The sequence below is a fragment of the Pelobates fuscus genome, chromosome 2 (assembly GCF_036172605.1).
Source record: "Pelobates fuscus isolate aPelFus1 chromosome 2, aPelFus1.pri, whole genome shotgun sequence".
Classification (NCBI taxonomy): Eukaryota; Metazoa; Chordata; class Amphibia; order Anura; family Pelobatidae; genus Pelobates; species Pelobates fuscus.
Genome location: NC_086318.1, coordinates 90804129 through 90865076, shown reverse-complemented (window position 1 = coordinate 90865076; position 60948 = coordinate 90804129). Strand labels below are relative to the sequence as shown.

The following is a 60948-nucleotide window of genomic DNA, read 5'->3' as shown; positions in this document are numbered from 1 at the left end:
CGAGAGGTCCTTGGCTAGAAGATGGTTTTACATTTTGTTATATAGTCCTTCATCGTATACTTCATTGAGTGGTTTATTTGTTATGACTGTCTCCTGTGTGGTAGTGGAATCACTCGAATACCCCTGGAGATGTCATTGCAAAGAACTAATGGCAATGAATGCTGAATGAAGAGACAAGTAGCACTGTTACTGGCTCAGGGGCTGATACATATGAATTTTTAATGAAGGGTAGTTTATCCCTAGAAAGCTAACTGCCCATAGAACATTTGCTGCAAAAGCAATCTGTTCAGAAACAGAGGAGTCTGCAATGCATTGTGCCTAAAAACCAAAAGACAAAGGAAAAATCATGTTCTCAAGAGTGCAGCCAAGACTCAGACAGACGGAGGAGGAGGGGAGGCAAGGGGTGGGTGTGATGTGACTCAAATTAAAAAAAAAAAGAAAAAAAGGAGGAGGAGCGGCCAAAGGGATGGTTTAACTGGATCTTTGCACAAAATCATCAGAGGAACATCAGATCACTGAAAAGGACTGAAGCTAATCGGAGTGTCTCAGAAAAAAAGGAACAACCTTGGCCAGCAAGAGGTAGGTTTTTTGTACTAAGGGTGGATCTCTGTCTAAATGGGTAAAAAGGCAATGAACCCAGTAACAGTTACAGTATCTATTATATTCTGCTGTTTACATTGTATTTCCAGGACACTTTTAACTCTTTGACTACCATGGCCATCTATTGACACTGAATGTCAATTAACCTTTTATTGTTAACTATGTCAGTTGCTGGGATGCATGTCCTTTGTTATATTCTTCAAGTAGGCATTGCAATAATTTTTTATTTTTTTTATCTTATAACAAATACTTTAAAGGATGCAATGAGAGCCCAGGATTGCAACCTGGAACCATTAACCCCTACTTTGCTGAAGTGGAGAACAACTATTCCAGAATTCATCCCATAATGTGCCTGGGCAATGTCTGTACTTAGCTTTATCAGTCTGTTACAGTACTTAGCATCACATTCCTCACTATCTTGTCAAATGCCCTGTCCAATCAATGGCAAATAGTGGCATTTTTGTATAAATAGCCAATGTTGCTACTATGTTATCCAAACACAGTACTGAAATGTAAATCCTTATTGTGTCATGAGAGGGTTCTATTGGGACATCTCACTTTCATTCAGATTGATTGTCCTAGCATCTTTCTGCCTTCCGTCTTATGAGTTTTATTTTAAAGCTCATGTACAAATTAGGTTCTACATTCTAGATAATCTGACACGATTTTGTGATACATGCAGTAAATACTATTTCTCTCTTTAATTAATGTAGGTTTTCATATACAGTATTTGTGTATGTATATATGTTCCTATTAAGTTTTTGAATTTACAGGATTGTAGAATGAATTATTTTGCATATCTGCTGTGTTTAACTCCCTCGCTCCCCTTTTTCTATTCTTATACTTTTCTATATTTATTTTATAATGTCAGTTTTATAAGTTATTGGTGCATCTGTAATTTAACCCCAATTTAACAGCCAATGATGAAGAATGAATATCAGAATTATAGTAAGATTTCCCTAACACTTAACAAGTAGTCATTAAAAGAAGAATTCCATCATTTGATGGAAGATTTGGGTTTTGCAACATAAAATTTAACTGTGCACGCCTGAGAATTTTGTAAGATGGCTATAAATCCCTTCATTGTTCAAAGCTTTGCAAAGCTTGAATTCCGGTAAAATTCCCACTAACTGATGCTGGTTGTAACGGAAGTGTTGCATCACAAATCTAACAGACATCCAAATTCACACAGTGAACAACTCGTAACTGCCTCTTGGACAGTACATCTTCAAAGTCTAGGCATTCCGAGCACTGTTCTACGGTTTACATTTAAGATTTATTTTTTGGTTAATCCTTCCACTACTGAGTTCCATTTGCTTTGAAAACAAACAAACAAACAAACAAAAACCATTAGGGTAGCATTTGTTTGACATATGGAATGAAAATTTAGAACATAATTGAAGGACTAAACCGCAATTTTGTGCATATAGACTGCTGATCAAGCATACCTAAACACGTATGTTTAAACAATAAATATTTTTCTATTTTTAGTTAATCCTTTACAGAACTATAGTTTTTTTTTTTCTTAAGCTCATTTGGTATCTGTTATCAGATTGAGAGGACTATCTTATATTTATAGATTTGTATATGTCTCTCGATGAGCTGATAACGCTTTTTGAAGCAATCCCAATCCCAAAGTTACAATATTTTGCAAGAGCACTTTTATATTTTCAGCTCAATACAAAAGGGCCCTAAACCTTACATTAAAGGACCACTCTAGGCACCCAGACCACTTCAGCTTAATGAAGTGGTCTGGGTGCCAGGTCCAGCTAGGGTTAACTAATTGTTTTATAAACATAGCAGTTTCAGAGAAACTGCTATGTTTATCAATTAGTTAAACCTTCCCCTATTTCCTCTAGTGGCTGTCTCACTGACAGACGCTAGAGGCGCTTGCGTGATTCTCACTGTGAAAATCACAGTGAGAGCACGCAAGCGTCCATAGGAAAGCATTATGAATGCTTTCCTATGTGACCGGCTGAATGCGCGCAGCTCTTGCCGCGCGTGCGCATTCAGCCGACGGGGAGGAACGGAGGCAGAGAGGAGGAGGAGAGCTCCCCGCCCTGCGCTGGAAAAAGGTAAGTTTTACCCCTTTTCCCCTTTCCAGGGGCGGGAGGGGGTCCCTGAGGGTGGGGGCACCCTCAGGGCACTCTAGTGCCAGGAAAACGAGTATGCTTTCCTGGCACTAGAGTGGTCCTTTAAACTCTCATGCTTTGGCAATCACTATCCTGACAATAGGGGGTTATTTATACATTGAACACTTAGTGAATTCAACTCTGCATAGTTTTGCACAAGAACAGAGTGAACATTAAAACACCTGCCCTGACTTGATGAAGTATGCAAGCAATGTCATCTAGTGATTACTCAATAAACAGCTACATCCATTTAAGGGACAAATAAGCTCTAAAATACAACAGCACAATTGGTAACATAACATACAAATATGCACAATATCTGAAAAGTCCATTTGAGCAATGTAAATAAACACAAACATACACACTGTGGAACATAGTAGGTTAATAACACAGCTATCATCTATTAGCATCATCAATACGCTTAGTTGTCTGTAATCTTCAACCTGTTATGTAATCAAAAACCTATATAATGTGCCACTTTTCAAAAAAAAATTGCTGTCAACCGCATATTATTGACCTTTAAAAGACAACGTGCAAAAAAAGTTAGGTCTGGCTTTATGTTAACATTATTTTTCTGACTTGGCAGTGTTACCAACTGTAAAACGGTCCATAAATTTGAAAATTGTTGTGCGATACCGTAGTCAACCAGGGTCAAAGTCATATAACATTATTAATCAGTTACTGACTCTGGATTGTAATGTACCCATGATAATTAAATGATAATATAGAAGCAGAAATACGATTTTTCTCGCAGGTGTAGCAAAAAAGATCATCAAAAATGGTAACACACCTCAATTATTGGTGTTTATAAGCACCTTGCTGGCATGTTAAGGAATGCAAATTCCTATATGTGCCACCAAAATGCAAAAATGAAGTCTGTGGACACAATGCCAGTGAGACTATAGTAACTGTTTCTTGGCTAATATTAAGAATCTGTGGTAAGTATGGTTTTGCAAGCTTCCATATTTGCCTGAAATGAAGCCTTGTAACCATGTAACAACCACGTGTTCAGAGTCCACCTCACAACCTCCACACAATGCAGCAATGTAGCCCGAACCAACAAAGATAAAGGAAGTCTAGCATGTGTATATATGTGTTCTTAGTACATACCTTTCATTTGCATGGTTTTTGTTTTTTGCTTTTTCTCAAAAATACACATGGTTGAATAACATACATATTCTTTCAAATATGAAAAATGAATTTATATTTATGTCATGGTTGGTACAAGTACTCTCTACTTTGTTGCAGAAATCAATTGTCCGCTGCTCCTGTCAGTTTAACTCTGCGGACATTTTGTCACCTCTCAGAATTCTGTATAACATACCCCTAAACATTGGCTTCCTGAAAAACAGGACCCTTGTGGAGTTGACTGGTTATACAATTGCATCATTGGCTCCATTCAAATGGGGCAAACCTGCTCTTCAGGGGGCGGACCCACCTAAAAAGGGTGTAGGCAATTATTGAATGCACAATAGGATGCCTGCCAATCAAGCCGGTCACACCCACTGTGGTCAGACAATGCAGAGAGCACTGTTTTCTAGTGCCCTGAGGCTAGTGATGTGCTTGTGCCACACTTTTTGGGGACAGATTTTGGGGACAATTGTAATTGTAACTTGAGAATACATTTTGTGCGGTAAGAAAATTTGCTGTCAACTAGCTATTTGATAAGTAAATGACTAGAGTGCTAAAAGTACATAAACATAGTAATTATTTATTAACGTTTATTTTTTTTAGCACTTTATAATACTAGTCTCTCTAACAGTAAACCAAAAGAGAACTGCATATTTTTTGGTTGTTTTCATTTTAATTAGTTTTACAAGGCATTTCTTAACTTTATGTGGTTTCATACTCATGTGTTTCCCAATCTCTTTCTAGCAGAGTACCACTAGTAATAGACTCTCTCAGACAATTATGTAAATATAACCTTTTCACTCACTAATTAAAGTACTTTTATTAAGTATTTCCTTAAATTCAAATATATCAAATACCAACGTCTTACATTAAGGTGGTATCACAGTACCCTCTGGATCATACAGAAATTTTCCTATGGGGGATCATATTTCACATAGAAAGAAAGAATTACTGTATTAAGTAAAGCTGACAAGTTAAAAAATATCCTTTGGCTCCCCATAGACATGACAGAAACTAAAGCTTTACAAATGACCAGAATTGTATACCCTGTTGATGTCTGGCAGTTCTTTTCACTGTAATTTATTTGACTGTTAGATGCAAGCCAATAAGTAGTAATTCTACACCTAGCAGATTAACAACATCAACAGCAATGCCTTAAGGGCTGTGAAAAATTTACGTGGGAGAATGAGTAAAGAATGCCAAAGAAAAGAAAATGAAAGATATTGTAGAAGCGTCTCAAAGAGGTGTTACATCTTCCACGAGTTGAAGAAAATCTAAAGAACCTGTAGACAGAATCTGGGGGGGGGGGGGGGAAACTAATTGTTAGACTTTGGAGTCGACGTACAGAGCACCTTATATGTCATAACACTCTAGACTGCCTGGGACCATGCCAACGTTAAAGGTTGAGTACCATTTGTGTTAGGAAGACATCTATAATGCTATGACAAATTAAAATGTGAAATAGGGGGGCGTGGAGTACAGCTAATGGCACCAGACACGTTTTAACACAGCAGAAACCCGCACTTACCCGATATTTACCTTCCAGACCTATGGCACCTCACCCCCCCAGCTGAAGGTATGGGGCGCAAAAATAAAAAAAATCAGACGTTATGAGGGTTCTGGATTGCCTGATATCAGGCTCTCTTTTGAAAGGCCGGCGGAGCACTTACCTCCTAAGATGGTGCCCACGGTGCAGCGAGCAGCCAAGGCCTCAGAAAAGTCCCATGAGGACGAGGAGTTTCATACCTCGAATGAATCCATCGGAGAGTCAGATGAGGACTCTTCCCTCGCCACAAAAGGGGATATTAAAAATCTCCTACTGGACCTTAGGCAGGTGTGGCAATCAGACCTTAAGGAAGTCCAAAGGGAGATGGGACTATCCAGCAGAGGCTCAATGCCACAGAGGAAAGAGAATAGGCTATGGGGGATGTAGGGGATGGTCAGATACAGGCTACACAAAGCCAAATAGAAAGCCTCTCTCATCAAGTACAGTGGCTGTGTGCTGGAGTCAAGGCACAGAAGAAGGAATATCAGGCTGAAAGGTGTCCCTGACAGAGGAACTACTGGACTTCACACAGAAGTTGGTTGCCACAATGGGCCTCAAAGGTGGTACTGACCCCTCGCCTGTGATATCTGCGTTTAGAGTCCGAAAAGCAGCGGCAGCCCCAGAAGGAGCACCCAGAGAAACAATCATCGTCACTAAGGATGTCACAGCAAGAGCCGCTCTCATGACTCGATCCAGGGCCCTAGGGACAGTGCAGTTTGAGAAAGGCTCGGTGGCACTATATAGTGACCTCCAGTTTACAGTCCTGGCAGAAATAAGACAACCACTCAGTCAGGTACCGCTGGGGAATCGAGGGCTCCCTCATGGTCACACAAGGGGACGCAATACTCACCTTGACCTCTGCAAACAACCCAGAGTTGTTCCTCAATAGCTTAGGAGTGCCAGCTGAGCCGCCCAAATCTACCGCACAAGTACAGGAGAAACCCAACTCATCGGTCAGCCCTATAGAAAGGAACATCACAGCCCCAGGCTGCAAGAACTGGGTTTAATTCAAGCAGTAACCTTACTGCCAACACCAATCAGACAATGCCATACCAACTTGGTTCAAGTGTCCTGCACACCCCTGGTTTAGTCTCACCTCTCTCTATGTATTACACAGGCCTAGTTATGACCCCTACCCACCTTAGCTACCCAGAAGCTTCCACCCAGCGGAGTGACAGAGATCACTTGCCCCTTGAATGCTATGTAGCAACAGCAAAAGATAACATTGCCCAAGAAGTGCAGATGACATATACGTTGCACTCTACTACTACACGTATAGCCACGCAATGTGCTAAACTGGCTATCGCTGGAATCCTAACACACTCTTCATCTTTCCAGCCTTGTGCATAAGAGCATTTCTGGGAAGCTCCCACTCTAACTGAGTAGAATGCTCTCCCCAGCTGATCCGACCTCCTGTAACCTCCGATCCAGTACTAGCATGATATTTAGCATACCGCAATACAAGAATAAAATGGCTCGATCTTCATTTTCCTACAGAGCACCGCAATTATGGAATAATCTCAGGGACACAGCCAAATTTTCATTCAATCTAAAATCTTTTAAGAGATCTATGGCACTATACCTCACAACAGAATGCACCTGTCATTGTTGAATATATATTTTATCACCTATTATATGTTAACTTTATATATGTGTGTATGTATTTAGATTGTTTGTATATTGTATTTTTTGTAATATTGTATCCTATTGTAACAATCCAATGTTTTGTGGACCCATGACACACTTGAAAATGAGAGAAATCTCAACGTATCCATCCTGGTAAAATATAAAAAAAAAAAAAAAAAAATATGCTCCTTGCGACGGTATGTTTTCATTTGTTATGTTGTTTTCATATATTGACATGGATACAAACATGTGTGTTAAAATCAAGTAAAATCCAAATTAAAAATAAACAAAAATAATGTAAAATGAGGGAAAGGAACACTTGAACCACCCAAATACAGAAGGGAGATGAACAAGCTAAAATGAAACAAACAAACAAACAAAAAAAACCAACGAGGTAATTAAACAATCACTCCACTGTAAAAAATAAAAAAATGATGCAAAATAGCTATTTAGTAGATGCACTAATTTATTGTTTATGTAGTCTTTGGGGGTATATCTTAAAACAGCTTGAAAAAGCTGTGGTTCTTATGATTGCCGTATTTGCAAGCCCTCACATTTTTTACCCTGAAAAGACTTTCAATTTCTTAACAGGAAGATAACAATGCGAGCTAATGTAAGGAGTAAGAAAACCTGATTGACAGCCAGGGAGGCATTTCTTATTCTAATGAAAAAATTGGCACTTTTATAAACTAACTTTAAAATAGGATACTCCGTGGACATAAAGCTTTATGGGTGTAGAGGGATACTTTAAGTGCATATACTGTCTTAACATAATGCACTATTATTAAATGTTATTAACCCCTTAAGGACCAAACTTCTGGAATAAAAGGGAATCATGACATGTCACACATGTCATGTGTCCTTAAGGGGTTAATCAATAGCACCTAAAAGCAGATCAAAAGTCATTAGACCCCCCATTTTCACGTGATTAATTTAAACCATTTGACTCTAACTGGGTTCTAAGATTGCTGACACATTTGTCCATAGCATAGTACATTACAGTACGCACATAGGGAAAATACCATCTTTAATTTACACAAAATCTTATATTAAAAATTAACGAAATTAATACATTCTTGCTCTCCCCCCCCATTGAAGGCTTCCAGCTTGTTCCATCTATATACCTATCTTTTCTTGTTCATCTTTATTGCTAATACCTGTCATTCCAACTAAGACTATCCAAGACGAGGAACTCCGCTAACACCTAAGCAGGTTTATGTTATATACACACACTCGCCAAACGCAAGAGGCTATTGCAAGTTTGGTTTACCTCTGTTTAACTACGGTTTTTACTATAGTTAAATTATTTTCATATATAACTACAAAAACCTTGTCGTCGTATCACAAGCTGTTCATACTGCATATCTGTGACTCTGCTACAAAACTGCACCTCCATTTGATTTACTACATTGTGTCAACTTTAATGGAAAGACATATGATGTGACCCTTTCTTATATGCAATGTATTTTTTGTCTTGATTTCTGTCTGATGACAATTTAAAATAAATAAATAAAAATTTTAAAAAATCCGCCATAAGGAACTTTACTTGAGCTGGCCCCTGGCGCCTTGCACAGTAGTAAAAGGGAGCTGGAATGGAAAATTACCCAAGTCCTGCTCCTCATGGCTCCTTTACAACCCCAGTCATCACGAATGAGGCTGAATTGGTCCAGTTAGCAACTAGGAGAGGAGCTCACTAAAAATGGAAGTTAGTTTGTTAGTTAGATTGGAATTGTAGTGGTATGGGAGAAAGAAGGGGCAGGTCTTGGAATAGACACAGAAAGAAGGAGAATTGCCAGAGAAGTAGAAGGGGCATAGATAAAATGTACATGGAAGGGTAGACAAAGGGGCATGTGGAAAGTGGAGATGCATGGGGAGATAAAGGGCATGTAGATAGGGAGCATTGATGGGTAGCATTGATGAATTCCATATAAAAAGGGAGAGTACAGAGTATAAGTAGGGGAAGGGCGACATGAAAGAGGAGAGCAAGGGGCATTGATGAGAATGCATGACATAGGAAGGGGGATGAGATGCACATACACTGCATTCACACAATCGACAAAATACACCCTGTATTCACACACGCACTTCACACAAACACACCCTTGCATTTACACACAGACACTACACACAAATACACTGGTAGGGAGGCTGGATGGATTGAACTTTAAAACAGATTTGTAAATGTGTTAATGTGTGTGTCTGTTAGTGATTGTTAGTGTGTGTGTCTGTTAGTGGGTCTGTTAGTGATTGTTAGTGTGTGTGTCTGTTAGTGGGTCTGCTAGTGAGTGTTAGTGTGTGACTGTTAGTGACTGTGCTAGTGTGTGTGTGTGTTAGTGAGTGTTAGTGTGTGACTTTTAGTGAGTGTTGGTGTGTCTGTTAGTAAGTGTTAGTGTGTGTGTTAGTGAGTGCTACGGTGTGTCTGTTAGTGAGAGTCAGTGTGTGTCTGTTAGAGTGTGTGTGCGTGTTAGTGAGTGTGTCTGTCAGTGAGAGTGTATACATGTTTGTCAGTGTGTGTGTATCTGTCACTGAGAGTGTGTGTCGAGAGTGTGTCAGTGTGTGTATGTGTGTCTGTATGTGTGTTTCAGCATGTGTCTGTGTGTATCCGTGTCTGTCAGTGTGTGTATGTGTGTCTGTTACTGAGAGTGTGTGTCTGTCAGATAGTTTATGTGTGTCTGTCAGTCAATGTGTGTGTCTGACACTGAGTGTATATATGTCTGCATATATATAAGTGTGTCCCAGTGTATGTGTCTGAAATTTAGTGAGTGTGCATCTGTCATGTATGCACTTCTGTCAGTGAGTGTACATGTGTGTCTTATCAGTGAGTATGCATGTGTCTGTCGGTGAATGCGTGTCTGTTAGTTAGTGTATATGTGTGTCTGTCGGTGAATGTGAGTGTGTGTGTAACCCTGAGTGAGTGTAACTGTGAACGAGTGAGTGTGTATGTCTGTCTTCACTGCCAAGCTGCTGTTGGCTGCAGGGAGAGTGAGGTAGGTTGAAAAATCTGAGTCAGTTAGATTTTTGCATCCCAAACCTCTTGCCAGCCCTCATGTGGGGAAGACTGGTTTTGAATGTTGGGAAGACTGGTTTTGGTGCAAAAAGAGGTTCATTAGCCATGGGTGTATAATAAAATATTTGAGCAGGTTTCTGTCTTTGAAGTGAGCACTCTGATTTGGAAAACTCTGTATATTTTTTTTCTAATTCTCCCTCATAAAGGGAGAGTCCACTTCCTTTGGCAGGCAGAGCCGTTCCCTGCAGCCTGCTCTCTTCTCTTCCTACCTCTGTCCCAGAAAGTGGGCAGGGAATGTTGCAGGTATGCCAGTGGGCAGCAATAAGGGGCAGCCTTGCCTGTGTAAGGGCACAGGCACCCGAAAAAGAGGCTTACTTATAAAGTGTCACTGTATAGGCTATCTGGAAAGGGGGCTGCTCTCGCCAGTCCATCTTAAGGTTGCACAAGTGCAAAGTGCTCAAAGCACAGCCGGACACCAGGGAACAAAGGTGGGATAGGTAATCAGGAACAAAGGTGGGAAAGCGGAATATCAGAACTATCCACCTATCTGAGGACTGTTAGGAAGTATGACTATCTACTGAAAACTAGTACAATTTTGACAAACTTTAAATCTAAGCCCCAAAGAAGTAGTGCATTTTTCAAATATATTTAAATCTGTATCAATGTATATAAACACTTTTGCCCATAGAAAACTTCATTTAAACATCATCAGAATTATAGTGTGATGAGAAGTGCTAGCCTATTTTTACTACTGGCAAACTTTTTGCTTCCTTGAATTTTCCTATTTTTAGAAAAGTTGTGGAAACTTTTGTGTTTTTGTTAGTTTGCAGTGTGGCATTAACATTTCTCCAGCAAGCACCAACAGATACTTTAAATGCTAATTTAAAATTTGGATTTTAAGCACGTCTCAGCAACATCGTGAAGAGCAAGTGAGGCTATAATTTAAGTTCGTTTACTTTGTGGTTGTTTACTGCAGAAACACAGATTTTTAGTTAATTAAAATATCTGCGCACATGTTAGCATCCCTTGTCCTAGGTAAACATACAAATATGCCAATAATTGTTGAGATTTACTATGAAAAATTATTGCTTTACCTGAAGCAATTGCATTGGTACACGGTGTACTTCTTGACAGACCTAGATATAAACCCAGAACACGGTGCTTATGTTACACAGACATCTATTTTGTGTCAGTGTAGTTAATAGATTGAATAGTCGCATCATTCTGGAAATCTTTTTAACATGCAATGGCTCAGGGCATTTCTTTCTTGTTTAAATAATCACTTACGTCTGTATAAATTGAACCATTTTTCTTTTTGTGCTGTGTGTTGAATAGTAGTTAAAGAGGTACTGTCACCCTTGAGTTTTAGCACAAGTTAATAGGAAAGTAAAAGCTCTAGCTATGGGTCATGTTTTTAAATTTTTTTTTTTTTAGAAATATATCTTGGGTGTTTTAATATCATATGTTAGCTTGTTGAGGCACAACTTGGCATACAATGCAAATTAATAGTATAATGTGATGTCATGCACTTGGTGTGAATGCATGTTTATTCATGGCTTCAAAGGAACCTGATGTCCGGTTATTTATTTATAAAATATTTTACCAGGAAAGATACATTGAGATTTCTCTCGTTTTCAAGTATGTCCTGGGTTTTCAAGTATGTCCTGGGTTAGACTACATGCTTGCAAATTGAAAGGTTACATTTTATCTGATTATCTTACAGAATGCAAACTCTTATCGACTATAATTAAACAAGAGGAAAAAATTACATAAAATACATTTTATTAGTAGATGTTTAGTGCAATAAGGCAATGTGACAGTATTACACACAATTAGTGTTTGTACAATTCGTATTTCAATAATTCAGAAACATTCCATATGAAATATATGTGAAACATATTGATATTATAACAGTGAATATTTTTTACAATAGATTCTAGTTTCTTTGATTATTAAAGTAAAATTTTTAATGTTTTTAAATAAAACTATTTAATAATACATCAGGAGCTTGTTTCAAACCTTGTCGCTAAATAAATGCCATAAGGCATTGCTATTAACAATAGCCGGTAGTTCGTCTTGACTTCTAATTACAGCTTGGTTTCCAATCGTGTCGCTTTTCTACAGGCAGACCTTCAGTTTGATAATCAGGAAGACAGCCTCAAGTGGTGTGTTCAGCCCTGCAATGAAACGATTGTCATATCTACAAAACAGCAATGTTTTAGGCGGCTCTCTAATTAGGCGATTTAGGCGGCTGCCTAAGGCCTCACGCTGTCTGGGGCCTCGCGGCCGGCTTAATCGCCTTACTGCAGACTGACATGTCGGGCCCTCGGTCTGTGACCGAGGGCCTGATACTGGAGAGGGCCCGGCAGCTTGCCCACAATGCCGCCGGGTGTGAGGCCCCTCCTGTCAGTCTGCCCTGACGGAGAGCCAGCCTCCAGTCTGCAGCTCCGCCGGCAGTGAGCTGCAGACTGAGTGGTCTCGCGATCTCCAGCCTGTCAGAGCGTTGCCATGGCAATGCTCTGCCTGGAGCTTGCGAGACTCACCATACTGTCTGCAGCTCACTCCCAGCGGAGCTGCAGACTGTGAAGAGAGAGGGCGCCTGCTGGACCTCCAGGGAAATAAAAAAAAAAGTTATTTGTAAACACCCTTTACCCCCCACCCCCTGTTATTGCACCCCACCCCCTGTCACTGCCCCTCTATCCCCCCACCCCCTTTCACTGCCCCTCTATCCCCCCACCCCTGTCACTGCCCCTCTACCCCCCACCCCTTTCACTGCCCCTCTAGCCCCACACCCCCTGTCACTGCCCCTCTACGCTCCCACCCCCTGTCACTGCCCCTCTACACCCTGTCATTGACCCCCTCACCCCCTGACACTGCCCCTCTACCCACTGCCAATGCCCCTTTTCTCCCACCCCCCGTCACTGCCCCTCTACTCCCCACCCCCTGTCACTGACCCTCTACCCCCCACCCCCTGTCACTGCCCCTCTACACCCTGTCACTGACCCCTTCACCCCCTGTGACTGCAACTCTACCCCCTGTTATTGCCCCTTTACCTCCCACCCCCTGTCCCTGCCCCTCTACCCCTCCACACACGTCACTGTCCGCCAACCCCCTGTCACTGCCCCTATACTCCCCCACCCCCTGTCACTGCCCCTCTACCCACCTTCTGTCACTGCCCCTCTACACCCTGTCACTGCTCCTCTACCCCCTGTCATTGTCCCTCTACCCCCACCCCCTGTCACTGCCCCTCTACACCCTGTCAATGACCCCCCACCCCCTGTCACTGCCCCTCTACCCCCTCACTCCCTGTCATTGCCCCCCACCCACATCACTGCCTCTCTACCCCCAACCCCTGTCACTGCCCCTCTACCCTTGTCAGTGCCCCTCAATCCCCCTACCCCCTGTCACTTCCCCTCTACCCCCTGACACTGCTCCTCCACCCCCTCTACACCCTCTACTCCCTCTCACAGCCCCCCTACCATGTCACAGCCCCCACACCCACCCTGACACAGCTACCCACACATCTTGTCACAGGTCCCCCACCCTGTCACTGTCTTCCTCTTAACCTTCTCGTGCTCTGTCGCACACAGTCCCCAACCCTGTCACACACATCCTCTATCAGTCTGTCCCACTCACCCCCTTCACCCTGCCACACTCACCCTACCACATAAACCCCTCCAATCCTGTTCTCCAACTGTGCCACACTCATCCCAAATCTTGTCACACTCTCCCCCCAAACCTGCCACACTCACACTTTCACATTAACCTAATCCTGCCAGGTTAACCCCTTAATCTTGTCACACTCCCCTCCCCTCATTATGTTACACTGCCTCCTCCAAACATGGTACATTCACCCCAACCCTGTGATACATCCCCCAACCTATGCCAAACGCAGCCTATCACATTAACCTCCTTCAACCATGTCACAGTCGCCCCCAATCATTCTCACCCTCCCTCCTTCTGTCACATTTACCCCTCTAACCCTGTCTCATTTACCCCCCTCACCCTGTCTCACTCAGGGCCGGACTGGCCCACTGGGATATTTCCCGATGGGCCGTCGGCACCTGGGGCCGGGGAGACATTTGGGTGACCTGTCCTGCGGCCGCAGGGAGAACTTGGATGGCGGCCGCAGGGAGAACTTGGATGGCGGCCGCAGGGGGAGCTCCTCTGGCAGCCGCAGGGGGAGCAGGCTGTTCTGACTCTGCTCCCCCGCCCTCGCGCACTACTTAATTAGACCGGGGCCGGAATATGATGTCATATTCCGGCCCCGGTCTCATTAAGCTGCGCGCTGGGGAGCAGAGACAGAACACACAGCTTCCCCTGCGGCTGCCAGAGGAGCTCCCCCTGCGGCCGCCATCCAAGTTCTCCCTGCGGCCGCCATCGAAGTTCTCCCTGCGGCCGCCAGCACACCTATCTGTCTGCCCACCCACAGGTAGCAAAAAGTATGTATGTCAGTCTGTCAGTGGGAGTGTGTGTGTGTCTGTGTCATGCTGTGTGTGTCTGTCTGTCATGGTGTGTGTGTGTGTGTGTGTGTCTGTGTCATGCTGTGTGTGTGTCTGCCTGTGTCATGGTGTGTGTCTGTCTGTGTCATGCTGTGTGTGTGTGTCTGTCTGTCTGTCATGGTGTGTGTGTGTCTGTCTGTGTCATGGTGTGTGTGTCTGTCTGTCATGGTGTTTATGTGTGTCTGTCTGTGCCATGCTGTGTGTGTGTCTGTCTGTCATGGTGTGTGTGTGTGTGTGTCTGTCTGTGTCATGGTGTGTGTGTGTGTGTCTGTCTGTGTCATGGTGTGTGTCTGTCTGTCATGGAGTGTGTGTGTGTGTCTGTCTGTCTGTGTCATGGTGTGTATATGTGTGTGTCTGTCTGTGTCATGGTGTGTGTGTGTGTGTGTCTGTCTGTGTCAGTGTGTGTGTGTGTCTGCCTGTGTCATGGTGTGTGTCTGTCTGTGTCATGGTGAATGTCTGTGTCATGGTGTGTGTGTCTGTCTGTGTCATGTGTGTCTGTGTCACGGTGTGTGTGTGTGTGTCTGTGTCACGGTGTGACTGTATCATGGTGTGTGTGTGTCTGTCTGTGTCATGGTGGGTGTGTGTGTGTCTGTCATGGTGTGTGTGTCTGTCATGGTGTGTGTGTGTCTGTCTGTGTCATGGTCTGTGTCATGGTGTGTCTGTCATGGTATATGTGTGTGTCAAGGTGTGTGTATGTTTGTCATGGTATATGTATGTGTCATGGGGTGTGTGTGTCTGTCGTGGTGTCTGTGTGTGCTTTTAAAAATAGTGTTTTACTCACCTTTTTTTTCTCAACGTCGTGCTGGTCTCCCCTCGACTGGCCCTGCCTCTATGACTGAGATCATCAAGCTTGATGATCTCAGCCAATCCGCACTGACACAGGAAGCGCCTCTAGTGACCGTCTGAGTGTCTGTCACTAGAGGTGTCACTAGGAAGCAATCTAAACACTGCCTTTTCTCTGAAAAGTCAGTGTTTACATTCAAAAGCCTTCAGGGACAGGCTATAGATACCAGAACCACCACGTTAAGCTGTGTGTGTGTACGCCTGCTAGTGAGTGAGCTTGCTTGCATATGTGTGTGTGCCTGCTAGTGAGTGAGCTTGTGTTTTTATGCAGGGTCGGTGCAAAGAATTTTGGGTACATAAGATGCATTTTTCCGCCCCCCAAAAACATCTGCACCTGTGTGCCTCTTAACCTCCCTTACATCCTCCCACATTTTGTGCGTCTTACTCCTCCCAGACTCTTTGTGTGACTCCTTTTTTCCCAGCCCTTTTGTGTCTTTTACTCTTCCCAGCTCCTTTGTGTGTGTCTCTTTCCTTCTCAAGCCCCGCTGTGTGTTTCTTTCACATCCAGCCCCTCTCCCCGTCCCTTAATGGTCCCCTCCCTTCTCTGACCTTTACTGTTCCTCTCCCCTCTCTCCTCCTTTCCCTGTCCCTTAGTGTTCCTCTCCCCTCCCCCCTCTGTTCCCTGTCGCTTAGTGTTCCTTTCCCCCCTCCCTCCTTTTCCTGTACCTCAGGGTATTTCTCCCCTCCTCACCCACCCCCATAGTGGTCCCCTCCCCTTCCTGGTGTGCCTCCTACCTTTCTTGTAGCGTGGCTGAGCGGAGCGAATCCCGGTACAGTGAGCTTTTCCTGTCAGTCCTGCCAAGTATAGGAAACAGAAGTTTTTATGTCAATGAGCTTATGTATATCAGTGAGATTGTTTGTCTATGAGGCTGTGTATCAATGAGCTTTTGTGTGTCAGTGAGATTGTCTGTGTCTGCATGTGAGTATGCTTACTGTATAATTAAACGTTTTACTCTGAAAGGACCAATATTTTATATTAGAAAAAGCAATATATATTCAATATATATATATGGATCTTGAAAAAGACCCTTAGGGGTCGAAACGTCGATTGATATGCGTTACACTTGGTTGTAAACCTTTTTTTACCACATTAAAATCACCGAAAAAGTCCTTTTGAGTGCTCCTACTTCATCTTTGACTATATATATATATATATATATATATATATATATATTACTCAATCATCTGATTTATGGGGCTGGCATAGATTTTTTTTCCAGGGCTGCTTTGTATCCCCAGTCCGGCCCTGGTCACACTCACCCAGAGGCGGCTCTAGACTTTATGAGGCCTTAGGCGAAACGCAAACATGAGGCCCCACTAACAAAAAAGTGTCACATATACACATTGACGCACTGTCTACCTGTGTATGTGCCTGAGAGTGTGTCTGACAGAGAGTATCCTTGTGTGTGCGAATGTATGTCTCTGTGAGCATGTTTGTGTTTTTGTCTGAGACCCTATGTGTATGGGGTAGCTGATGGTGAGAGGGAGCGGGGGGTGTGATGGTGAGAGGGAGTGGACGGTGATGGTGAAAGGGAGCGGGGGGTTGATGGTAATGTGAGAGGGAGCAGGGGGTGATAGTAATGTGAGAGTGAGAGGGGGTAATGTGAGAGTGAGGGGGTTAATGTGAGAGTGAGGGGGTTAATGTGAGAGTGAGAGGGGGTAATGTGAGAGTGAGAGGGGGTAATGTGAGAGTGAGAGGGGGGTAATGTGAGAGTGAGAGGGGGTAATGTGAGAGTGGGGCGCGTAATGTGAGAGTGGGGGGGGTAATGTGAGAGTGGGGGGGTAATGTGAGAGTGAGAGGGGGTAATGTGAGAGTGAGAAGGGGTGATGTGAGAAGGAGGGGGTGATGGTGAGTGGGGGGAAGCTGAGGGTGGTGACGGAGGGTTATGCTGAGGGTGGTGATGCTGAGGGTGGTGGGGGGTGAGGCTGAGGGTGGTGATGGTGGATGATGGTGGTGGGGAATGAGGCTGAGGTTGCCCCTTTACCTCCCACCCCCTGTCCCTGCCCCTCTACCCCTCCACACACGTCACTGTCCGCCAACCCCCTGTCACTGCCCCTATACTCCCCCACCCCCTGTCACTGCCCCTCTACCCACCTTCTGTCACTGCCCCTCTACACCCTGTCACTGCTCCTCTACCCCCTGTCATTGTCCCTCTACCCCCACCCCCTGTCACTGCCCCTCTACACCCTGTCAATGACCCCCCACCCCCTGTCACTGCCCCTCTACCCCCTCACTCCCTGTCATTGCCCCCCACCCACATCACTGCCTCTCTACCCCCAACCCCTGTCACTGCCCCTCTACCCTTGTCAGTGCCCCTCAATCCCCCTACCCCCTGTCACTTCCCCTCTACCCCCTGACACTGCTCCTCCACCCCCTCTACACCCTCTACTCCCTCTCACAGCCCCCCTACCATGTCACAGCCCCCACACCCACCCTGACACAGCTACCCACACATCTTGTCACAGGTCCCCCACCCTGTCACTGTCTTCCTCTTAACCTTCTCGTGCTCTGTCGCACACAGTCCCCAACCCTGTCACACACATCCTCTATCAGTCTGTCCCACTCACCCCCTTCACCCTGCCACACTCACCCTACCACATAAACCCCTCCAATCCTGTTCTCCAACTGTGCCACACTCATCCCAAATCTTGTCACACTCTCCCCCCAAACCTGCCACACTCACACTTTCACATTAACCTAATCCTGCCAGGTTAACCCCTTAATCTTGTCACACTCCCCTCCCCTCATTATGTTACACTGCCTCCTCCAAACATGGTACATTCACCCCAACCCTGTGATACATCCCCCAACCTATGCCAAACGCAGCCTATCACATTAACCTCCTTCAACCATGTCACAGTCGCCCCCAATCATTCTCACCCTCCCTCCTTCTGTCACATTTACCCCTCTAACCCTGTCTCATTTACCCCCCTCACCCTGTCTCACTCAGGGCCGGACTGGCCCACTGGGATATTTCCCGATGGGCCGTCGGCACCTGGGGCCGGGGAGACATTTGGGTGACCTGTCCTGCGGCCGCAGGGAGAACTTGGATGGCGGCCGCAGGGAGAACTTGGATGGCGGCCGCAGGGGGAGCTCCTCTGGCAGCCGCAGGGGGAGCAGGCTGTTCTGACTCTGCTCCCCCGCCCTCGCGCACTACTTAATTAGACCGGGGCCGGAATATGATGTCATATTCCGGCCCCGGTCTCATTAAGCTGCGCGCTGGGGAGCAGAGACAGAACACACAGCTTCCCCTGCGGCTGCCAGAGGAGCTCCCCCTGCGGCCGCCATCCAAGTTCTCCCTGCGGCCGCCATCGAAGTTCTCCCTGCGGCCGCCAGCACACCTATCTGTCTGCCCACCCACAGGTAGCAAAAAGTATGTATGTCAGTCTGTCAGTGGGAGTGTGTGTGTGTCTGTGTCATGCTGTGTGTGTCTGTCTGTCATGGTGTGTGTGTGTGTGTGTGTGTCTGTGTCATGCTGTGTGTGTGTCTGCCTGTGTCATGGTGTGTGTCTGTCTGTGTCATGCTGTGTGTGTGTGTCTGTCTGTCTGTCATGGTGTGTGTGTGTCTGTCTGTGTCATGGTGTGTGTGTCTGTCTGTCATGGTGTTTATGTGTGTCTGTCTGTGCCATGCTGTGTGTGTGTCTGTCTGTCATGGTGTGTGTGTGTGTGTGTCTGTCTGTGTCATGGTGTGTGTGTGTGTGTCTGTCTGTGTCATGGTGTGTGTCTGTCTGTCATGGAGTGTGTGTGTGTGTCTGTCTGTCTGTGTCATGGTGTGTATATGTGTGTGTCTGTCTGTGTCATGGTGTGTGTGTGTGTGTGTCTGTCTGTGTCAGTGTGTGTGTGTGTCTGCCTGTGTCATGGTGTGTGTCTGTCTGTGTCATGGTGAATGTCTGTGTCATGGTGTGTGTGTCTGTCTGTGTCATGTGTGTCTGTGTCACGGTGTGTGTGTGTGTGTCTGTGTCACGGTGTGACTGTATCATGGTGTGTGTGTGTCTGTCTGTGTCATGGTGGGTGTGTGTGTGTCTGTCATGGTGTGTGTGTCTGTCATGGTGTGTGTGTGTCTGTCTGTGTCATGGTCTGTGTCATGGTGTGTCTGTCATGGTATATGTGTGTGTCAAGGTGTGTGTATGTTTGTCATGGTATATGTATGTGTCATGGGGTGTGTGTGTCTGTCGTGGTGTCTGTGTGTGCTTTTAAAAATAGTGTTTTACTCACCTTTTTTTTCTCAACGTCGTGCTGGTCTCCCCTCGACTGGCCCTGCCTCTATGACTGAGATCATCAAGCTTGATGATCTCAGCCAATCCGCACTGACACAGGAAGCGCCTCTAGTGACCGTCTGAGTGTCTGTCACTAGAGGTGTCACTAGGAAGCAATCTAAACACTGCCTTTTCTCTGAAAAGTCAGTGTTTACATTCAAAAGCCTTCAGGGACAGGCTATAGATACCAGAACCACCACGTTAAGCTGTGTGTGTGTACGCCTGCTAGTGAGTGAGCTTGCTTGCATATGTGTGTGTGCCTGCTAGTGAGTGAGCTTGTGTTTTTATGCAGGGTCGGTGCAAAGAATTTTGGGTACATAAGATGCATTTTTCCGCCCCCCAAAAACATCTGCACCTGTGTGCCTCTTAACCTCCCTTACATCCTCCCACATTTTGTGCGTCTTACTCCTCCCAGACTCTTTGTGTGACTCCTTTTTTCCCAGCCCTTTTGTGTCTTTTACTCTTCCCAGCTCCTTTGTGTGTGTCTCTTTCCTTCTCAAGCCCCGCTGTGTGTTTCTTTCACATCCAGCCCCTCTCCCCGTCCCTTAATGGTCCCCTCCCTTCTCTGACCTTTACTGTTCCTCTCCCCTCTCTCCTCCTTTCCCTGTCCCTTAGTGTTCCTCTCCCCTCCCCCCTCTGTTCCCTGTCGCTTAGTGTTCCTTTCCCCCCTCCCTCCTTTTCCTGTACCTCAGGGTATTTCTCCCCTCCTCACCCACCCCCATAGTGGTCCCCTCCCCTTCCTGGTGTGCCTCCTACCTTTCTTGTAGCGTGGCTGAGCGGAGCGAATCCCGGTACAGTGAGCTTTTCCTGTCAGTCCTGCCAAGTATAGGAAACAGAAGTTTTTATGTCAATGAGCTTATGTATATCAGTGAGATTGTTTGTCTATGAGGCTGTGTATCAATGAGCTTTTGTGTGTCAGTGAGATTGTCTGTGTCTGCATGTGAGTATGCTTACTGTATAATTAAACGTTTTACTCTGAAAGGACCAATATTTTATATTAGAAAAAGCAATATATATTCAATATATATATATGGATCTTGAAAAAGACCCTTAGGGGTCGAAACGTCGATTGATATGCGTTACACTTGGTTGTAAACCTTTTTTTACCACATTAAAATCACCGAAAAAGTCCTTTTGAGTGCTCCTACTTCATCTTTGACTATATATATATATATATATATATATATATATATATTACTCAATCATCTGGGGTGGCAAGACCTAGCCTTACATATTACATGCGACAATATATGGGTGATGGTGACGGTGGTGGGGGGGTGAAGCTGATGGTGGTGGTGGGTGTAGCTGAGGGTGGTGGGGGTGAGGCTGAGGGTGGTGGGGGTGATGGTAGGGAGGGGTGATGGTGAGGGTGGTGGGGGTGATGGTGGTGGGTGGTGAGGCTGAGGGTGGTGGGGGGTGAGGCTGAGGGTGGGGAGATGGTGGTGGGGGTGAGGCTGAGGGTGGGGTGATGGTGGTGGGGTGAGGGTGGTGGGGGTGAGGCTGAGGGTGGTGATGGTGGGTGATGGTGGTGGGGAATGAGGCTGAGGTTGGTGGGGGTGATGGTGGTGGGGGGGGTGAAGCTGATGGTGGTGGTGGGTGTACCTGAGGGTGGTGGGGGTGATGGTGGTGGGGGTGAGGCTGAGGGTGGTGGGGTTGATGGTGGTGGGGGGTGAAGCTGAGGGTGGTGGGGGTGATGGTGGTGGGGTGAGGCTTAGGGTGGTGAGGGTGATGGTGGTGGTGAGGCTGAGGGTGGGGTGGTGGGGGTGAGGCTGAGGGTGGTGGGGGTGATGGTGGTGGGGGTTGAAGCTGAGGTTGGTGGGGGGTGATGGTGAGGCTGAGGGTGGTGAGGGTGATGGTGGTGGTGAGGCTGAGGGTGGTGGGGGTGATGGTGGTGGGGGTTGAAGCTGAGGTTGGTGGGGGGTGATGGTGGTGGTGGGGGGTGAAGCTGAGGGTGGTGGGGGTGATGGTGGTGGTGGGGGGGTGAAGCTGAGGGTGGTGGGGGTGATGGTGGTGGGGGTGAGGCTGAGGGTGTTGGGGGTGATGGTGGTGGTGGGGGGTGAAGCTGAGGGTGGTGGGGGTGAAGGTGGTGGTGGGGGGGTGAAGCTGAGGGTGGTGGGGGTGATGGTGGTGGTGGTGAGGCTGAGGGTGTTGGGGGTGATGGTGGTGGGGGGTGAAGCTAAGGGTGGTGGGGGTGATGGTGGTGGGTGAGCCTACCTTTCCCTGGTGGTCCAGTGGGCTCCCTGGTGGTCCGGTGGCCCCTGCTCCCGGTCTGCAGCTCCACAGAGCTGCAGACCGTGTAATCTCGCGAGATTCAGAGCGTTGCCGTGGTAACCCGCGGCAACGCTCTGATTGGCCAATTCTCGCGAGTCACATGGTCTGCAGCTCTGCACACTGCGGAGCTGCAGACCAGTGTCTGCGGTGGCCGGCCTGGCAGCAAGGAGGGGCCTCGCACCCGGCGGCATACTGGGCAAGCCGCCGGGCCCCCTCCTGGTGTCAGGTCTTCGGTCACTGACCGAGGACCTGACACACTCTGCCAACAGGCGGTTTAGGCGGCCGCGAGGCCCCAGCCAGCGCGAGGCCTTAGGCGGCCGCCTAAACCGCCTAATTAGAGAGCCGCCTCTGCACTCACCCTGCCACAGTTACCACTTTACTCACCTTGTCACAGTGACAAACTGAAGACATTCATCATACATAGATGCACAAAGGTCACAGGCAGCCACACATCGCAAGCAGCTACCCCACACACATATAGTCCCAGACACATGCTCATAAAGACATACATTCACACACAAGGATACTCTCACTCAGACACACACTGTCATGCACATACACAGGTAGACAATGCTAGACACACTCAGAAATACACACACCGGCAGTAATGTATACACGACTGCAAGGCTATGTAATCATACTCCACAGTCGTGTATAAATCATTAGCATAATTACTAATTAAATTGGTTTATTGCAAATTAATTTAGTTTGCAAATTATGCCATAACTACAGTTGGAGAGCTCACAACGCAGCGGTACAGGAAGTTGCGACGCTGCAAGCCTCTGAACAATGAATACAGAGATTAGCTCTCTGTATCCAGCTCTGCAAGCTAGTCCTTCAATACAACTACAGCACCTTATACACACACAATACAACACCCATTTTTTTTTTCCACTTTGGGTGTCAGTGGGGGCCTCATGTTTGAGTTTCGCCTAAGGCCTTACAAAGTCTAGAGCCGCCACTGTTTACATGGCAAGGCTAAAAGGACGGAACCACTGCACCCAGACCGCTTCATTTTGGGTGGTCCTAAGTATTCTGGGCACACAACTTTGATTAACATTTAGATGCAACGCTTAGAGCAGGGGTGCCAAAAAGGTAGATCACCAGATGTAAAACCAGAACTCCTATGATTTGCATGCCTTTGGAATGTCCAAGGATCTATCTTTTTTTTTTTTTTTATTCTTTATTTTTCTGTGCAAATGATTAACAGATACGTGTAACGTGCCACAACAGCACACATACGCTTTACATCAAAGACATTATCATGGCATATGGAAGTTGCACATTTTCTTTTTTATAACAGGCATGGCTGACTAGTATACGTCATGAGGTATAGAAACATAGATGGTTAATATATTACGCTTAGTTGACTGACAGTATATTAAGTGGTTATAAGAGTCAGCAGGTTATACAAGCTTAGACCAAAAGGTTATTTGACATGAGTATTTGTATGGTTAGACAATCTCCCTAAGTTGGTTAAGAAGATGTGCTTAATTGCTATAATGGGTATCTCAAAGATTGGCTGACGGAGGGTTGTTTATGCATTTTCAAAAACAGACAAGCTTGCGGTGTTATGGTGACTATAGAAAGCTTTGAAAAACACGATATGCATGACTTTGGTGTTAACTGCACGTTTTCCAAATCAGTGCATGTCATGAGAGGTGTCCAGCATATAAATGTAGACCGCAAAAACAAAACTAATCAAGACCCAAAAACAATAAAACAATAAAACATGTGAGCTGGATACTCGCTGATTGTGGGAGTCAAAGTCCCAAACTGCAAGTTGGTACAGCGTCCCGGAAGGTCGTGGGTTATTGAGGCATGGCCTCAGCTCCATATTTCCTCTGGGTTCCACGATCTGTCCAGCTTGGCGGTAGTTTGCCAATCCGTGGTTCTCGCGTTTAATGGGTTAGTGTCCGTCTCAGTTTGGTTCGTGGGGCGGCTGAGAGGTGGTCTCGTTAGTATCGCCCTGCTGCCTAGGACCGGCGCTGGTACGGTGGGACGCTGTCTTGGGCTCCCATGCTTTATAGAGGGCTGTAGGGCAGCGTTCACTGGGCCGGTATCCCCTTCTTTGTCACTGATGTGTTGGCAGGCTCAAGAATTGGCAATGTCCATTCACGTGGCGCCTGCTGTTGGTGCGGTGTAAGCCTCTGTGTTCGCCGCCATTTTCGGGCCTTCCTCGCTGCCGGAGCACCGGGCCATTGCTGCTGGGCGAAGATCCGCCTGAGAGGTGAGTGTTTCGCTGTTTGCTGTGGGGACCCTTGATGCGTCGGATGCTTTGCAACTAAGTTCCTGTTGGCTCTCTTCCCAGGTTTAGTTCCCTCAGCCAAACCGGGCTGGGTGGCGTGCGGCTGCCATCTTGCGGCCCTCCTGAGGGGCGCTGCCCTGTGGATATTGCGTGCCAGGACAGTTGCCCAGGCCCAGCCTGGTGTGAAGATGAGCACCCTTACCCTTACAGACCAGGATGACCCCCCCCGGTCCAGAGGGGGGGGGGGGGACGAGACGCCAGCTGGAGACCCGGGAAAGCGCCCGTCTTGTCACGGCTCAAGCTCCAGCAAGCTCCGGGTCTTTGTCGGGTTGCTGTCGGTGCTTGGGCGGTATCCCCGCGTACCCCAACGGCTGGTGGTCAGTGTGGTGACCGTCTTGGGTCTTTTGTCGTGGATGGCCTCCAGCTAGCTCCAATTTCGGACCCTGGAGCGGGAGCTCTGACAGAGCACGTCCGATCCCGCCGGCGGTCAGACCCCGCCCCTGGATTGATCACTTTTTCAATCTTTGGTAATCATTTATCTCCTTTCTTAGTGAGAACATTTGTGAAACGTTTCTTGAAAATCCTATTCTGACAAAATTCAACTGCATTTTCTGGAATAATATCCGGCAAAGTGATTTTTTTTCCCTTTACTACACATCAGCATTTTATATTTGTTTCTTCTTACATCTCAGCAGTACAACTAGTCATTTTCTTTCATCTGATCTGGAATCTGGTTCTCTTCCAGCTCTTTCTGGGTCTTACATTTTTATCCCAGCTCCTCCACAGCAGGAAGCGATTTGCTTCACTTGTTCAGCAGGGGGACATCTTTATCCCCACAGCTGCCTTTCCAACCTTTTTTTTTTTGCTTTCCAAGTTTCAGACTGACCTTTGTGATTTATAAAATACATTTTCTTCAGAGGTTTTGCAGCTGTTCCACCTTTTTGTTACTCTTGACATGCAGGCAGATATGATGTGAGTTATTATGTATTTTCCCAATAAACTACATCAGAGAAAGGCATAATGGAAAAATAAAAGGGGTAGTAACATTTTGTGTGTATTCCTGGCACTACAGTATCCCTTTAAAGCAGCACTGTCATGCCAAACTTACCATTCTCATATTGTTTCCTCTTCTCTTCCTCTCTCCGAATCTGCCCTTTTTTATTTTTTGGATCTAGTTCTTTAAAACATAAGATAAAGTAGGGATTACTTTGTCCTATGTATTTTTCCTACACCTGACAAGAGAAGGAGCTTAAGTCTGCTCCATTTACCATGACAAGGAGGAGGGTGAGTACTTTCTCTGACACAAGAAATGGAGCGGACTTAAGCTCCTCCTCTGGTCAAAGAAAGTCAGGTGTAGGAAAAATGCACAAAACAAAGTAGTCCCTACTTTATCTTATGTTTTAAAGAAAACGACATCAGAAAGGAAGGAAAGAAGAACAGAGAGGAAGAGAAGAGGAAGCAATAGGAGAAAGGTAAGTTTGTCCGCTTTATGTACATTTTGAAATTTGCTTTTGTGCTTCACCTGCATATCCCAAGGCAAACTATAAAAAGCCTAACTCACACACAGCAGCAATGAAAGGTAGTTATGTTCCCACAATCCTCCCACCATAAGACCATGCTGAATATGAAAATCTTGCAGAGTGATATCGATCAGTGCTTATTTCAAACTGGCATTCTAGAACACTTATGGAAACAAGTTGATTGATTATAGTGTGAACTGTCTGGGATTCAAACTTTTTTCAAAGCACACCACTAATTTAAAAAGGGACCTGTCATGCGTAAAATAACTTATTCTCATAAGATTGAGCATAATTTTCTGTCTACACATTGTGCTAGCAGTTTTGCCATGGTGTTGACTGACAAGGGAGAGCAGAGAAGACCTCCCATAGAAGGTCCTTCTGCTCTTTACCAATAGCAACCATAGCTCAGGCACTGTGGTTGCTATGGAAACTCCCCAAGTCAGTTCTTCTTGCGCTGGCTTGGAGTATAAGAATGGAGCGTGATGTCACTCCATAGTGACGGTGGCATGCTGGCAGCAAAGCAAGTGTGCCGACGTCATTGACGAGATTTGCCCTGTTTGGGTATGCATCCCAAGCAGGGCAAATTAAAGAAGAGATCAGATAGAACAGAGAAAAGGTGGAGGATGGCCCGGAGGTGGGTGTTACATGAAGAGTGAATAAGGGTGAAGAAAAGTGAATACATCTCTATATTTTACATTGAAAATACCTTATGTCTTTGTGAAATATGGTTTATTTACTGTACGTGGGAGCGATATAAGGTAAGTGAAAATTTTCATTACAGGTTTGGCATATGTATGAGAGACCAGGGATTTGTCAACTTCCTGTTTGCTGTGCTCTTAATGAGCAGTTGTTAAAAAAAATTGTTACATGTTGCAAAATGAATTATATATTGTATAAATAGAGATTGCAAATCTTACTAAAGTATAAAATACTCTTTCACATTTTGAGAGTATATACATTATAGGACATTTAGCTGAGAAGAGACATTAGCAATGCCATTTGTGGAGGTGATGGAACTATTAAACATCTCATGAGTTTGGAAGATGTACCTGTGCTGGCCATGTAAATTAAATTTAAAGATTTAAAAAAACCAACAATCGATAGATGTATTGCTCAATATTTTGAGTCTCTTTACAGTCAGGATTCATCTTCACATAATGCTGAATCGTCATTTCCTAATGTCTGCTATGAGAACATAGATCTCAAAAAGTGATGTAATTTTCCTGTTCCATTCAGTGAACTTCCTTATCCTTTTATCATGATAATAACCAGTTATTTATTTAACCACTAAGAATACATTCTATTTTGCTTTCCCTCTCCCCCTAAAATGCACTGACAGTATACAGACGGCTTACTTTGGCAGTAGACCTCATCCTCCTTCAGCCTCAATGCAGCGACCAGGGTCTCATAATAGTTTATTGTGAAAATGCCAGTTCTCATTTGGAAGTATTTACTTAAACACTTTCTGGAAATTTGATCAGAAGTAGACTTCTGTAACAATTTATTCCTGGGCCCCCAGGAAGGTTTGACATCAGATAGGCTGTCTACAGGTAATGTCATTATATGACTGTATCTCTAAAATTGGAACTATAGAGAAAGATAGCATAGTAAATGTAGACCAGATAATGGCAGGGCAAGCTAAGTGGTTTTTATATATGCATGAATAACTGTAGCTGTGTGCTTTAATCAGCTGGATGATGGTGTTTTATGAAGACTTAAAAAAAAATAAAAAAAAATCTGGAAACTATTCCACAAGGCTATCTGTCTCCCTCCTCTCCAGCTTTCTCTTTTACACAATTTTTCTGCTTGCCTATCTGTGATCTCTGTTGTTTTCATCCTAAATAGTATTTTAAATCCTCTCTCCACCAGTCTATGTGTTGAAAGTTGCATGTGGGTTTCCTAAATGTATTTGTCATGGATGCTGTGTGCATGTGAAGGGTAGTATTGTGTGTTAGTGGAGGCTGTGTGTTTTGTGTGTGTATAAACATTAGCTGCATGTCTGGGATGACTGAGTTGTTGTGTGTGTGTGTGTGTGTGTGGGGGGTGGGGGGTGGGGGGGGGGCTGTGTGTGTAGTTACTTTTCTTTTAGAATTTAAGTGCACAAACGCGACAAAATACAAACGACATACCATTTTTTTAGCATCTCCATATAATGTGCAAACAAGTAGGCTGATTACATAAGAGGCAGTTTAAATGAGCATTATACGCACAATAACTACTAAAGTTGATTGTAGTGGTTATAGTGTAAGTAATCTTTTTTTTACAAGTGATGAAGAACAGGGTTTTTTTGGCATCCAAAGCCTAGAACATTCGCTACAACTTGGATTATACAGAACTTTAACCTTGGCATCAAATGTGCAATAATATCCAACTTTGGGTGGAAGTGCTTGGGACATGTTAGCAGTCTTGCAGTCTAGTATTACTTTTTTTAATGTACAAGGTTGGATGGGTAATGCAGAGGGTAACTTTAGGTACTGGAAAATATGAGTTTAAACTAGTTTGACAGAAAATTGGTGGTATGCTTACACCATAGCCACTACAACTGTAGTGATTATTGAACTTAGAGTGCACATCCCCTTTTTATTTTACTTCCATTAAAACAGCATTTAAAAATTTTTTTTAGTAATCATTTCAGTAAGGCTAAACAGAACCTAGCAATATGGTTAAAAAAAGAAAATATCCCAAAACAAAACATGACTAATACAGTAATATATGAACAAAACTATTAAAAGATGCCAAATCAAGTAATACACAACAAACAAAAGCAATTACAAAACGTTCCTTTCCAAATATTGAGCTGGTGTTGACAGCACCTTCGTCATATAGATGCACTTCATATCTGTGTTTGATTATGGAAAGAGATTTGTAGTTTCTGTGTTTAACCCCTTAAGGACACATGACGTGTGTGACACGTCATGATTCCCTTTTATTCCAGAAGTTTGGTCCTTAAGGGGTTAAAGAACATGCACACATGTAATTGGATTGGATGGTTGTTTATTGTAAGACTTTGACAGAACATTCTTGAGAATATTGATCTCTTTCTTCTTGTTACGTAATATATTTTTTATTCTTAAAGAAGTCGGCAAGGGAATTCTATTAGTCAGGGTTAAAATAATGAAACCCTTAGTTTGGATCAATAATAACTGGGTTGTATAGACTGCAATACAAATTATTAATTGATTCATAGATTTTGGAAGATGCCAATTACTACACAAAAACTTTTTTTCATGGTATACAAAGCTCAAAGACAGTGTATACCAGGTTATAACAATATTTAAAGTCCCTAAAAACCAAGTACAATAATATTTTAGCAAAAAAGCTACGGCATGATTTGACATTTAAAGGGACACTATAGTCGCCAGAACAACTACAACTCATTGTATTTGTTCTGGTGAGTACAATCATTCCCTTTAGGCTTTTTGCAGTACACACAGTTTTTTCAGAAAAAAATGCAATGTTTACATTACAGCCTATTGATAACTCCACTTGCCACTTCTCAGATGGATACTAGAGGTGCTTCCTGGTCCTGGGGCAGCGCTGCATACTGTGCAGCACTGCCATTCAGTGTCTCCAACCTCTGCATGGGTGACATGGGAGACAGTGAACTTTCCTCATAGAGATGCATTGATTCAATGCATCTCTATAAGGAGATGCTGATTGACCAGGGCTGTGTTGGACTTGTGCTGGCTCTGGCCCTAATCTGGCTCCTTTACTGTCTCAGCCAATCCTATGGGGAAGCGTTGTGATTGGCTCAGACAACCACTTCTGATGATGTTAGTCAAGCAGGCAGATCGAAGCAGAGGCAGCAGGTGCAGACTTGAATACAAGTAAGATTTTACTATATTTAGGGAGGCAAGTGGGGACAGGGGAGATAGATGGTGGTTTTAACACTATATGTTCAGGAAGACATGTTTGTGTTTCTGACCCTATAATGTTCTTTTACCAATCTACATAATTTAGGCTTTATTTAAAAAGCTGTAACTTAAAATATAGGCATTAAAGTGGCGCTGTCCGTTTAAGGGCTGTTTGCATACTGGGGGCATAGTGCTGGGGGTACAGTGGAGAGTAGATTACTCACCTGAAGCTGGTCTATGTGGGAAACACCATCTTGTGTTTTCATCTCCTCACATACGTGAGAGTACAGCAGTGATGTCGTTGGAGGATCCCGCGAAAACATAGGAACCTCCACAGACATATTGTGCAGTCTGTGAGAAGACGCCTGATCTTCGAAGCATTCACTAGCAATGGCTGGAGGAAACGACACAACTTGGTGCCAAAGGTCTACCTTTTGTCAGCCTCAGGCTTTGCCATAAAACAAAGTAATTCCTGAGGTCTTTTGACTGCGTTAGATGCCAATCAAATTTCAACATAGTCCATATGAATTTTTCTTAAAGATTCTCATGGTTATGTACTAAAGTGAGAATGCAGAGTAAGTTAAAAGTGGATTTCAAATTTAAGCACACGGAAGCCGAACTGGAAACATAGCTGATATAGGAAATTTTCCAGTTTGGCTATCGTTGTGGTAGTAGTTAACAACAAGGCCTTTAGATTGTGAATAAAAAAAAGCAAGGGACTTACTCAGTTTTGTAAAGACAGTTACAGCCTATCTTTAAAAGCAGCTTCAGTGGCTAAAAGGTGACCAGCATATTTAGGAGCATTGGCAGTCGCTTCCAGGGTCCTTAACAGGTATTTTTTACCTTAAATTTGATATTCAAGTTAAATTCTCACTTTAGTGTAAAACCCTGTCTATCTTTATGAAATTCTCACATTTTTTAGCGAGGTGACAGAGACACTTTAAATAAACAAAATCTAAAATGGCCACTGTTGAAATAGTATTGCTTTATGTGTAAGGTGGTTGCACCCATCTTATCAAAATATCCAAGAGCAACAAAGGGGTCCCGGACACCTTAATTATTTTCAGTGACATGTACTCCAATTTATTGGGTAACAGCACAAAATATATTGGAATGCCGGTTACTGAAAATAAGGTACCATACACCGTCTTTGCTCTTGGATACTTGGTTGGCTTTGGCAAAAAAAAGTTAACCCTGCACCCTCTATTGGAAGAGTTTTGTTTTCCTGTGGACTTGTAAGTCTGCGTTTGCTTTTGTTTTTTGAAACATGTTATCAAAGTATCTTATAACTGAAACATCAATTAGCAAGATAGAAGATTTTATGTTAAATAGAATAATAAACTTAAACAGCCAAATGGACCAAAATTCTATTTACATATGAATAATCTGGAAATATCTGAGATTTCACTGCCTTTATCTCCCAAACTAACCGTCCATGTAGCCTCTCTACTATCTACTTTCTATGGGTGATAGAGAGCTTATTAGCTCAACTAATGGTCTTTGTTTTAGAAGATCATCCTGTTGTCACCTTAAAAGAAAATAAAATCCATCTTAGCTTAACATGCATTAAATAGACACCAAAGACTCCTGGGGTGCAACAATTAGCTTGAATCATATGTCCCGGAAATGCTTTGAGTTCATTGAATTTAATTTTCAACTTGCCAGGCCAATGAACAAATATATACAAATCCTTGATAATTAGCCTTCTGTCACACTCTTTCATGTTATCTCATGGTGTGAAACAGTGATATATCCTTCCAATGTCTCTCTGTCAAAGAAAGATTGTGTCCGTGCTTTACATGTATACTGCAGCAGTACTTGAGTTGCTGTTGGATTCATGAGTGAGGCAATCGGAAGATAAATTATAGAAATAATTTTAACATAGTAAGTGATAGGACGCATTATATCTCAAACTAATAGAAACTAATACAAATCTAGTGCAATACAGTTTTACTTTAGTTGTCCAAACTCATACTTTTAATTCGATGTTATCTGGGATGCCAAGATACTAGCCAAGATTGTTTTTTTTAATGTATATATATATTTTATTTTAAGTGGCCAAATTTATTATAAAGGATAAAATAAAACAGTAATTAAATGCAGAATAAAGCATACAGTAGCATTTGGATGTGTGACATGGGTTTTGAATTAAAAACACATAAAATAACAGCAAAACAATAAGCACAAGAGAAAAAATAGAAAAAGAAACAGGTAGCAAACAGGGAAGAGAAGGTAGAAGTGGGTGTTAAATTGATGCCAAAAGTTATCACCAATAATTGCTATTCCAAAGATTCATAGAGTTAGGTTAGTGTTTTTTTTGTAAGAAGTCTGATCATACACAAAGTTGGGGTTTCTACAATTTTCTTGTGTGATGATTGTTTGGGTTTTGGTGTCTAAAGAGAGAATACATGAGTTCCAAATATTGAGGAAGTGGTATACCAAGTCTCCAAATTGGTCAACGTGTCCTACCATTCCATTTGGAGGAGAAAGAACAAATTGTCTATAAATAATGGTAATAAGGGCGGCATGGGAGTAATCCAGTTCTGCATTTTTTTTATTTTTTTTTAGTAACTGAAGATAAAATTGGGAAAAGTTTTGAATGTTTAGTAGAGGATTGAGACAGGACACCAAATAAAGTATATGGACAGTTGGGAAAGTTGTATGAGTTTAAAATAGCCTGGTGAAGTTTTCCAAAATCTCTGGATTATTGGGCAGTAGTATACAAAAATAGAGAAAGGCAGTGTCGAGAAATGTTCAGAGTATGAGTTTGGGGGAGGAGTCAGAGAGAGTTGGCGGAGTCCTTGGAGGATGATTGTTTAGTTTTCTTTGTTGTAATGGTTTCTCTGAGTCATGTATGCCAATGGAACTATCCATTGAAAGAACAAAGCCTGTATGGTATCAATATTAGATAGTTTGTGAAGGAGTAGGAAACAAAAAAGAACTATAGAGCAAATGGCACATACAATGCATATAATAAATTAAAACCGGACAGAGATGTCTCTGTGCAGGACAGACACTTAGCACAGGCCACTGGCAGCACAATCAAACCAAAACAGGGACATACCTCCCAAGTCTTCCTATTTAGTATGGGCAGTCCATATTTTGGGCCCAAACCCACTGTCCCTCTTTTCCTTCTAAATGTCCATCTTTCCTAGGAGCTCTATATTTTTGGTGTGTCTGAGTGTATAACAGAGCTCCGCAGCAACAATACTCCCAGCAATGTGTCTTTAAACCACAATAAATGTGTTTAGACACCAGTCTGTGTAAATAGGATACATTGTTCTTGTTCTATGTGCACACTCTGAGGTGGCTAGACGAGGGGGAGAGGAAGGGAGGTTAAAGAAGGAGTCTTGAGGGAAGGATAAACAGAAAATATTGGAGTGGATAGGGAGGTGGGGGGGCTACAATTAGGGAGGGTGAGAGAGATAGAAGGGAAGCAGTCTTCCCCTTGCAGGCACTTTGCCTGCAAGGGGGAAGATTTATACGTCTGTCGGCAGTGATTAGTACCAACTAGCCCCAGCCTATTGGTACTTGAAAATATAAAAATGACACAAGTCCACCACTTGACTGCATTTGCATCCTATCACCCTCTTTTGCATCTCTCCTTACAGCCTCAACCCTTATTGTGTCTTTTTTTACACTGTCTCTCCCATTGTCACATAGTTACATAATTACGTAGGCCGAAAAGAGACATATGTCCATCAAGTTCAGCCTTCCTCACATCCGTTTTGTTTGCTGATGATCCAAAAGAAGGCAAAAAACCCAGTTTGAAGCACTTCCAATTTCGCAGCAAACTAGGAAAATTCCTTCTTGAACCCAGAATGGCAGTCAGATTTATCCTTGGATCAAGAAGCTATTACCATACAGTTGTTTGTGTTTTTTCTTAGCCACTCACCCCATTTTTTACTTTTCCTACTCTCGCCACACAAACCTTTGGTCTTTCTCTGTTACCCTAATGTTCCATAACCCAGATACTGATGTATTTTCCCCCTCACTAATTTGTGTCTTCCTTTTCCCACTGACCCGATTTGGTGTCTCCCTTTACCCTTTACTCTGTTATGTGCCCCCTCCCACCTCCACTTACCATGTCTCAGCACGGTAGGCAAGTCCACAGGAGAAGAATTATACATTCCTTTGCTGGGTTTGTTAGAACTGCTCCAGACTCCCACAATGCCAAGTGAATGGCGAGAGGGTGGAATATGACATTCAATTATATGAATGCCCCCTCCCCCCCATAGAATTAAAACCTGGAACTTCACTGACCTGGCAGAGCAAATTGTTGTTTAAAAGGCACGTTCATTAAAAGCACAGGAGTATTTTAGGAGTAAGTCAGTTTAAATAGCAAGACCTTTGTCATACTGACCACGAGCATGCTTGATGCATGGATCATCAGACTGACCGTAAATAATAATAACCACAAATATTCTAGGACACCAGCCCAGGTTTTAAAATTATGCTTTATTGCAACCCATAATTGAATTGCTGATTGACAACAATAATATCTAATTATGTTCATAAATTTAGCCACATTACTTTAGTAAGAACTCGTACAGTTTAGAAATGCAAAAATATTAAAGGGAATTTTTAGTTGTTTATAAAACTTATAAAAAAGTTGAACTGTTATACGCAAGTCAGACAGTCATGAAAAAAATGAAGGGAAAGTCAAAATGACAGGGATTCTAAATACATAACGACATATAGGAGACTTAAAATGTATCTAAGTGGCTTAAGATATAAATGTAACAGAAAATTCATGTTTTTCTTAACTGCTACATATGAAATGATTTTGCAAGGCTATCGCGATATAAATGACAAAGAGATGATGATTAGATTCTACTGGCTGTCCACTGGACTGTAGCTTGTTGCAGGCATTAAGCACTGTGGCCAGGGGCGGACTGACCACACGGGCACATCGGTCATGGACTGAGGGCCCGTGGCAGTCAGGGGCCCAGGCAGCTATGGCCGGGCTGGAAAGATTAGATGATCTCCCCAAATGGCCCAGCATCAAGGCAGCAAAGTTAGTGAGACCAGTTCTCCAGCGGAGCGCTCTATGTTGGAAAACAGGAGGGGATAGGGAGTGACATCACATCCCCTCCTCGCTCTTACACAAATACAAAGCGCCCACTGCATGTGTGAAGGGGGAGGAGCAGCTGTGATTGTAACAGCAACATGCTGCTCAGGGGAGGACAGGGAGTCAGCCTGAACAGCCTGGAATGCAAGGTAAGATGGGCAGAGATAGCAGTGTAGGCACCAGAGCAGGGCTTGAGGAGGATAATTTGAGGGAATCGGGGCATGGTGAGATACAAACAAAGGGTGATTGCAAAATAAGTACACTTACCAAACACTCACCAAACTTTCACACAAATACAATTAGACATGCACCCAAACCGACACACTGCTCTATATTTGCAGTCTCACACACACTGACATGCCATACAAATCTAGCCTTTATTCAAACACCAGCATTTACAAACATATCTTATATCAGGGGCTGATGCGAGGGGTTGACATCAAGGCAAGTGCACTCAGAATGTCCTGTGAAGCTGCTGTCCAAATTTCCTCCTTCTTCAGTCCTCTCTCCCCCTCCCCCCCCCCAACATAAAATATAGCCCCCTGGAAGCTTCTCCCTTAGAGCTGCACCCCTTAAACAATCTGCAGGGGCTAAAGTCAGCAGCACCTAAGCTCCGCCCCAGCTTCAACCATGTGACCATGCTGTCAGGAACAAGCTGGGAGACTAGGAGCAACTTGCAGCTCTTCAACCACAGCAAGGGGTGAGAGACAGTGATCTTGTGTGTGCTAGTGTACTTTGTGTAGTGACCCTCTGTGTGCATGTTGTGAGCTGTGTGTGTGTGTCAGTGAGCTGTCTGTAGTGAGCTGTGTGATCTTGTGTGTGTGAGTATATTAGTGAGCTTGTGTGTAGTGAGCTGTTTTTAGTGAGCTTGTATGTATCCAAAAGCGTTCTGCAGTGAACTGTATGTGCTGATTTTTCTGTAGTGAACTTGTGTGTCTGTGGCTGAGCTTGAGTATGTGTCAGTGAGCTTGTGTGTAGTGACATTGTGTACATATCAGTGAGCGGTCTGTGGTGAGCTTGGGATCTTGTGTGTGCGTGTCAGTGAGCTTTCTGTAGTGCGTTGTGTGTAGTGAGTATGTGTGTGCGTCAGTGAGCTGTCTATAGTGAGCTCTGTAAGTTTGTGTGTAGTTAAAGAGACTCTATAGCCAACATATAAAATCAAGAAAGACAGGTCCCCCAGCCTTCCTTCTTGCTTTTATATGTACTTTCAGCAAAAAAAAAAATTTTTCGAGGCTTTTTTATATTAAAAACTTACCTCCGTTCCAGTGCCGAGCTCCCAGCCATGCCGCGCCCCCTTTTTCGTCAAAATGACGAAATCGCGGGGCCCAATAGGACGCTTCTCTGAGAGAAGCGTCATCGCGATGTGGTGCGCATGCGCGGCTTCGCACTGCACCAATCGCGTTCTTCATAGAGTGGCATTGACAGCCGCCCTATGTGCGCGGAATGCGCGTTCGCGAGCTGAGCTGTCTGACTGACAGCTCAGCTCGCTTTCTATACCCGCCCCCCTCCTACTCCAAACTTTGCATGCAAACACTATATATAGAGATAGAGTTAGTTTTACTGTCCCCCCTGGCCCCCACCCCTGAGCGGTGGGTGGGGGCGCTAAAAATAACAATAGGGGGGGGGACCTACTGTCCCCCCCGGCCCCATTATTATTTTTTGTGGGGGGGGAGGGGTGACTAGGGTCCCCCCCCCTTTGTATTTAGGGCCCCCACCCACCGCTCAAGGGTGGGGGCCAGGGGGGGGGGACAGTAGGTCCCCCCCTTATTGTTAGTTTTAGGGCCCCCACCCACCGCTCAGGGGTGGGGGCCGGGGGGGACAGTAGGTCTCCCCCCCTATTGTTATTTTTAGGGCCCCCACCTGCCGCTCAGGGGTGGGGGCCGGGGGGGAACAATAGGTCCCCCCCTTATTGTTATTTTTAGGGCCCCCACCCACCGCTCAGGGGTGGGGTCGGGGGGGGACAGTAGGTCCCCCCCTATTGTTATTTTTAGGGCCCCCACCCGCCGCACAGGGGTGGGGACCAGGGGGGACAGTAGGTCCCCCCCCTTATTTTTAATTTTAGGGCCCCCACCCACCGCTCAGGGGTGGGGGCTGGGGGGGACAGTAGGTCCCCCCCTTATTTTTAATTTTAGGGCCCCCACCCACCGCTCAGGGGTGGGGGCCGGGGGGGGACAGTAGGTCCCCCCCAATTTTGTTATTTTTAGGGCCCCCACCCGCCGCACAGGAGTAGGTCTCCTCCCCCCCCCCTTCAACCACTATTGTGTCCAGAAAAAGTCCCTGTGGGTCCTCCTCTTCGGGCTTCAGCTGTCAGCTCTAGCCACTCCCACAGCAGAGCTGACAGCCTCAGCACACAAAGCACGTTCACAGTGCTTTGTGTGCTGATAGCCCGTCTGAAGTATTCATCCATGCGTGAATACGTCAGATGTGAATGAGGCCTTTTTAGGGCCTCTGAACTCGGAAGTCCCTCTGGTGGCCGTCTGATTGACTGCAACAAGAGGTGTTCCAAGCTTCCAATGTAAACACTGCATTTTACCCACCATACCCAAAGTTTATGTGAATATGTTACCGTTATCAAGTTATGGTTGTATGCCCCCCTTTCAAGCTTTAATAAACACCACGGCCTAGCCTATTGAAATAAAATAAACTGTGTCTGTGTTTATTGTGTGGTCCAAGTTATTTATGCAAAATATTGCCTACCATACATATTCCTGTTCAAGAAGCAGATACTATGAGGGATGTCCAGATCTGCAGTATATTGAATTTTGAACTGCAAAATGAAGACTAACAGGGGTATTCACTGAAGTTCGGAGTAGTTGGACTGAAAGCATTTTTCAAGTTTGGCTAGTTTGACCTTAAATATAAAATTATCTTTGAATTCTCACTTTAATGGATAACCTGGTAAAATGGGCAGGGTCTGACTATAACTTTATTGGAGGTTTTTTTTTAGATCAGCTATTTTATCGTAAATTTTAACATTTGGTTTTCTGTTAAAGCCGAAATCTCATTTCCACTGAAGTGACAATTCCTTGTTCCTTCACTCCAATAAATTATATTTCAGCATTTACTTATGCCCCGTTTCCACTGAGCGGTACAGTTCGGGTCGATATGGTCTAGTATGTTATTTTGAGTGTTTCCATTATGAAAGTGGCCCATACAACCGAAACAAACCGCACCATTCCTGGGCCCCCTTCCGATGTAGGTCCATAGGAAATGGTACGGTACGGTTAGGGCGGAGCTACTGACGTCACACTATACAAACCATTGATTGTCGGACAGGAAAATGTCAATGCTCACGACAAATGACACGCTAGGCATTTGGTCTAAACCCTGCATGCCCCCTGGCGGTCCAACTTGCAGTGGAAATGCTCACCTGAATAGGCTGGACCATTCTAACCCTTCCGAACCATACCGACCCGAACCATACTGCTCAGTGGAAACGTGGCACTAGGTGATACAGCTGAGAGGTAACCAAGTTACCTCTGCTATGGCTTTGTATTGTGTCAACTCCACCACCCAATTTCTGCAAGAGTTAAGTAATTTACATAAATTGCTGTTTTTTTTCCTGGCAAAGCAGATAAACAAAATAAAAGAAAATTCACAGAATTGCAAAATATGGTTTAACCCTTTTTGTTGAAACACAACAGCCAAAAACTTTCTTATAAACAAATTATAGTAAATTTGAAGAGCTGACATTTTCTAGGCTTGGAAGCGGCTGTCTTAGAACCTTATATTTTAAGAAAAAAAAGGTATCTTGAATAACTTGCAGTAGTCTCCTGTGTGTGGAAGTGGTAAAGGTTCTTGATTTTTTTTAGCATGCTATACTAGTCATTAAAATATATGATAAAAATAGGGCACAGTAACTAAAAGGTAGAAATGACAGTTTTGACCTTTCAAATGTCTCTCTAACATTTCACGAAAGACCTTTTAGAAGGTTGAAACATCTATTTCTGTAAGCATATGGTAAAGAAACAGTAATGTATGTGAGGTGTGCAGGACCATTTCCTTTATTTTTCTCTATGTATGTTTTACACCTAAGCAAGTCACGAGACTCTAAAATACTTTCAGTGTATCAAATGTATCATCATATATTATGATGGTGACCTGTAAGTTGTTCCATGTTCTTTTTAAATCATAGACAAAAGGGTTATTCAATAAATTGAGAACTCAAATTAAATACAAAGTGAATGTAACATTTTAGGCCAAAGTAACTCAACTGGAAGTATAGTTGGCTTATAATTTTTTTTACAATTTACCTATTTTGACCTTGAATTTTAAATTCACTTTGAATTCTCACTTTAATAAATCACGCTGCGTGCTTGTCAAGATAGGACCACATACCTTATTATTATAATTTTTTTTATCTTCATTATTTTTTTAGGTTGTTTCAGTCGTGCTGTAAGATCATGAAGAGACTCTTCCCTGTTTTATTTGTGGCGGTATTCCTGACATCTGCACAATCTCAGTTTAGTCCACTATTCCTTGAGGAGCTTGGGTCGGACATTGGAATCCAAGTGTTTAACCAGGTGGTGAAGACCAAGCCCCATGAAAATGTGGTTATATCCCCTCATGGAATTGCTTCTGTACTTGGAATGCTGCAGTTGGGTGCAGATGGAAAGACTAAAAAGCAGCTGACAACGGCCATGCGATATAAAGTAAACGGTCAGTTCTTTTTAGCTTCTTATTATGGGTTATCAGTTACTTAAAATCTAACACAGTTATTGTTGGGAATTGATAGCAGATTTGTGAAACTGTACCCCGATTTCGATGCTATTTTCAAAGTATCTATTTTATACCACCTTTTGCTATTCCGCATTCTTTGCTGTTGGGCTGTTGAGTATTGACCAAAAGAACAGGACAGATAATTAGCGAAACTCTCTGCTACATTCTTGAAGAAGAAGATAGAATATGGCTTTATTGCAATATGAATCTAACACAGCAGAAGATTAGTAAATACTTTCCAACAAAAACTGAGGATATTAGAATTCTGAGAATGGACAAAAGCTTAGAGGAACTCAATAGCTTGCCCATTGGTAAATTCCTGCTCAGTCTCACAATCGTTTTTGCTCACTTACCCATTAAAGAGAGAGACAGTTTCAAGTTATATCAGACTAATCTAACCCATAAGGGCAGTCCAGAACCAAAATGACAGCAAGTTCTCTCTGCACAAGATAGTAAATACTCACTTACATAGGTCAGCATATATCAACACTTTGTGTCCCTCCAAAGTTGCGAAATATCTATTGTGACCAGTCTAGCTTGTTTTGTGCATGCTGTTCATGCACTCCGTAAATTACGATATGACCAGTTAAATTCTGTAAGCTTCCTTTATTTTAAATGAACTATGTCAAACAAAGATATGTAGAGATGAGAAGACTAATGCTAATACTAGGACCATCTGAATGCCAAATAGTCCAAAGTAGCTCCACTCCTTCTCCACATGCACGATAAAAATGGCTGGGAACAATCAGATAGATCCAAAAGTAGATTTGTTGAACTGTACAATGCAACATTTAGGCTCTTATAAAATTATTTTCTTAAAAGGACACTATAGGCACCCAGAGAACTTCATCTCATTGAACTGGTTTGGGTGCAGGGTCCCTGTCCCCCTTAACCCTACTGTGTAAAACATTGCAGTTTTAGAGAAACCTCAATATTTACATTGCAGATTAAGACTGCCTCTTGTTTCTGTCTACCAGACAGCCACTAGAGGCAATTCCTGCAGTTTCACATATTTTGACTCTGTGAAACGACGGTCTACGTCCTCGTGAAAAGCTGCTACTCATTCATAACCATCACAAAATAAAAGTCTAAATAGAAAAATAGGTCCAAACTGCCAGTACAGTTCAATTTGTATGAAGATTCTTTAATAAAGATGTTCAGTCCTTACCTATTTAAACAAACAAACAAATAAATAAATACATAAATATATATATAGATTGAGAAATAATAGTGCTTGCAACCAACTTGTAATAAATGGGATCTGAGTAATCCTCTAAAATAATCATAGTTGTCCAAATGAACTATGTTGATGAAATATACAGTCAACTCTGTGAGAGTGCAAATTGCAATATTGTATAAATAATAGAGGCTTTGATTTAATATTTTGGGATAAGCTTGTAAAATTATTTATTATTATATTAAAATTATTTTTTGTTATAAACTTTTAAAATTAGTTATTATCTTCAAAAATATTTAGATATTTTGATTTTTTATATATTTATTTTTGTATACAATATTTACTTTTTGATATTATAATATTTTGAAAAAATATTGTGAAAGTTTATCTAAAAATAATAAACAGTTTATCCAAAAATATTAAATCAAGGCCATAATTACAAGAAAACCTGTAAAATAAGCAAGTATCTGTATTTGAATAAAAAATAGAGAGCACCGAGAGAGACAACTGAATTGTTGGTGAGAAAACTGCATTAACATGGAAGTTGATGTTAGAGATAAAATATAGTAGCAGTTAATATACTCAGTCAAAATACCTCCATTTTTTTCAGTTTGTATTGAAATATACACACTTTAACATCTCATTATACTTTGATATTTCAGCATAGACCAAATTAATAATTGCAAATAAAAACATGAAAGAATGGATTTTTTTTCTTAATTCTTTATTTATAGTTTTTTTAAAAAAAATTTCAATCAGAAATAGGGTTTACAGAATAAAGAAAAGAAAATGGGTACATATGAGTAAAAGTATAAACGCTTCGATATCAGAAAAATATTGTCTTTTGATTGCACATCATAAAACATAGATGCAGGTGCAACTAACATCAAGATATACCAATGACACATATGAAGTTGGGTACATATAGGTATTTTTAGTACATCGGGATACACCATGGCTGTGTTGAGTTTTCTGGTGTAAATTAACAAAGAAAATAAGGAAATAAATAAAAAGAAATTACATAATAAAGAAAGGGAAGAGGGGTTGCCTCTACGCTGGGTAGAAGAAAAGCAAGCTCATAGTGGTTAGGGATACATCTGGAGGTATGATTGGCCCCCATGGTGGTGCTTCTTAAAAGATAGATTGAGTTGTAGGGCCTTTTTAAACTAGTGAACCAATGGGTAAATTCATTTAGGTTGGTATGTGTTGAGTGAAGTCTGCGGGGACCTTAGGTTCTTAAGTGGGAATTGGAAACTCAGAAGTCATGGGTCCCATAGATCAGATCAGGGGTTCAGTAATTTTATGGAAGTCATATTTTTGCCCAGGCGAACCCAGGATTTAATGCCCAAAGCAGTTCCATAGATTTGTGGATAAGTGCCGCTGGAGGACGAACCGGGAACCGCGAGGTTTTCATGGCGAAAATAGTTCCAGGACATTCGCGGCTAAGTCCCTCTGAAGTCTATTCGAGGTTTTAGTCCATGCAAACAAGATGGCTGCCACCACGTGTTCGAATGGCGGCCACTTCGACTGTTCGGGAGTTCGAAGAACCATTGTCTAAAGTCCCAATAGCCACAAATAGGGTCTCTCAGACAAAACAAATTAAAGGGGCCATAGTCACACGGCAAAAGGTTGGCAAGTAGTCACCTCCAAAAACCAGTGGCGAGGTCACTTTTGCCACAAGGACAAAGAGCCCTCTTTTGAGGGTTGGATGATGAGGGCGTAAATGGTAGAAATCTGACCCCTTTGGATAGGGGTTTGTGTGCACGCCCTCTCAAAGGGCGTTAGTGCTGCTATGCCTGCTTGTTTGTTAGTAGGTGTGCTAAGGAAGCTCTTTATCTAAATGTGACAGAAGAAGTGGAAAGTCGTGAGTGGAGAGGATCTTGGAAGGTCAGCAAAAGGGATAATCTGTTGACAGACATAAAAGTGATGGAATCGTTTTAGGTTGTTATCTTTGAAATGAACAAAATCATTTGCTTGCATGCCAGGAGTGAATTGCGTATTACGGAGAATGGGTGTTAGCGGGGAGGACACAGAGATGAGGTTGTGTTTGGTCGACATCTTGTCCCAAACTTTTATAGACATAAGCAATGCTGGGGTAGTAGAGGGAAAAGGGGTTCTCACTGATTTCGGAAGCCATATGTACAGGGAGGGGAAATCCCTCCCGAAAATGCTCTAGTTCTACCAATCTTTTAAAACTGTATGATGCATGAAGGTTTTAAATCTGCGCTAATTGAGTGGCGTGGAAGTAGTTAGTTAGATGTGGAGGACCTAGTCCTCCTGCCTTGTTCGGGACATACATGGTTTGTCGTTTGACCCTAGCCTGCTTGTTGGCTCAAATTAATTTATCGAAATGAGATATTAACATATTGAAATCAGATGTTGCGATGAAAGAATGGAATTTTATGTTTAAAAATATGTAACCTAAATTTTTTGTCTCAAACTAATCACATTTTGCAGATATAACTAACAACTTTCTGTCCAGTTCATCTCAAACAAGCTTGATATCTGGAGACTTTGCTGGTTATTCCATAATTTGAAACCTGTTCTCTTGCTTCTAATGTAGTTGTGACATAGATTAGAGGTAGGGTTTGAGTCATTATCATGCTATAGAATGAACCCCTGATCAATTAGTTATATACCAGAAGGTATTGCATGGGACTGCAATATGCTGTGGTGGTAGCCTGTTTGGTTCAGAGTACCATTCTCTCTGTGGAAGACTCCAATTCTAGATCCAGCCAAAGAGCCCCAAACATTAATGCTTCCTTCTATCAGTTTTACATTTAGTGTCACAGAGTGAGGAACTGTCCATTCACGTACTTAACAAGGTGCAACTTTTCTCCCAACCTGACCTTCTCTAAGGTACCTTGGTTAGCTGCCAGCAGGTCTGGCAAGGGGAGTCCCTCACTATCATCTGTGGACGGGGCGCAGATGGCTGCCATGTCCTCGGGGCATTCAAAGTATGGCTTCAACATGTTCACATGAAAGGCCCATCTGATCCTTTCATCTGAACATTTGGCTACAATATAGGTGGTGTCGCTAATCCGCTCCACCACTTTAAAAAGCCATTGCCAAGCCGCCTGTAGCTTGTCCTTTTTGGAGGGTCCGATGGCCAATACCTTTTGCTCTACCTCCAGGACCCTATCTCGTGCCCCCCTGTCGTACCACCGTTTCTTTCGCTTCTGAGACGCTTGCAGGTTCTCCCGGACTGAGTCGGTCAGAGCCTGCAATCAGTCTCGAAACTCCAGTACGTATGGTAGAACGGGGATCTCTTCCTCTCCTGTGTTGCTTGGCCCCTGTGCTCCAGTTTAAGTGTACCTAAGCTGTGGGCAGCTGGTGGATGGCGTCTCCTGCTACTCGTACTGCAACAGTCCAGTTGGTGCGTGCCCTTGCAGACACGGTGTGAGCTTGTACCAGGGTAAGAGTGGCCCCGGAGTCTCGAAGTGCCTCTGCCTCCTTCCCATCTACGGTAACCCACTGTCGGTGGTGTACCCGATTGTCCCCCTCTGCTTGTGCCGGGTACACCTCGTGGAGTACGGTCCATTGCTCTGGATTGTTGTTGCTTTCGGGGGCCTCATGCTGATAATGATGTGCGGCCGCCCTCAGTGGTGGTGGTGGTGGTGGGGGTGGTGTTGGCCGATCCCAGTTGCCTCTGCTCTGCTGTGGGCAATGTATTTTATAATGTCCCGGTTGGTTACATTGGTGACATACCAGTGGTGGTCTCCGGTTGTTGTTGGGCTGTGAAGCTGGTGTGTAAAGGTTAGGCCTGGGAGTAGTCACAGGCCCTGGCGTTGTAGTGCTGGTCCTCACCAGATTTCGACCTCCACTAGTATCTCCTTTTCTCCCCTCATGATGCTCATCCACTAACTTGGCCGCTTCCTCGACGGTGGTTGGCTTCCTATCCCGGACCCATTTTCTGGTGTCTGCAGGTGCATGGTCGAAGAACTGTTCCAGCAAGAGGATGCCCGATACATCCTGAATGCCCGTTCTGTATAAGAGTCTCGACTCATCTTTCATAGCGCTCAAAACTTTTTTCTGTAGGTCTCTGGGGTCACAGCATACCTGGCTAACATAATGTCTTTTACCCTGGCGTAGTCATGTATGGCTGCATCAGGAACTGCTTGGTACGCCTCCGCTGCTTGGCCCGTGAGCTTGCTGCTTAGGATTGCAGCCCATTAATCTGGTTCCAGACCCCCCAAAGCGCACTGACGCTCAAAATACTGTAAATATGCGTCAATCTCCATCTCTCCATCCGAAAAAACTTTAAATGCAGCATAATTATTTTTTCTCCACTGCCCTCCATTTATAGATCCAGACAACGAAGCAGTGTTCCCTTGGCTTTGGCTCGCCTGTTGGGCTCTGCGTTCTGCGCCTAGCTGAGCCAGGACTTGCGCCACCATCTCTGGTGGGGGGTTTGGACCAAATAGGTTTAGCCTGCACATCACGTTCTGCTGGAACTCTGCTTCATCCCGGCTGACATTTGCCGCGCTGCTGGTTTGGTCATCCTCCATCAGTTCTGCTATGAGTGTAGCCCTGTTTTTGTTGCTTGCCACCTGACCTCAGGCTTCCAGCAGATCCTTTAGCGTAGTCCATTTTAGTTTCTCGTACTGCTGGTCCATTCACCAGTTGTCTTTAGGCGTCCCATTCAATCCCATCGCTTGCCACCAGTTGTTAAGAACCTCAGTGGTTATGGTACTGAGTTCTTCTATTCCTTTCCCAATAGCTGAGCATAAGTGATTATAGCTGCAGTTAGGGTGTAGAGGAATAGTAGAGTTGAATGCAGCTTCCATGACGAATCTTGCCAGAAATTAAAAGGTTACCCAAGCATGAGCCTAGACTTCATGAAGGGTTCAACAGGAATAATGTTTTATTGATGCCACACTGGCTTTTATGGAAATCCTCCTGCAAATGGACCTCCCACAGTAAACAAAAGTGACAACCAATCATAGTACAGATTTACAGTAAAACCCTCCCTTCCTCTGCCTGGGAGATAATGAGATAAGTTAAAGGATAACCCAATTATCTCCAGGCAAAGGGCACACAATTTCCCCAAAACTTAGAACACCCCTTTATACACATGGTATCCCCACAAATCATGTCCCCTGATAGCCCTGATCTGGGAGACCAACATATTCAAATTTCACCCAGATCGGTTCAGGGGTTCTCAAAAAGTATGGAAGTCTCATGAGGCTCCTGCCCAAAATAGTTCCATGAGTTCGGTGTGTGCGGTCGGTCAATTTTGAAAAAGCCAAATAAATGAATAAACCCATGAACGGAGCCTCCTGGCTCATAGGAGCGATTGATCCCTGTGTTTGTGGGAACCAAACTACCGAACGGCGCTCTCCTGGCTGTTCGGCAACAAAAGGAACCAGGCGTTCGTATATTTTCAGCGGTGTTCGGGAAGTCGAGTGTACGATTTTAGTTCCAGACACTCGACGACCAAGTCCCGCTGCCTCCTTTCAGGCAAACAAGATGGCCGCCGTTTTCTCTTCCATGTGGCATTCGACTATACAAACGGCGGCCGCCCAGAGAGCACTTAATAGACGGTTCCCTTTGAAGATAATGAGCCAGGAGGGTGGTCGGTGTTCGGTAGATTAATCTACCGAACCAGTAAATACAAAATAACCGAAATAAAGCAGAAAACACCGAAATGAAGAAGAAAATACCGAAACTGAGTCTATTTTCTTCACAGCAAGTATGTGTCAGTGTATTTATATGTGTGTATCCGTGTGTTTTAAAGGAACACTATAGTGTTAGGAATGCAAAGCTGTATTCCTAACACTATAGTGTCCCTCTTCCCCCGTCCCGTCCTCTCTGCAGGTTTTAAAGCCATGCCTAAAAATTTCCATATGTAGATGGGAAGTCGAGCCTAGATTCCATATAGGGAAAAGGTATTGGTGCTTAAAAGTATTACTAGTCAATTGTGTTGTCTCTGTTCTGTTCGCCATTTAACATTATAATTTCTATAAACATTAAGGCATTTATGTAAAAATCTTTGTTTCATTTGCTGTTAAAGTCCCCTTAATAATGTTATAAAGCTCTCCATAATTTGTTGATGATATATATATAAAAATGCTAATAATAATAATAATAATATATAAATATATAGTGACATGGGAAAACGTTATTGAACTTGTTAAAATTGCAATACTATACACACGTATTTAATAGATATGTAAGACACTAATCCTGTAGATTTCCAATGTGCTTATTCATTATCATTTTTGTGCAGAGGTTGGTAAGATACTAAAGAAGATCAACAAGGTGATTGTTGCTAAGAAGAATAAAGACATTGTCACTATAGCAAATGCTGTGTTTGCCGACGATGGTTTCAAAGTGGAACCTTTCTTTGAAAATAAAATTAAAGAAGTCTTTCACGGTCAAGTAAAAAGCACTGACTTCCAGGATAAGGACACAGCTGCAGCCGCGATCAACCACTGGGTGAAAAATGAGACAAAGGGTGAGTGTTCAAATACACATACATTTTTGGACATTCATATTGTGAATCTATTGGAATTTCTCACAAATATAACTTTGGCGTGTTTGGGCTGATAGTATAACCCTATGATATGATGTATTTTAATTCACTTTTTATGTAATAAATTGAATGAGATAGATATCTGTCATAAATCTCATGTCGACGGTTTCTTTAGTAATACTTGGACAAAGTTCCCATTTCAGTCTTTACCTAAATTGCCAAATGCAGTCACAGATTTTCCAACAGCCTGTAATGTTCACACTTGCTCAGATTTCTTTCATACAATCTTTATTGAGGTGTGACTTTTTAATTGTAACATTAAATCAACTCTCAGTCTGCATGAGTAATGGGAAAAAAAGCCAATATGTGATATTAACAGTTGTATAAACTAGTCGCCCTCAGTTTGCATTCTTATAGTTATTTTCATATCACTGTAATATCAAACTCAGATATCAGCTTTCCATTGGGAACATCTATTTAAACCTAGATTAAAAATTGTTCCAACCTTTCTTCCTGGATAGATAATACAAATAACCTATTCTAAAAGTTTTCCTGTTACTTCAGGCTTTTCAGAGAAAAGGCAGTGTTTACTTTGCTCCCTAAGGAAACCTCCAGTGGCCACTCCTCAGATGGCCACTGTAGGAGCTTCCTAGGGCAGTGCTGCACACTGTGCATCACTGATGTTTAGCATCTCCACCCTCTGCATGGAGACACTAAACTTTCATCATAGAGATACATCGATTCAAAACATCTCTATGAGGAGATCCTGATTTGCCAAGCCGGTTGCCCTGCCTCCGCCCCGCCCCCTTGACAATCTCAGTCAATCCAAATAATTTCCTATGGGAAAGCATTGGATTGGCAGAGATGATCAATTCTAGTGATGTCAGCCAAGGAGGCAGATCAGGACCAGCGCTGGCAGACTCACGCAGCACTGGAAATAAGGTAAGTTTTCTTACCTTTTAAGGGTGGCAAATGAGGGCAAGCCACCTAAATAGTGGTTTTAACACAGTAGGGTCAGGAATACACAATTTTGTATGTTCCTGACCCTATAGTGTCCTTTTAAATTATCACAATCACTGCAGATAAGATTTTTTCCTTATCAAATTCAACAAAAGAACTTGATAAACTAATTACAGTCCTTTTCAACAAATTAATTATAAAATTTAATCCTTGCAATGTTTTCAAATATTGTTTATCGAAGTTTTAAAAATTTTACAACAAAAATAATGAAACATACTTTTCGGGTGGAGGCAAGGAGAAACTTGGAAAAAGAGAGGGGTACCCATCCATAATAAAGTAAATTAACATAATATTACATTAACATTTTGTTGTGCATCGCATTATCATGACAATGAATTTAGATTATAAATGATACGTTCTTAAAATGCAATTTTTCTATTTATCCCAACTGTGTTGAAGTTGCATAAATAAGTTTGAGTTTTGTCTATATGACATTTTGTGCATTTTATTTTCTAACACCAGATTCAAAACTTCTTTAGGGGGTTGGAGTATTAGCCGATTTCCAGTATTGTGGTAAACACGAGGTAGCAGCAATTATGATGTGGCCTATGGTGATTCCATCATTTTTGTTAACAGATTCCGGGAATTGCTTAAATAGCGCTAGTTCCGATGTTAATATACTAATGGATGAGTCTACTTTCATTATTCGTCTATGAATTTCCTTCCAATAAGTCCCTGCAGTCTGACAAATTAAAATATCTACACTGATGCAATTGCAAAGACTGCAAGATCGCCATCTTATTTGTTGTCAACCTTCCACTCTTGGTATATCAATCCTGAGATTGTGTGATTAATGACAAAGACCAAAGTTAATTCTGCTTTTAAGTTGATAACAATTTTTATCTATGATGATATCACTGGTAAAAAATATTTAAGACATATTTGGAATATTATCCAAAAATATTATTGAAAATAAACCCTTAAATGAGCACTATAGGGTCAGGAACACAAACATGTATTCCTGACCCTATAGGTTTAAAACCACCATCTAGCCATCCTTGTCCCCCCCATGCCTCCCTAAATATTGAAATCTTACTTGTTTTCAAGTCTGGAGCTGCTTGCATTGTCACAGTTTCCTTTAGATCTGCCCACTGCCTGCTGATAGCAGCAGAAGTGGTAGCCTGATCCAATCACAATGCTTCCCCATAGGATTGGCTAAGACTGACAAAGAGGCAGATCAGGGGCAGAGCCAGCATGATTCAAACACAGCCCTGGCCAATCAGCATCTCCTCATAGAGATGAATTGAATCAATGAAACTCTATGAGGAAAGTTCAGTGTCTGCATGCAGAGGGAGGAGATACTGAATGTTTGGATGCATTTTAGGTAGCCATGACCCAGGAAGGATCTCTAACAGCCATCTGAGGAGTGGCCAGTGAAGGTATCACTAGGTTGTAATGTAAACACTGCATTTCTGTGAAAAGACAGTGTTTACATCAAAAAACCTGAAGGTAATGATTCTACTCGCCAGAACAAATTCAATAAGCTGTAGTTGTTCTGGTGACTATAGTGTTCCTTTAGTACTTACTTGAGAAACCATTATGAAAGATCTAAGCCTGTTTGGCTTGCAAAATTAGGTTTTGTTCACACCATATATTTTGTCATCCTAGGAATGATTGAGGATTTGATATCGGCTGAATTACTGGACAGCTCCTTGACGCGGTTGGTTTTACTCAATGCACTTTATTTTAAGGGACTGTGGAAGTCTCGATTCCAGCAGGAAAACACAAAAAAACGCACCTTCCATGCACCTGATGGCAAGACTTACCAAATACCAATGTTGTCCCAGCTCTCTGTATTCAGAAGTGGTAAGCGTAAATATATTCTATGGTTGGTGAAATTTGTTTGTTTGCAGTATAGTCTTTCCATTTTTAAACTTAAATCAGTACATTTATTTTTTAGGATCAGCAAGTACCCCAAGTGGTCTCTGGTACAATGTAATAGAGCTTCCCTATCACGGTGGGAGTCTAAGCATGCTAGTGGCTTTGCCCACAGATGAGAACACGCCACTATCTGCCATCATTCCCCACATTAGTACAAAAACTCTCCAGAGTTGGATGACTATGGTTCCAAAGAGAATTCAACTAATTTTACCCAAGTAAGTGACTTTAATGTATATTTTGTATATTACATTCATCTTTATGTTAACACATACACATATATGATAGCATTTAAAAAAAAATGTAAAAAATAATAATGCAGATTTACTCTGGGTACTGCTCTTCACATTTATTATATTTATAATATATTTATTTTTAATGTTCGATTGTTATTTGGTCTATTTAAATTCAAGCCTCCCTTCCCCTATTTAAATTCAAGCTCTCCCCCCCCCCCCCTCTCAGGTGGTCTGAGCCAATCACAATGCTTTCCCATAGGATTAGCTGAGACTGTCAAAGCGGCAGATCAGGGGCAGAGCCAGCACAAGCCAAACACAGCCCTGGCCAATCAGCATCTCCTCATCAATGCATCTCTATTAGGAAAGTTCAGTGTCTCTATGCAGAGGGTGGAGACACTGATCGGCAGTGCAGCACTGCCACAGGAAGCACCTCAGGAGTGGCCAGTGGAGGTATCCCTAGGCTTTTTCTCTGAAAACACTGTTATCAGAGGGAATGGTTATACTCACTAGAACAAATACAATAAGCTGCAGTTGTACTGCTGACTATAGTGTCCCTTTAAGGTATGCACATAGGTAAAAGAAAACAAACAAAGCTAAATAAAACAAAAACCATTAAGTACGCAAGCCAAATATAAAGAACAGCTGGTTATACAAAAACAAACAAACCCAAGAAAACCCCAACCCCATAAAGGTGAAACAATATGCCTAGGTTACACAAATTATTGCAAAAACAGGTTACAGTTGTACCAGACAGGGAGAAATGGAAATTATTAAATAGAAATTGGGTAAAATACGAGATGAGGATATGCAGGATAGAATCAGGGCCGGTGCAAGGATTCTTGCCGCCCTAGGCAACATTCTATTTTGCCGCCCCAGGCAACATTCCATTTTGCCGCCCCCTCATGAATGCAACTACATTCCCTCAGAGGTTTATTCACTTAACTCTGAATTGCAGTGAAGAGACATTTAGGGAAAGAGAAGCACTGAGGAGACATTACAGGGAAACCATAGTGCCAGGAAAACAACATTGTTTTCCTGGCCCTATAGCTTCCCCCTCCATCAAGTGCACCTCCCCCCTCGTGATGCAGAAGGGGTTTTTAACTTACCTGGGTCCAGCGCTGATGTCCCTCAGCACTGGCTCAGGTCCGCCGTAGCTCCTCAATGGCCGCGCTCACATTAGGATTTCCCCATAGGAAAGCATTATAAACTGTTAAAAACTGCAATAATTACCTTTGCAGTGTAAGGGCACTGGGATAGTGCATACAGATCACTTCAATCAGTTGAAGTGGTCTGGGTGCCTATAGTGTCCCTTTAAGTGAAAGCAGGCGCACAGAGAGAAAGAACGGATACAGCCTGGGGAGACATTTAGGGAAAAGATAGAGAGACTGTTGAGATATTTAGGAATCATTTTAGGAGAGAAACATAGTGAGCACACATTTAGGGAAAGAAAGGGAAATACACACTCTCACTAACACACACACTCACTGACATACAGATTGTCAGTTACACACTCTCACTAACACACACAGAGTCACTTACACAGTGTCACTTGCACTCTTACTAACATACACACACTCTCACGGACATACACACTGTCAGTTACACTCTCACTAACACACACACCCAGAGTCACTTACAGTGTCACCTGCACACTCTTGCTAACACACAGTGTCACTTACACACTCTCACTAACACACACTGTCATTTGCACACTCTCACGAACACCCAGCCACCCAGAGTTACTTACACACTCTCACTAAAACACACTGTCACTAACACAGACAAAAACACACACCAAGAGTTACAGACTCTCACTAACACACACTGTCACTTGCACAGTCTCGCTAACACCCAGCCACCCAGAGTTACTTACACACTCTCACTAAAACACACTGTCACTAACACAGACACAAACACACACCAAGAGTTACACACTCTCACTAACACATTCACTTAAGAGTCACTTACACATTACACACTCTCACTAACACAGTGTCACTTGAACACTCTCACTAATGCACACAGTGTCACTTACACACTTTAACACACACACACACTGTCACTGAAACAAAAAACTAACCACTTTACTTAAAGTCACACATTATTAACACACACAAATACAACAATTTAAAACATACACACACCAATTTACAACCATGCACACAATAAAACATCCTCTTTAGCCTGCCATACCTGGGTGCTGCGAAGAGTAGAAGTCCAGTCTGCAGGTAGCTGCTCTGTTCCTGGTAGGGGGAAGCAGGAGAGCCGTGCACTGTGAGCACAGGCTGCTCACTGTTCCCGTTAGAATGCTTCCTGTGTTCACAGGCAGGGGGTAGCCAGGATACTTAGTCACATCACGGCTTCCCCCTGCCTGCAGGAAGCAGCGTGCTCTGCTCAGGTGCAGGTGCTCCCCAGCAGGTGAGTGGCTGCTCTGGGGGGTGGCTAAGGAGCCGCTCATCAAGAACAGCATCCCCAGACAGCTATAGCAGGGCAGCCCACCAGGAAAGCTCCCGGTGGGCGCCTCCCAGAGGCCGGCGCCCCAGGCGAATACCTTATTCGCCTTAATGGTAGCACCGGCCCTGGATAGAATGTTATGCTTGTCCTTCTGAAGGCTCCCTGCTGCTTATGACAGTTATACAGCTGATGTAGCTCTGAATCCTGTGCGGTTCTGTTGCAAGATAACTTTTAACTCAGACTGGTAATTATGGCCTTATGGTGATGATGCAGCTTTTGTAGCTCTGAGTCATGTGCAGACTAAAATAATATTTGGGCTTGTTTTTTTGTATATTTTATCCTTCATAATTATACGGATAGAGGACCAGATATAATGTTGTGTATACTGGAAACCTTTTTTAATGTTCTAATGCTGTTATTATCTCTGCAGGTTCACAGTTGAAGCTGTGACGGATCTGAAGGGGCCTCTGAAAAACTTGGGCATTACAGATTTGTTTGATTCATCTAGGGCCAACTTTACAAAAATAACCAGTAGGTCTTCTCTTGCAATATTTAAGCTAAATATACAATTGAACACTTGAATAGCTGCGGTCCTCCTGCTTATATCTCCTGTGACTACTGGCATGTCGTCAGCATAGCCAGGGGAACCCAATTAACAGGTCTGTCCTAGCACAGTACATGAGTTTAATTTGGCACAAGCTCGAGTAGGAATATTATTCTGATATATTATTTAGCGTGGAAAATATTGCGACAGAAACTATATATTTCTAAATATATCGTAGTAATGTATTTTTGTATTTAAATATTTTTATAAATATAATTTGTATTCCTTGTCTCTGTGATTTGTTGAATGGACTCTACTACTTCAGCACAATCATGTGGAAATCGGTATTCAGAGTATATATGTATGCGGGGGACCAGTGTTAGAAGAGATGGAGACATTGAAAGCATATGAATAGCAAAGATTCTATCACATTGGTAAAGATGCTAAGTACAAATGGGGCTTCAATACTAGAGCCAGATTTTGTAAAACTAGAATGTATGTAGCTTAAACAATTCTCCAGCATTTGGAACCGACTGTTATATCAATAAAAAAACACTGGCCTTTTTTTTTGTAATATTTTTAGATAAGCATTTTTAAATGTTCACAATCATCTGTTTTGATTTATCTACAGTGATTCCCAAAGACTTTAACGGTAACTTCTGTAGATAAATCATTGAAATTTTTTTTTTTCTTTTTAAACATAATGGAATAATTTGTGATTCTGATACCAACAATGTCATTTGAGGCCACATTAATACAAATTTCTTGTTTTGGATGGAATACTCTGAGTACTTTGTGATTTTAGAGTCTTTGTCACCTGAAATATATCTGTATAAAACATTTTCCCAGCAGTATAATATTCTATTCATCCGTCACAGTGATAAGAGTAGACACTACACTTGATCTACCAAAGTTGAAGTATGTTTAGCTGGAGTTACCACTCAAAGATCTGAAAGTTCTCCAAAGTGGAATCACACTTTTCAATCTTCCATATCGAAATATAGCGTAAGAATTAAAAAGACTGTGCACTTGTTTAGTAGCTGATATACTAGCATAGTCATCGACAATTATCACATTCTATTTACAGAGTTTTAGTAAAATCTAGCAGATGCTAACTTGATCATCATTCTCAGTTAATAGACCTCATAGGAAAACGGCCAAATTGCTGTTGACTGGAGTGTAATTAAACCTTTACCTTCGAAGAAGCCATAAACTTGTAAGTAAACAGTAACCACATAGGTGTGAAAGCTATAACCCATTCCTAGACAAGATTGCTATAACCCATTCCTAGACAAACTTTCTTTAACTTTACAATACAATCTCCTCAAGGATATCGTTTTAGCCTTTTTAGGCACCGTCCTGCATATTATATAGAGCCTGGGACGGCTCTAAATCCTGTGAGTTTTACTCTACATAAGGGGTCTATCATTATATATATATATATATATACATTTTGCATTATGTTATGTTATTTGTGTTTTTTAGATTGATCCCGAATTGGCATTTCATTTACTGGTGCAGTATTTATTCTGATGCCATATTATGACCTATTGATCTTGTCCACCCCCTTATTTTATGGAAAAAAAAAAAAAGAATCCTTAAAAACTTACCTTGAATTCAGCACCGTGTGAGGTCCTCCTCGCTTAGTTTCTATGCCCCTGTCTGATGTCACACCACAACATCTGTGGTCAAATCAAATGCTTCTCATAGAAAAGCATTTGAGTGGACTGTTTCACCAACTCTAACTTAATGCGCATGCTCTGAGCCAGTAAGTGTGACGTTGTGCTGACTCTTCTCTTTCGTCCAATCCAATACCCCTCATAGAGGACCGTTGGGGACAAACAGCCCAGGCGTGCTCAGGGCAGCACTCCTCCAATGGAATAGCTGTGAGAACCGAGTTTGACTTACTTCTCGCAGTGTAATTGCCTCTAGTGGCTGTCAGGAGGACAGCTACTAGAGTTTTGTTTAACCCTGCAATGTAAGCAGTACCTTACCTACTAAACAGCAATATTTTACATTACATTTACAGGGTTAAAACTAAAGAACGACTGCACCCAGACCACATTATTGAGATTACGTGGTCTGGCTGTCTTTATTGGTCCTTGAATATTAAAGGGCCAGGCTAGAAACAATAAGTACTAAATGCCACAAGTGAAAGGTGGCCTGTCAACGCACTACTGTGTTTTCTGTGCATTGTATAAAATCATTTTAATTTAGTGGGTTTGGCAACATAGCTAATTTCACAGGTAGTTTGCACATTTGGATGGCATCATTGGGAAAATAAGATCTTTTTTTATTTTCCATGGTAGCTTTACAAAATTTGAAATAAGTAACAATGAATCATAGGTAGTTTTACCGACAGAGAGATATGTAATTACACATAACAGCAAAAAGTTGCCGAGGGCCTTGCCGATAGACTTCTATTAGAATGAGTAATACAGGACTGTGGTTTGTAGAGCGAACTTGTGAATGATCAGTGAAGGATATGAGTGTTAGATGATTTGGGACTTGCATGGCATTAATGGGAGCATTTTTAATCCCCAAATCAGGATCAGAGAGCCTTCATGTTGGCAATTTACTACAAAAGGCTAAAATAGAAGTAAATGAAGATGGCACCAAGGCTGCGGCAGCAACAAGTAAGCATTGAGTAAACTATGATTGTGTTTATTTCTATTCCTTATTTTGTTCCTGTGATTATGACCACAACTTAGTAAGCTTTCAAAATGATTCAATATTGTTAGAAAAACGTTCCAAATGATTTATCTACAAGCATCCCCATGGACTTCTGTAGACATATCACTTGGAAAGTTTTTCTGACATTATTGAATCATTAGAAAAGCTTATTAAATCGAGACTTTTGTTTGAGGAATACGGAGAACAGGATCCATTTTACCATAATAAATGTTGTAATTAATTTAAAGGATTCTTGGATTTTCCTTACTATACACATATTTACAGTACTATCTCTTCTGTTTTATTAACAGGTGCTATTTTGATAGCAAGGTCATCTCCTCCATGGTTTATTGTGGACAGACCATTTTTGTTTTTCATCAGACATCATCCTACAGGTGGGTAACTGGTACAGAACTTCTAGAACTTATGAAAGTTGTTATACATTTAGTTTTACATCTTATCTGCAGTGAAAACAAGCACTGCAGTATTGGAGCCTACTCCAGAGTAAGCTGAGATAGACGGCATTGCTGTCCTGTCCCAACACTCCTTGATTGACCGTATAAGAACTGCAGGGTTGCAAAATCCATGCAGGTCATTTCAGAAGATATTAAAGTAGAATATGTTTGGAAAAACGTGATTTGAATATGAATATGTTTGGAAAATAGTGATTTGGAATAGATTGATTTAAAAATATAGCCCCCCAAATGTGTCTTCACCTTTGTGTCTCTAGAGAAACCTTTTGAATTTCTTACCCCCTTTATGCCCTTATGTGTTTCTAATGCACGCTTTAGTGTCTTATCCCCCCTTTACCCCTTGTGTGTTTTACATCCCTCTTGTGTCTCTTACTCCCCCCATGTGTGTCTCTTACTCCCTCCTACCCTTTGTGTGGCTCTTACATCCCCTAGCCTAATTGTGTATCTTGTTCCCCCCCCAGCCTATTTGTGTGTCTTGTTCTCCCACCGATCCCTTTTTGTGTCTCTTTCCCCCTAGTCCATTTGTGTTTCTCTTTCTCCCAGTCCCTTTATGTTTTTTCCCCAGTCATTTTATGTATCTCCCCCCTAGGTTACTTTGTGTATCTTTTTCTCCCCTATCCCTTTGTGCATCTCTTCCATCCCTTCCCCAGTCCATATGTGTGTCTCATTCCCCCGTAGTCCCTTTGTGTATCTCTTTCTCCCCACAGTCACTTTGTGTGTCTCATTCTCCTCCCAGTCCTTTGTGTCTCTCTTTCCCCCTGTAGTACATTTGTGTGTCTATATCTCCCCCAGTCACTATGTGTGTCTCTTAAACCAATGCCCCAGTCCCTTTGTGTGTTTCATTCTACTGTAGTCCCTTTGTGTATCTCTTTCTCCCCACAGTCACTTTGTGTGTCTCTTCCATCCCTGTCCCAGTCCCTTTGTGTCTCTCTTCATCCCAAGTCCCTTTGTGTGTCTCCTTCTATGTCTCACAAGCACAGGTCAACAGATACTACTTAAATTCCAACAAAGGAGATTTAGCAATTAACGTGCTAACATAAATATCTTGCTTTAGCTTGTTTCATCTGCTCCTCTGTGGTCATCTTTGGTACTGCTATGTTTGAAAGTAATTTCTTTCATTTTCTAGGTGCTGTGATGTACATGGGACAAGTAAACAAACCTTAAGAGAGACACCAAGCGAGAGGAAGAATTTCTACACATGTCCTTCATCCTGACTTTCATCATTTAGATATTTAGATACATTACTCTAGTTTCTGTGAATTCTGATAACTTTTAAACAGAAAATATTCATTGTGCCTGTAACATTTGTTATTTTCTGATGTTTTGTATGATTTTTTGATAACTAATTTTGATGGTAGACCTTTTTTTCTTTTTTGGATGGTTTATAACTACTGAAAATTCTGTGTTTTTATTAAGGTATTTGTTTTAATTTAAAAAAAATGTTTTTTCCCCATTTTCAAATATCTTAAAGGACACTTGGTATCTTCAATGCACACAACAGAACTAACCCTTTGATTGCAGACTAGTTTGCAATGAATTGCCAAGGGTTACAATGTTCACTCTATTTTTCTTTTCACCTTTCACAGTATTTACAGTATGAGATTCTGTGTTAATGTAGGTCAAAACCAGGAAGACAATAAACTGGCTCACACTTATGATGTGAGGAAACATTTCGTATTAATATAGGCGTTGCAGTACATGGTGTTCTCTCTTGGCCTGTCTAAAGTTGGAGATTAGACTGTTCTTATAGTGCCTGTAACAAAGGATGCATGTGTTCCTTCAAATAAACCTTCAAAATTAACTCTTTGTAACAAACTTAAGAGGGCGTCTCATGGCTGAGGTGCATTAAAAATAAAAACGTGCTGAAAAGTAAAATTTAAGGATTCTTTTGTTGTTATTTTTCAGAAATGTCTGACATTTTCATTATAATATTTTACTTAATAGAAGGAAACAGATCAGTTGAATACGAAATAAAACAGACAAGTGCCAAGTTCTTTTTTTTGCTGAATTTAAATTAAGGCAGTACTGTTACTCGCAATGGGCCATGTGACACTCTCAGCCTTTCACCAGCACCCAAACCAATCCATCCTTTTCAGTAAAGCTACCGCAAGGAGAGAGGAGGCAGTGTGGAAGGAAGATACGTATATGACAAAAAAGTCAATGAACACCCTATAATTATTTGAAAATAAAAGTATGACTCTCAAATACTAGATTATTCTATGGTAATATTAAGCTCGGCACTTTATATCACGCTGTTACATCATCTATGAATTAAAAACCCAAATGTGTAAATAAATGCACAGCACTGAGTGCATCTCAGAGTTAAAACTCTTGGTTGGGACTTTACTGCCCTTTGCCTTACATCACTTAAACATTATATTAGTTCATTACAGCTCTATGGCATTCCTTTGTTAATGTGAGTCATCCCTCATCAGTTACACAAATGCATGTCATTAAAACCTGATGTATAAATTATAACTGTCAAAATAACGCCATTGCCCTAAAACAAGGATTAATTAGATTAAAAGCAAAAGGAAGGTGTGTAGAAGAGGATAAAGGTCTAGCTGACTGCCTCAATGAATATTTTTGTTCAGTATTTACAGATGAAAATGAAGGAAAGGGGCCTCAGTTAGGAAAAAAGACAAACTAGTCATTTGTTACATGTGAGTTTATAGAGGAAGAGGTTCTATTTCAACTGTCAAAAGTAAAGACAAATAAGTCAATGGGACCCGGTGGAAAACACCCAAAGTTATTAAAAGAGCTTAGTGGTGTACTAGCAATACCATTAACAGATTTATGTAACCAATCATTGTTAACAGGAGTAGTCCCAGAAGATTGGAAGTTGGCGAATGTTGTGCCCATTCACAAGAAAGGTAGTAGGGAGGAGTCGGGCAACTATAGGCCAGTAAGCCTTACTTCAGTAGTGGGGAAAGTAATGTAAACCATGTTAAAGGTTAGGATTGTTGAACATCTAAAATCATATGGATTTCAAGATCAGAGACAACATGGGTTTACTTCGGGGAGTTCATGCCAAACTAATCTTATTGATTTTTTTGATTGGGTAACTAAAATATTAGATCAGGGTGGTGCAATGGACATTGCTTACCTAGATTTCAGTAAGGCTTTTGACACTGTTGCCCATAAAAGGCTTATCAATAAACTGCAATCTTTAAGTTTGGATTCCAATATTGTTGAATGGGTAAGGCAGTGGCTGAGTGACAGGCAACAGAGGGTTGTAGCCAATTGAGTATTTTCGAAGCATGGGCTTGTTACCAGTGGGGTACCTCAGGGATCTGTACTTGGATCCATTCTCGTTAATATTTTTATTCGTGATATTGCAGATGGTCTTGATGGTAAGGTATGTCTTTGATGTTCCAGGAGGGATAAGCTAAATGGCAAATGATTTAGGTAAACTAGAAAAATGGTCAGAGTTGTGGCAACTGACATTTAATGTGGATAAGTGCAAGATAATGCATCTTGGACGTAAAAACTCAAGGGCAAAGTACAGAATATTTGATAGAGTCCTAACCTCAAAATCTGAGGAAAGGGATTTAGGGGTGATTATTTCTGATGACTTAAAGGTAGGAAGACAATGTAATAGAGCAGCAGGAAATGCTAGCAGAATGCCTGGTTGTATAGGGAGAGGTATTAGCAGTAGAAAGATGGAAGTGCTCATGCCATTGTACAGAACACTGGTGAGACCTAATTTGGAGTTTGTACGCAGTACCGGAGACCGTATCTCCAGAAGGATATTGATACTTTATAGAGAGTTCAGAGGAGGGCTACTAAACTGGCTCATGGATTGCAGGATAAAACTTACAAGGAAAGGTTAAAGGAACTTAACATGTATAGCTTGGAGGAAAGACGAGACAGGTGGGATATGATAGAAACATTTAAATACCTAAAGGGAATCAACACAGTAAAGGAGGAGACTATATTTAAAAGAAGAAACACTGCCACAACAAGAGGACATATTCTTAAATTAGAGGGGCAAAGGTTTAAAAATAATATCAGGAAGTATTACTTTACTGAGAGGGTAGTGGATGCATTGAATAGCCTTCCAGCTGAAGTGGTAGAGGTTAACACAGTAAAGGAGTTTAAGCATGTGTGGGATATGCATAAGGCTATCCTAACTATAAGATAAGGCCAGGGACTAATGAAAGTATTTAAAAAATTGGGCAGACTAGATGGGCCAAATGGTTCTTATCTGCCGTCACATTCTTTGTTTCTATTTCTTTGGACGGACTTAAAGCAGCATTGTCATGGCCGCATCTGTTTTTTATTTAACCCCCCCATCCCGACTACACTACATCTAATTGCCCCTAGTTACCTCCAAATGCCCCTAGGTCCCCCATATTACCTTTTTTTTATTACCTAGGTCCTGGGTGTCACCCTGTGGGACACGTCATCTGCCCACACTAGATAACGCTGTGAAATTCCTGCGCATGCCCAGTTAAACACTTGGGAATTCGGATGGGAATTTCGTCTATTCATTCATTCGTCATAAAGACGAATAAATGAATAGAAATTTCAAATGAATGAACAAAGAACTCTTAGTTCGTTCGTTTGGTTTATTACAAGGAGGGAGCTACCGGCTCGCAGCTCTCTCCTTGTAATATGTAAAAACTGAATCAAATAAAGGGGGACTTAGCACAGGTCCCCCATGGTGGGGCATCTTCTAAAATAATTAAC

The 60948-nt window shown here is 42.5% G+C and overlaps 1 protein-coding gene and 1 non-coding gene across 2 annotated transcripts; both read left to right on the top strand.

Moving 5' to 3' along the window:
• The first annotated feature begins 469 nt into the window (after nucleotides 1-469).
• On the top strand, nucleotides 470-58131 carry SERPINE2 (serpin family E member 2). The gene is made up of 9 exons (XM_063442461.1): nucleotides 470-579; nucleotides 38986-39266; nucleotides 46733-46960; nucleotides 49607-49804; nucleotides 49899-50094; nucleotides 52997-53097; nucleotides 55660-55746; nucleotides 56095-56178; nucleotides 57383-58131. The coding sequence occupies exons 2-9, from the start codon at nucleotides 39011-39013 to the stop codon at nucleotides 57418-57420; spliced, it is 1188 nt and encodes a 395-aa protein (XP_063298531.1). The 5' UTR covers nucleotides 470-579; nucleotides 38986-39010; the 3' UTR covers nucleotides 57421-58131.
• LOC134593903 (small Cajal body-specific RNA 11) lies at nucleotides 36292-36430 on the top strand. Its single transcript, XR_010090314.1, has one exon. It is a non-coding gene; the product is annotated as a small Cajal body-specific RNA 11 (non-coding RNA).
• Nucleotides 58132-60948: the final 2817 nt, after the last annotated feature.

Excerpts from the sequence above, each read along its gene's own strand:
- SERPINE2 (XM_063442461.1), top strand. The coding sequence starts at position 39,011 with ATGAAGAGACTCTTCCCTGTTTTATTTGTGGCGGTATTCCTGACATCT. Across the intron at positions 39,267-46,732 it reads CATGCGATATAAAGTAAACG|AGGTTGGTAAGATACTAAAG; the intron begins GTCAGTTCTTTT and ends ATTTTTGTGCAG. Across the intron at positions 56,179-57,382 it reads CATCAGACATCATCCTACAG|GTGCTGTGATGTACATGGGA; the intron begins GTGGGTAACTGG and ends TTCATTTTCTAG.